The sequence below is a fragment of the Hyperoodon ampullatus genome, assembly GCF_949752795.1.
Source record: "Hyperoodon ampullatus genome assembly, chromosome: 2".
Taxonomy (NCBI): Eukaryota; Metazoa; Chordata; class Mammalia; order Artiodactyla; family Ziphiidae; genus Hyperoodon; species Hyperoodon ampullatus.
In genome coordinates, this window is record NC_136915.1 from 25,245,357 (window position 1) to 25,316,337 (window position 70,981).

The 70,981-nt window shown below is 53.3% G+C and overlaps 2 protein-coding genes across 3 annotated transcripts; both read right to left on the minus strand.

Moving 5' to 3' along the window:
• Positions 1–13,573: 13,573 nt before the first annotated feature.
• MATN1 (matrilin 1) lies at positions 13,574–21,343 on the minus strand (the record flags this gene model as incomplete). Its single annotated transcript, XM_079696496.1, has 8 exons — positions 13,574–13,628; positions 14,244–14,319; positions 15,191–15,343; positions 15,909–16,325; positions 16,785–16,910; positions 17,857–18,079; positions 19,188–19,534; positions 21,253–21,343. The coding sequence occupies 8 exons, from the start codon at positions 21,341–21,343 to the stop codon at positions 13,574–13,576; spliced, it is 1,488 nt and encodes a 495-aa protein (XP_079552622.1).
• Positions 21,344–33,767: 12,424 nt separating this feature from the next.
• LAPTM5 (lysosomal protein transmembrane 5) lies at positions 33,768–58,760 on the minus strand (the record flags this gene model as incomplete). 2 transcript variants are annotated; one of them, XM_079698690.1, is made up of 8 exons in its annotated part: positions 33,768–34,204; positions 35,506–35,598; positions 38,358–38,453; positions 39,647–39,769; positions 40,837–40,962; positions 42,559–42,635; positions 43,317–43,410; positions 58,674–58,760. In XM_079698690.1, the coding sequence occupies 8 exons, from the start codon at positions 58,758–58,760 to the stop codon at positions 34,115–34,117; spliced, it is 786 nt and encodes a 261-aa protein (XP_079554816.1). In that variant the 3' UTR covers positions 33,768–34,114. The 2 variants fall into 2 exon arrangements, with proteins under 2 accessions (XP_079554816.1, XP_079554815.1); XM_079698689.1 differs by having other exon boundaries at positions 40,834–40,962.
• Positions 58,761–70,981: the final 12,221 nt, after the last annotated feature.

Below are 70,981 nucleotides of genomic sequence, written 5' to 3' on the forward strand. Positions count from 1 at the left end.
AGTTGTTCTCTTGCTGATTTACAGCATGAACCTAGAACTGCTTTGTGCAGGAGGGAGACACTATGAGGGATAAGACTGTCACTGATGCCTGAAGGCCCTTCCAGCCCAGTGAGAATGACCATAGGTAGAGGTCTGGTGGAGTCCCGAGGGAGCACTGGGGAGGGAGCACTCTCCCTGGGGGAGCCAGGGAGGACTGCAGGAGGGAGGGGCGAAGTCATCACCAGCCTCAGCAGAGGAGAAAGGGCATTCTGGGCAGAGGCACGGCATGCGCAGAGGAAAGGAGGAACAGAAGAGCCTGGCTTATGTGAGGAAGAGCTCACGGCGGCTGGATCCCAGGTCCAGCACCCGGTGGGTGTGTCATGGGGGAGCAGGGAGAAGACACAGCCTGCAAGGAGGCAGGGCCAGACTCAGAGAAGCCTTTAATTCCAGGCCAAGAAGGTTGAACTTGAGCCCACAGGCAGTCAGGAGCCACTGAAAGTTCTTGAGCTGAGGCATGGCAAGAAAATTCACATATTAGAAAGCACCTTCCAGCATCAGGACAGGAGTGAGGGGACCAGCTGGGAGGCTGGTGCATCTCCTGGGCCCAGTACTTTAGGGCCCTCCTCTCGCAGAGGGTTTCCTGGCACACAGGGACCACAGGTTGGATGACTCGGGTGCAAATAGCAGGGCAGATGGGCTGAACAGTGGTTCAGGGTCAGCTCAACCCAGAACCCAGCGCGTGACCCAACACACAAATGCACAGCTCACACAGCCCCACAAGGTCCAAGGGACTCCTGGAGTCCGCGCCTCCCCCAGTTGCCACCCCCCACAAGGGCCTCATCACCAAGGGGACTGTCTCAGCCCCTCCCCCTCTCCTGTCCTTCTCAGCAGGTGAGCTCACTCCTCTGCCCAGAGAAACCCCGAGCCTCAAAACAGAAACTCCCTGGATTTCCTGACACCAAACATACAAAGCCCCCGGCACCCACACAGCCCTCCTCTTCCTCCTCCTGGAGATGGAGATTGTCCCCTCCCTCTGTCTGGGCTCAGACGTGCTGTCAGGACCCTCCCACCCACCTCCTCAATCTGTCCAGGGGAAGAGGGAGGGGCAGCTTTAATCTCTTTGTCTGTCTGTCTGTCTGTCTGTCTATCTATCTATATTTCTCTCTAGCTCTATCGTCCCCTTCCCTCACACCTGATTCATATTTGGTTATATCCAGGTCTCTCTCTCCTTATAACAAACAGCAAACAAACCTGAACCCCATGTCCCTGCCACCTGTGTCCCTCTTTCCCCTCACAACCTAAATTCCTGAACCAGTCGTCCACACTGGTTGTCTCCCCCCTACACTCCTGTGCCCACCACAGACCCCATGAGGCCCCTGTGACACTGCTCTGTTGAGGCCACTTTGACCTCCATGCTGGTTCAGCCAGTAGTCACCTCCAGCCTGCAGCCACCACCACGTGACTGGCTTCTTCCCACCCTCAGCCCTGTCCATAACCACACAGTGGCCAGAGGGACCTTCGGACTCAAATCTGCTTGGGTCCCTCCCCTGCTCACACCCTGCATAGCAAGTGCCATGCTCAGGATAACATCCCAACTCCCTGGCATAGCTCTGCTGCCCCCACCACCATTTACTGGATGGATGGATGGGTGGATGGATGGATGGATAGATGGATGGATGGGTGGACAGATGGATGGATGGATGGATGGATGAGTGTGGTAGACAGATGATTGGATGGCTGGATGGATAGATGGATGGGAATGGCTGGATAGGTGGATGGTAGATGGATGGATGGATAGAGGATACATGGATGGAGGATGGATGGTGGATACATGAGTGTGTCAAGGACAACACATCTAACACTCAGAGCTGGTTCAGAACCCCCCAGATTGCACCAAACTGTCCTTGAGTGACCAGCAGATCTTCACCCAATGAGAAGACAAAATCTCACACAGGATGAAGCCATACTGTTCCGGGAACTTCACCTGCCTTTTTTGTTACTCCTCGCGGCCACACCCCTATGAGGTGGGTCTCTTGATCTCAGTCTACAATCAAGGATGTGGTGGCTCCAAGTGGCTGCATCACTTCCCTGGTGGGTGGCCAAACTACCCAGCCGGCCTGGCCCAGAGCTGTGAATGTGAGGAGGATGCCCCTGGGGCTGCTCGCATGGGGCTGTGCTGAAGATTGGGTGACAGCTCTCTCTCTTCCTGGCTCAGAGCCACCGGGTCACCTCACCCAGAAAGAGCTCCTGATGCTAACGGTGACACTAATACTACTAATAATACCACCATCCGTTGCCGCCGCATCTCCGGGCCAGCCCTCCCCCCGCTTCACCTGCTTCAACCCCCGCCACTGACCCGCGAGCTGCTACTGCTCATCCCACGTTGCAGAGGAGGAAACTGAGGCTCACGAGGTGCAGTGAGCTGCCCAGGGTCCCCCGTCCCACCACCGGCAGAGCCAGGCTGGACCCCAGGGATCTCGCTCAGGCTCGTGGGCCTCCTCAGTGCCTCCCGAGCTCCAGGAGCTTCTCTGACCCTCCCGTGCATTCGCCGCCTCCCCCCTCCACCTGCCCGATATTGATTTGGATTCAATCTGTCCCTTTAAATTGACGTGAAATGACCTCCCTTCTTCAATTCGCCTCACCCTGAGCAATAACATCCATGAAGTCAAGGGTTTAATGCATTAATTGCGTGTGAGTATTTTTTCTGATTCCCATTAAAATAAATACATGACTGGTAAAATATAAAATACTAATGTTTTGTCCATGCAGCACCCGCAGTCACCGCTCAGACCCCCACTCCCTGGGAGACCCCGGGGCTGCTGCTGGAGAGGCCAGGAGGAGGGGGAGAAGGTGGCATCTGGGCAGTGGACGTGGCCTGGCTGCTCCCAGCCCAGCCCGGCCCAGGGCAGCGGCCATTTCTTTCTCCTGGGGAGGCCCCACCCTCATCTGCCGCCCCAGGCTGGGTCTTGGAAAGGGAAACACCGTGGCAGCTGGACGGGGCCCACTGACCACAGGCCCCATGAGAGAGGACCCTGGGGGAAGGGACCAAAAGGCCGTGATGGTTCCAATGGGATGTCTATGCGGGTGCTCACCACATCCGCTCCCCCCAGGCTTGGGACAGAATTCCTGGCTCTGCACCAAACACAGGAGGCAGGCTGGGAGGGATTGCTGTCCGTGGGCCAAGGGCTCCTGCCAGGAATGAACGCAGGAAACTGCAAGGGAAAATTTGATACCAATCCTTCCCCAGTGTGGCCACATGCCCAAGCAGCAGCTGTGCCAACCAGGGGGCGGCGGGAGAAGGGAGGCGGCAGGCAGAGAGGCCTCCAGGTGGGAGTGGAGGCTGCAAGACCAGGCAAGGAGTCTGTTCCAGTCCAAACTGAAGAGGGGATGTGGCCAAAATGGTTGGGGTCCAGAGGCGGAAACACTGGGGCCAGGACCCCAAACTATGCAGGGGTTTTCTCCTGGAGGAAGGAAGGCTCAGGGACCATGGCGGGCAGACAGGCCTGAGTTCAAGTCCCAGAGCCTCTACTTGCTTCTGCAAGTCCCTTCTGCTCTCTGAGCCTCATTTACCCAACCTGTACAATGGCGATAATCTTGTCGCCCAAAGTGGTTGTGAGGAATAAACGAGCTTAGCACTCTTAGGACAAGGCTTAGCCCATAGTAAGGACAGATATATGTTAGCTATTCATAGAGTTATATTTCTAATTACTATTTACAGTTATACTGTAAGTGTATTATTGTATAATAATATATGTACTTATATGTTATATCTATATTACATGCATGGTCATATTATTTATTTTAATTTAAATGCCATCATGTGTTATATATAAGTATTAAATATATGTAAGTATCATATAAGTATAGAGATATACTATATACACTGTAATATACCGTAAATCGCTGTTTATAAATTATTTTTTATTACCACTACAAGGCTAGGGGGACCAAGGGAGCAGATATGTTCTGAGTGGCTCGGATGCCTTCATTGCTTCCCACATTCATTCAATACACACACTTATCAAGGCCCTGGGAAGCAGAGTTGAGCTCATTCTGGGGCTTGACTGAGCAGAGTCACACCTGCTCCGGTGGGTACCTTGGAAGCCGTTAGGGCGCTGGGGTTCTAAGTTCAGGTCCCAGGGATGATGTCCCTCCTGCGGGCCTGGTGCGGCCCCAGGTGTCATCCATGAAATGAGGCTCAGGGCCGTGTAGGACGTGCCACAGTCACGCAGGGCCTAAGTGTGGAGCCTCACACCCAGGTCCGGGCACAGGCAGGGTGGCCACCCTCTAGGCCGTCCCCTGCAGACCCCACGGGCCCCGTCACTGAGTAGGGCAGCCGCTCACACTTTACAAGGAAGGGGGCAGACAGAAAGGAGCCACTTCAGGCCCCGGGACCTGAGGGGGACATGAGAGGGGACGTGTCCTGACCTGTTAGCAGGTTTTCTATGAGGGAGGAAAGGACCGTTCTTGATGTGAGGAGGTGCAGCTCCTCCGTGAAGCCCTGGGGGAGACCTGTGACTGAGACGGGGCTCCTGGACCCAAACCCTGATGAAGATGCAGCTTCTGTCTTGAGCCCCTCAGGCCCCTCGCCCTGTGTTCAGCACTCACACACTGTCTCCTTTCGGTCTCCACGCCGCAGCCAGGTGGGAATTGTTCTCCCCATTTCCTAGATGAGCAAACTGAGACCCAGAGGGGCAGTCCCGTGCCCGAAGCAACACAGCACATCGGGGACAGCGCTGGGACTCACACCAGCTCCTTGGATTGTGAGGTGTCTTGGGGCCCCCAGTCACCTCTACTCCAGGGTCTCTAATACGCACCTCCTTGCCCCCAGGCTGCAGTTATTTTTGGCTTGAAGACACTTAGATCCTGATTTGGGGACAGAAGACTTGACCGTTGCCCAAAGGAACAAGAGAGGGTAGGGGAACAGGAAGATGCCTGCTGGGGGCGCTCCTACTTAGCTCCTACCCTTCCCCAACAATCAGGTCTGAGCTGCCACCCCTAGTCCAGCAAAGGCCCTGGACAGGTCCTGGGAGACCAGAGGTGCCTCCAGCCCAGACCCTTCTCAGGGCACCTCAGAGCAAGTGACAGGAGTGGGAAGATAACAACCACCTCTGAGCAGACTTACACCCACAGTCTGCCCTGGAGAGTGGCCGCTAACTTCCTTGGGAGTCTCTGTGTACAGGAGAGAGGGGCAGTTTAAAGGGATTAGATTAGGTGCTACTGAGTGTGGCAAGTGATGGAACTAGCCCAGCTCACAGTAAGGATTGCTGAACCCCCGACCCCAGCCAGTCTGGCTACCCCATTCCTGGGCTGATGGTTCCATCTTGTGGCCAGATACTGCCATAGCAGCCCCAGGTCTGTGATTTCAGCCCCACTACAATCACTTAACTCCAAGGTCCCAGACAATTCTTGAGATCTTGAGGTCTTCTTGCCCAGTGTCAGGGGTCCATTTCACAAGTGGGGAAACTAGGTCAGCCACGTAGCAGCAAAGGCTGAGTAGGAATAGTAGGAAATTTGTTGTCCAACAAGTCTGAGCAACGAGCAGACCATACGGCACCTAGAATGTTCAACTACTTTGAATTTTATCTTGGAGATAATAGGGAGCCAGAGAAGGTTCTTGAGTAGGAGTGTAACCTGATTAGATGTGCACTGTAGGACCATCACTCTGGTATCAGGATGCAGAATGGACCGAAGACAAGGCAGGAAAGCCAGTTAACCTGCAGTGTGGAGAAAGGACTAGAACCCCCTTTCATACTAGTGAGCCTGAACCTCAGAGAGGGAAGGTCCTGGAAAAAGCCCTAACTTTGGAGCTGGAGATTCCAGAGTTCAAATCCCAGCCCTGCCACTTACCGGCTGGGTAATGCTTTATATCTAGCAACCTTGATTTCCCCATTCGTGAAAAAGAAAAAAAAGTATTGATATTAAAAAGATCACTAAGAAGTTTGAATTAGAAATTGTGTGTATGTTATCATACCAAGCACCCAGTGGATGATCCGAAAAAGGTAACTCAGTGGGTGAACTAAATCTGATGCTGACCCCAAACATGCAAAGGCTGCCATGCCCCCGTGGGCAGAGCTGTGCCCTCCGCAGGTCAACATACCCTGAGGGTGGCCAAGCCCCCTCCCCTCCCCCTGTCCCCCCACCCCACCACGCAGCAGCTCTGAGAGGAGGGAGCCACGCTCCAGTAGCAGGAGGCCTCTGAGCATCTCCTGCCTCCTCCTGTATTAACTGCAATTGCATCTGGAACAGATGGGGTGCTGGGACTTCCCCACCCCCTGCCATATTTCACAGTGCATTGGTTCAGGAGAAAATCATGTAATTAAAAGAGGAGAAATGCAAAACAAACCCCTTAGCGGACTTTGCCATCTTCCCTCCATTGTAAATCCGTTAATAAACTGCAATTACAAAGACAAACCCCTTTATTGAAACCTGGTAACCAATTCACTTAGGGGCCAAGAGACTCCCATTATCCTTCAAGACCTGAGGAAAGGAAGAAAGAAAAAAAATCCTAATTAGTTTAGTCCTGTTTATCTATACAAAAATTAAAAAAACAAAAATATCGGTTACAAAGTAACTTGCCGTCTGCCAAAAGACTGCAGCTGCCCTGGGGAGATGCAGTTTTCCTTCTTTCAGGGACTTGTTTATAACCTTCTGTTAATCAAACTTAAAGCAGAGAGAGACGGGGAAATCACATGGAAAGGGGGACTGGCACGGGGACGTGGAGTAGCTGTGGGCAGAATTGAGATAAGCTAGCAGTAGGAGTTTGGGTTTGAAAGATCCCAGGATGCCAGCCCCTGCCTTCCTTGGAGACTGACGCGTGGTCCCTTAAGAGCTCATCTAACAACCCCTCCCCCTAAAGAGCCACTGATCAGTCTTCTCAGACCTAGAGAATCCCCATCACCCAGTGATAGGCAGAGCCCCCAAGCCTGGCCAGTCACAGCCTTTCATCCCCCCGGCCACAGTGATTGTTCAAGGATGAGCACAGGACCCAATCAGAGCCAAGGGGACTGAATTACGGGGATGTCCACACCCTTAGAGTTGACAGGGTGTCAGCGTGGAGCTGTGGGGCCTTCTGGAGGAGAGGACCAGCCTGGGCCTGAGGCCGTCATGGTGGAACCAGAGTCAAGAGTGGAGAAAGACGGAGGCCTGAGCCCAGCGCCGTCCCCCAGCACCTTCAGTCACCAGATCCCATTAACTCCCTTCTCAGGCTTAAGCTGCTTGGTGTGGAGTTTCTGTCACTTGCAACCGGGAGCCCTAACTCACCCCATTCTGACCCACGGTGGCTGTGGTCCGGTCTTCGGGTGGTTGATCACGCTGTTTCTCCCACCAGCTGTGTCTTACTCTCCCTCCTGTCATGGAATCCCTCAGGCAGGAGTGCTAGAAACAGGAAGCAGCCCTCCCCACCCACCACCCCCTGCAGAAATGCCTGTGTCCTGGGCCCACACACCGCTCGGTTTGTTGCTTTCATGGAAAACCCTAAGGTTCAGCCCCAGAGACCCTGGATCACCAACCCACCTCAGCTCAACCTGGACTGGGGCCTGACCAGGCAGGAGGCCCAACTGCAGCCTCAGGCCCACCTGTTCTAGCCTCTGAGCTGTGGCCTCCCCCAGCCTTCACTCTGTGGCCCTTCCCTGGCACTGGGCTCTGTGCATTCTCCGTGGTCACCACCTTCTCCAACCCCAGCCTGCCTGGGGGAGGCCCTTACTCCCTACCTGACCCCCACCAGTCCCCACCTTTGGGGTCCAACTCTGCCCCCTCTGCTCTCCGAGGTCCAGCCTCAGGCTCTTCCAAGACCAGGTCCATCCTCTGCCAGAATGAGAGCCTGCAGACTGCCTGGGGGCGGGGGAGGGGAGAGAGAGGCCACTAGAGTCGGCTGAGCACCTACTGCGTGCCCCCGGCTTGACATCCATAATCACAGCAGCAGAACTAAGTACGGGCTGTTATTGAGAAAGCCCTCAGCATCAGATAACTGAGGAATCAGCTCTTCCACTGACTCGGACAAGTCCCATCACATGGAACATGCATCACACTAATGCTGCCTCCTAGGGTCATTGGATGGCTTCATCGGGGCCCTCAGTGCCACCCGCAGGAGTAGTTTCTCAACTCTCCCTGCAGGTAAGGGTTTGAACCAGCCCGGGTCTCACTGCCTCACCCTGACAGGCGGGTCAGCTGCCTGCACCTGACCCAGCAGGGCCAGCCTCAAGGTCACAGCCCCTGCTCGGGGGTGTGACATGGATGTCTGGTCCCTGCCTATCCCAGCTGAGGCCTCTTCACAGCCTGCCTTACACTCCATCCAAGGGTTTATGGAAGAAACATGCGTCTTATTGCTAATTGGGAAATCTGGTCCTTTCACCTCCTTACTTAAAACCCTTCCACAGCTTCACACCACACCGCAGATGAAGCCCCTGCCCAATCTGGTCTTGGACCTCCATGCTGCTCCTGGCTGCTCCCTGCCACATAGAGCTGCATGCAGAGCCTCGGAGGACCGCATGCATTCCTGCCTCAGGGCCTTTGCACGTGCTGCCTCCTCCACTTGACGTGCTCTTCTCCACCACCCCCTCCCTTCACCTTCCTCTTAAACCAGCTTCAGATCCATGCTTAGGTCCACCTTCCAGGATGCCTCCCTACCTCTGCATGGTTTGATTACTGTCTGTTACAAGCCCCTGCGGCACACCCTTGATCAAACAAACTTTCGCATGTTGGGGTTTGGGGAAGTCATTCTGGCTTATCAAATATTGTACATCTGCTTTAATTATTAAAGAAAAGGGCATGTTGACCAGAAGTAAAGGATGTCCATGTGAAAAGTAAAGATCAAATGCCTCTCTTCCTGGGACCCCAGTGCCAGTCCTCCTTCGACGTTAAGACTCCTTTCCCAGATGCTAAGGCCACGCTGACTCGCTGTGGACGTGCAGGTCTGTTTTTTTGAAACCTTGAAGGAATGTATCTCCGACTTGTTGAATGTTCTTTGTTCTAATAAGACATAAAACTGTGCTGTAAATCATGCTTCTCCAGAGCAGTTCCACAGAGTAATCTGAGAGGCTGTCTTCTGGGCTATAGTCCTCAGTTTGGCTCAAATAAAACTCTTTTCTATTCTTATTATGGATTGTTTATTGATTTTTTTTGTCAACACCCAAATTCCTCCGTCCTGTTATCACAGCCGAGCCCTCACTGCAACTTTCTATCCAATGTCTGTCTGCCCCACCAGGCTGTAAGCATTTTGTCCCTGGTGCCTGGTGTATGTTTTGGCCTTTGGTGATGCTTAATAAACGTGGAAGGAAGGAAAGAAGATAGGGAAGGAGGGAGGAATCAGACCAGAACTGTCCCTGGAGCCTCACAGCCTGACTCACAGCTCCCTTCCCCGCCCCCAGCCACGTGCCCCTTTCAAGCTCCCTCCCCACACACCTCACTTTCCAGATGTCCCCTGCAGATCCAGCCCTCCAGCTCCCTGCAAATCCCCCTCTGCTGTCTCCTCCAGGGAGCCCTGTGGGGCTGGCCACACTCATGCCAAGCCCTCTGTCTGTCTAGGTGATGACCACTGTGAGGAGGGTGCTGTTGCCCTTTTACTGCTGAGGAAGCTGAGGTCAGAGGGTGAAGGAGTTTGTTCAAGGCAGGGGGGGCCGTACGGGACTCATACCAGGGCTGTGCGGCTCCAAAGACAAGGCTGCTCACCCCTCTGCTATCACCTCCCTGTGGGAAATTTCCTGGAAACTCGAGGCCCGATGCTTGGTCTCTGCCAGGCCAGACAGGTGCCCCCGGGCACCTGGCTACCTTTGTTTCTTTGACTTCATCAAAGAAGTGTCGACAGCTTTTGACCTTTGAGGGCACACCACACTTTTTTGGAGATTTCTCCTCATGTACTCCTTGTTTCTGGATCGTCTCTCCATCTAACAGATGAAGAACTAAGGCCAGCAGGGAGGTGAGATGACGTTCCCAGGCTCACACAGAAAGAAATACGTGAGGCTGGAATGTGAGCCCATGAACACAGGGACCTCGGTCTATTTTGTTCTCTCCTCTATCTCTAGTGCCCAGAAGAGGGCCTGGCATTGGTGCGGTACAAACGTTTGCCATGTGACCATGTGATGGAGCTGGCTACTGTCCCCAGAAGTCTGCAGGCTTGTATACCCTTCCCACCTTGCCTCCTGAGCCCTGGCACTCCGGCTGGCACTGCTCGAAGCACAGGGAAGGCTGTCCTCATCTTGGCCTCCTGGAGGGGCCAGGGGATGGGCACCTGTTACCAGGACACAGGGCGGCTGAGCTCCCTGCTGAGGAGCAGAAGGCTTACAGGGGGCTGTGGTACACCCTCTGGGGTGGCCTCCCAGCAGGTAACGGGTGCCCCAGGTGGTACAGCCACTGGGCGCCAGGTGGCTGCAGTATCTCGAGGGACACCAGTACCAGACGGGAGCGAAGGAGGTGTTGAGGAACTGACAGGTGTGGGTGTCTCCCTGAGGCCAGGAAACCATCCCCCAGATGGCAGCAGTGATGCCAGCTCCACTCTGGACACAAAGTGTGGGTGAGCGCTGTGCTGAGTGCTTCCCATTCGCTCCTCAGTCACCCCCTGCAGCCCCCCTTGGGGCAGGGCCAGTAGTTCTTTTCCAGGCATGCAGCCTGGGGGACTCAGGTGAAAGGCCCTGCCAAGTTACCGGGCAGCTGAGGAGCTAGAAGCCAGGATGCTCCAGCCACTTCCCAGAATTGAAAGCTGAGAACCAGAACATCAAGCCCACACATGCGTGGGGGAAAATACAGGTGAGGGGACAGCCAAGTCAGTGCTTTTCATTGCCTGAAACAGAAACTGACTTGACCGTGTTTAACGTTGCTGAGATTTCCTGGGTATCTCATGCATGGCCAGGCAGGGAGTGTAGCCAGGCCCAGGGGGACCAGGGAATGACCCCAGGTGGTAGATTAAAGATGGCCACAGGGCTTCCCTGGTGGCGCAGTGGTTGAGAGTCCGCCTGCCGATGCAGGGGACGCGGGTTCGTGCCCCGGTCCGGGAAGATCCCACATGCCGCGAAGCGGCTGGGCCCGTGAGCCATGGCCGTTGAGCCTGCGCGTCCGGAGCCTGTGCTCCGCAACGGGAGAGGCCACAACAACGCGAAGCCCACATACCGCAAAAAAAATAAAAAATAAAAAATAAATTTAAAAAAAGATGGCCACAAATTCCTTGTCACTCTCCCCTCATGGAGGAGAGGTGAAGTTTATCTCCCACCCCTTGAATCTGAGGTGGGCTATAACTGCTTTGACCAACAAAATATGGTGAAAGACATGCAGTGCCAATGTGGGGCCTCAGAAGCTTCTGGAAGCCCTGAGCTGCCATGTAAGAAGTCCAGTTCCCCTGCTGGAGACCCCCGCATGGAGAAAGGCCCTGAGACTACACGGAGAGAGAGACAGAGACGGAGACAAAGTCAGTCTGGCTAGTGTCTTCACCAAGGCAGCAGTCATGTGAGCAGGACACACTCCAGCCTGGTTGGGACCCAGACCACTGCAGCCCCAGCCAACACCAGGCAGAGAAGAAGAACCACCTGACTGAGCCTGGTCAACCACAGAATCGCACAATAACAGGTGGTTGTTTCAAGCCACTAAATTTTGGGGTGGTTTGTTACACAGCAATGTCACTGAAACAGCCTTGGACTAGAAAGCCATCAGCACACCTGGAAGATGAGAGAGACCTCCGAGCTCCAGCACCATCAGCCCGGTACCTAGGGGCCTCAGGTCCAAATTCCCAGAAGAGAGACACTGATTGGCCCAACTTGGGTCATGTGACCCCCTTTAACCAATCAGCTGAGTCCAGGAGGCAGGGTTACCCTGCATCCACATGGCCCTGATACCCCTCTCCCATGGAGGGGTAGGGTGGGGTAGGGTGGGGTAGGGGGCCAGTAGTGGGGATAATCTCAGAAGACAGTAAGTGTGGGCTGAGCAATTGCCACAGGGGCTGTGGCAAGGTGCCTCTTTGGACAGCAGAAAAATCCCTCATCCAGGGCCTGGCACAGAGAAAGGGCTGGGTGAAAGCTGTGCATGGTTGTGTGACTTTTACGCTGCTCTTATGAGGTTGTGCTGTTCTATCAACTCCCAGGTTGGCTCCTGGGTGTTGCTGGTGGTGTTATTCTAACTCCTTGAACTGCCTCTAAGGAGGATCTTTCAGGAGGGTTTGAGCTTCTTATAAAAGCCTTTTACGTGCTCTCAAGTGGGAATCTAGTTCTTACGCTAAAAATGCTCCATTAAACCAGAATGGGTTCCAAAAATCAGCCAAGCTCCCCCTCTGGGAGGCGTGGGATTGAGACTCCAGAGGGGCCTGGGACAGGGTCAGGGGGATATGGGGGTCAAAGACTTTCTTTGCGCTGTCCCTGAGGCAGAGGCTGCAGCTGTTTGTGTTGGGGGTGGGACCGAGGCTGCTGACGCACCAGGACGCAATGGAGGAGACTCCAAGGGGGTGAGGGGCGGGGCAGACGGCAATGGGCCAGCCCAGGCTCCTCACCAACCCCACCGTGCATGCGCACACACACACACACACACACACACACACACACACACACACACGCGCGCGCGCGCGCGCGCACTCACCCCAGGGGTCCTGGTACAATCCAAACCGTCTCTCTTTTCCTCCAGCTGGGTTGAGGGTGACAGGGCGCCCTGCTCAACTGAAGTCCCTTAAGAAATGGGAGAGTATCTGTCCCATAGGCCACCATCTCCCCACCGCCTGACACAGGGCACGCGCTCTGTGTTTGCTCTCTGCATGAATAAATGAATGAATGAATGGTGGATGGCCCTATCTGGCACCTTTTTCTTTTGATGTCTCACAGTCCTGGCTTCAAGCCCTGTCTCTCCAACTGACTCACTGCCAAGCAAGTCATCTTATCACTCAGGAACTCAGCTTTCCCATCTGTAAAATGGGGACAACTCAAGTCTGTTCTGGGTAAGGTTGCTGGGAGGATGAAATGAGACCTCATCAAGGAATTTGGAACTGAAAAGGCAGAACAAACATGAGCCAGGTTGGGAGCAGTGGCCCTCATCCCTGTTACCACCACTGTTGCCATCCTGCGACCATCCCCATCACCCACCACCCTCACGGCCCTTCTTCCTGCTCCCCAAATAACCACACTGCCACTGGCCCCATTCAGTGCTTAAGTTAAGTCACATTTAATGGTTTTTTGAAGGGGAATAGAGAAATCAGAAAAGAGATTACAGCACTCTCAGTCAAGAAAGGGTGAACTAAAAAATATGGGAATATATTAAGCTTTTGATTAAAAAAATGCAAACGCAGTTCCTCCCACACTCACCCCTGTGTTCTCACTCATGCTCTCAGACACACACCCAGCCCCAGGGGCACACACACACACACACACACACACACACACACTCATACACACACACTCCCAAACATGCACACGCTCCCTGCACACACACTCAAACACGTACTCCCCCCAGGCTCGCAGGGTGGGAGAGGGAGACACTCAGTGCCGCCCCAGGGCCCCACCCTTCCCAAGCCCCCCTCACTGAAATGGCAAAGCTAGACTAAACTCAGGCTCTAAGGGACACACACTGGGCTCTGTGAGCTGCACTGGGGGCAGGGAGATGGAGAGGTCGTAGGGGACAGGTAGCCTTAGACGATTCTGTTCTCCAGGATGGCCAGCCGCTTACTCACAGCTTCCAGTGGACTGGGAGTTAAGGAGATGTGCAGGTTGGCCAGAGCAGGGCAGTGACGGGGTGGCATCTGCACTCAGGGCCCCCCTTCCAGGACTTTCTCTCACTTCCCCCTCATAGTGTGTGTTCCCCCAATGTCAAAACTTATCCATTCACAGCCCTCAGAATGGTGCTTTCCAAAATCAAGCAAGCAGTTACAGTGAGCCCGGAAAGCCCAGCCCTGTCCAGTTGCAGGTTTAGGCCTGCTGGGTCTCCACCTAGTCCTGCCTGAGCCAGGGGAGCTGTAAGGGGTCCAGCCCCATCTGAGTATAGACTGGTGGGTAGTCATGTCACCGAGAGCTTGAGCAATGGAAGTCCGTGGGCACCATGTTTTCCTGAGCGTGTCCAGGACTCTTGTGTGTGTCCAATCTAGAGCTTGGTTCCTGCCTTTGCTATGGCAGGGTCAGTATCAAAGCCGGGGCCAGCATACCTGGCCAGGATCCAGCCCGTCTTCAGCAGGAGGCAGGCAAGGAGGAGCCTGCCCCGATCACACCACAAAAGGGGCACGGCTTTCTCCTCTCCCGACAGGGCCCTGCCCTCCCCCTCCCCCTCCCCCTCCCTGCAGCAGCCTCTGCGAAAGGATATGCTTCCTGGTCAGGGCCTGCAGCAGCCCCTCCACTTTGGTCTGGAATTTCACGATGGACTCGCAGGCACACCGGTCTTCCTCTGGGGTGGACAGAAAGTAGGGAAAGAGAAAGAGGATGGTGAGTGGTTGCCTGCCGGAAAGGCAGATGGTCACTGCCCAAGGCCAGGACTAGGGTGTCTTGGGGGAGTGTGGGGCCTAGGAGATGCGAGAAGGCAGAGAGACACGTGAAATTCTTAAGACAGAGCTCCTAGGAATGATGGAGGGGGCGACCCCTGAATGTCTTCCTGCTCCCTCAAAGCCCTGATAAAGAACTCCAATGTTAGCACGCCCACGCTCGTCAGCTACTCTGCATAGGACACTGTCATCAGGGGCCTCTAGGTCATCTTGGTGACCCCTCACCCCGATTCTTTGGGGTTGAAGTCATTAATCCCATTTTACAAATGAAGAACTTGAGAAGGAAAACAACTTGCCCCGTGGCCAACAGCTAGTTAGTGTCAGAACAAACATGCAAACCCAGGCGTGTCTGGCTCTGGAATCCATACTCTTTACCACTGGGAACCAGCTGGCAAGGTCACCAGGGAGGATCAGGGGAGGAAGCACGGTTCAAATCCTGGCTCCTCCAGTTATTAAGTGGTTCCACCCCTCTGACCTTGGTTTTCCTATCTGTAAAATGGAGATAACAATATTCCTACCAAATAGGATTAAATGATTCATATTTGGAGAGCACTGAGAAGAGTGCCACATGTGTAAGAGCATTCAATATACAGTTGCTGGTTGTTAAAGTCTGACTGGCCAGGCTTCCTCCTGATTCTGCCAACTCATGGTGCCACCCCAGCTCCCATTTTCCCCACCCACATCCTGTCCAGGATGGTTACACACACACACACACACACACCCCCCTCCCAGAGCCCCACTGCTCCTCCCATCAACACAACTTCTGGCCTCACTCACCCACGCAGATCTTCTTCTGCAACTTCTTGCCAATCTGGTTGATGGTCTTGAAGTCAGCCGTGTAGAAATAGTGCTCTGCCACGGGCTCCGAGGCAATTTCCCTCAGCTCATCCTCCACAGCATTGCCCACACCCACAGCAAACATCTTAAAGCCTGCCAAGAGGAACAAGAGGAGTAGCAGTGGCCATGGGGACAGGCAGCCATAGCTGAGCCTCCCAGGGAATCCCCAGGCAATCAACAGCAGACACCTCCTGGTGGCAGATGCTGGAATTGCAGGTATAATAATTGAGGAAATCAACATTTGCTGAGCTTTTACCATATATCAGACTTGTACTGACTGTACTGGGAACTTTGCAATCTCATGTAATCCTCATAACCATCCATCTGGTGGTTATTATTCTCATTTAATAGATGATAAAATTCAGGCTTGTCCCAAAGTGGGGTTGCCTGCCAACAGTTGGTATGTTCTTGGGAACATTCAACTAGAAAAGTTCTAAGCCCCACCTACCAAAGGACCATCAAGCTAGCCACTTACTTTTCTGGGACCTCAGTTTTCTCATTAGTATAAAAAAAAGCTGGACAAACACCAATCCCTCCTCATTCACACTGAATCTGGGTTTAGGGCACTCATCAGAACAGACATAAGATAAACTATAGTTGAGCTGTTCCATGTGTACCCCTGGCCACTGGTGGTGTTCAGGGTCCAGACAGCACCTACCAAGGTCCTTGGCTTTCTTGGCAGCATCATTAATGTAGTCCTGGCTCCGACCATCAGTGAAGACAATGCCCACCTTCTGGGCACCAGGCCTGGCCCCGCTGGACACACTGAAGGAATTGTCGATGAGGTACTTGAGGGCAGCCCCGGTCATGGTGCCCTTCTCCATGTAGGACATGTTTCTCACAGCTGCCTTGATGTCCTTCTTGGTGTGGAAGCGGCCCAGTGGGAACTCCTGGCGCACAGAGCTTGAGTACTGCACCAGCCCCACTTGGGCCAGCTTGTCCGACACATCCAGCGTGTCCACAATCTGGTTGATGAACTTCTTCACCAGCTCAAAGTTCTCTGGCCGCACACTCTTGGATCCATCAATGAGGAAAACCAGGTCAGTAGCCGAACTGCCACCTCCACCGCTGCAGACTGGGGAGGGTAGGAAGGCAAGGGAGTGATGCTTAAGTTCATATTCATCACAGCCACTGGCTGGGCATGCACCACACCCAAAATCTGTACGGAGGATCATCCCATTTGGTCCTCAAAACTTCCTCTGTGGAGCCTAAGTTCCTGGCCCCCATTTTACAGCATTGAAACCCGAAGCTGTAAAAGCTGTTAAATCACACAGCTCAGAAGTAGTGGCACCAAGATGTGAACTCAAGACTATGTAACTCCTCTCACCATATTAAATCTACCACCCACTGTGACAGAAAGAGGGACAGCAGTGAGAAGAGAACTTCTGCTGACGCCAAACTCTAGAAGGCATCTATTGCAGATTGGTCCAGAGGCCAAGTACACAGAGGCTCAGGTGGGCTTCCTGGGGAGGGGCCGAGGCCCGGTCCCCTGCCCACCTCCTTCCCCAGGCCTGCCTGTGTCCGGCCCACTGACCATTGCACGTCTTGCCATCACTGTTCAAGGTGAAGCCCTCGCGGCAGGTGCAGGTGTAGGAGCCCGGGGAGCTGAGGCACACCTGCTCGCAGTCATGGTCGCCTGTGGCGCACAGGTCTGACACCACTGTGGGGACAAGAGGAGACTCAGAATCTCATGGTCACAGGGCCTCGGACATCTCGGCAAGGATGGCCCCTCAACACGCTCAGGGAAACTGAGACCCCCGACTGGATGGGGTCCCAGACCCTCAGCCCAGGGCCAGAATCACTGCAGCAGTGCTGACATCCCCGGAGGTGATATTGCTAATAATAAACTAAAACTTCCCGCTAAAAATGTATAGGCCAAAGAGGCGGGGACTTTAATCCCCTTTGTTCACTCTTGTATTCCAAGTGTCTAGAACAACACATGCAGCAGTGAACACAGCACATAGAAGATGCTCAACAGATATTTGTTAGATACCACGTATTGAGCATTGTACTGTGCATGGAATTCTCACAGTCAGATTCATGCTCTTCCTAGGCCCGCCCCGTGCCAAAGACCCACCTCTCGTCTGCAAAAGACTCTGAATTTTCTCCTGCCCAATGCCCAGGCCCCTCAGACCCTTCCACATCGCAGAAGACTCTGGCACCCCAATGCCCCACACCCCCCACACCCCCACACCCCCTCTACCCCCCGCCCCCCCACACACACACGCTCCCACCCCCCCGACCCCCGTCCAAATAGCACAGGTTTTTTTAGGCCCTCCCCTTACTGGCTTCTGGCCCCTCCTTGGTCCCTGCCAGTATTCTACCACGAAAAGGACTTCCTTTTGGTATCGCCTTTCCCCAACTCCCTTAACCCCAGGCAGGGGCCAGCCCCCAGATCAGGCGGCTCTGAGCCCTGGCCCCGCCCCCGATGTTGGCTCTATCTCAGTCCCTGCCCCGGTATAGGGCACCTCCAGCCCAGGCCCCGCCCCCACGCTGCCGCTCTCAGCCGCGCCCCTTTTCTGGCCCCGCCCAGACACCTGTACCCGCCCCCCCACCTCACTCCCCCAGCACCACTCCCAGCCTGGTCCATCCCCCGCCCCGCGCACAGCAGAAGGCCTCCTGGAACTTCTTGGACAGCTTCTCGATGACGCTGTAGCTCTCCACGTAGTCGACGTGCTCGTCCTGCGGCTCGCTGGCGATCTGCTGCAGCGTGGCCTTGTCCACGCGGCCTACGCCGATGGCGAACAGCTCGATGCCACTGGCCCGGGCCCGCGCAGACACGTCCCGCACGCTGTCCTGGGGCCTCCCGTCCGTCACCACGATGACCACCTGCGATACACACGCGGGGCGTGTGTGAGGACCCGGCCTCCCTCCCCGCGCTGGGTGGGCCGCTTGGCCCGCCAGTAAACCCTCAGGATGGGTGGCATAAGAGGAGGTTGACCCAGAAGGGCGGAGTGGCTAGCCCAGGTCACACAGCTAGCGGCAGCAGGTGGATCTGGCCCCTCACCAACACCAGGGTTTGGGCCTAGGGAAGAGAACTTGGATAGCGGAGGAGGCAACAGGTTTTCTCTGACTGAGAGACGTGGCTGAGCTGTTCTCTCATCATGGCCTCTGGGTGTCTCCTCCCTCGGGCATGACCGCCGGAGGGCAGAGCCTCGTCTCCCCTGTCAAACGAGGGCCTCTTGACAGCCGGGCTAAACCTGCGCTCAACACCGTACAGTTCTACCCTTTGGCCACCAGAGGGAGACAGAGGCTACGGAATGGCAGTTTTTCCTCCGGTCTGGACATTTTCTCTCGTATGCCCTGGGAAGGAGGCTGTTCGCACATTGATGCCTAAGGAATGAAGGAAGATGCTGCCTTTTCTCCCTCCATTCCCCAAGATACTACCTGCCCTTTCCTAAGAGGAAAACACTCTTCCCCTCCCACAAGGCTCCTGTGCGCTGTACCCCAGAAAGGGCAACAGGAGGGGACCCTGGTGCTGAGCCTGGCCCTCATCACCCCCTGCCTGAGCCTGCCCTGAAGTTGGGTCCTCACAGCTCTGCTGGAGTCTGAGACTCGGCATCCAGCCCCCTTAGCTGCTTTTCTCCTTCTGACCCGGGTCTGCTTCTGATTCCTGAGTCCCCACCCCTGGCCCAGATGCCCAATCCCTTGGGTTGGGTCTTGGTGATCTGACAGGCCTGGGTTAGAAATGCAGCTCCATGAGTCACAGCTCACCTTCCTGAGCCCCTGTTCTTTCATCTGGATAAAGGGGGTGTGGTGAGGCCCCCATGAGACGATTCATGGTAAGAAGTCCGGAAGGGGCAGCGTTATTTTTAATATCATTACTCCGGGGCCCCTGGGGAGCAGCCTTGCACAATCTCTTCCCCTCCAGAGGCCTAGGCTCCTGGCATTGAAAACCTTCACTGTCACCTGCTGCCACGTTCCCGTGAGTCCCCACCTTGCTGATGTCCGGCGAGCTGGGGCGACCGCCCTCAGCATCGCTTAAGGCCTTGGTGATGGCAAACTGGATGGCCAGGCCCGTCATGGTGCCCGTGGACAGCGGCTGGATGCGGCGCACGGCCTGCAGCAGCATGGCCTTGGAACCGTGGGCCCGCAGCGGGAACTCCTGCTTCACGGAGCTGGCGTAGTTGACCACGCCCACGCGGGTGGCATTGGGCCCCACGTCCAGTGACTCGATGACCTGGGACAGGAACACCTTCACCTTCTCAAACTCCACTGGCCGCACGCTGCGTGAGCTGTCGACGACGAACACCAGGTCTATGGGCCGGGTCCGGCAGAGGTGCCCTGGGAGGCGGCAAAGGTCAGGAGGATGGACCAGAGACACTCAAGACAAAGGGGCGGAGCACCAGCAGCTACTTAGGTCTGGACCTGAGGCCTCAGGCAGAGTAGACCAGACGTGAACCAGGCTGGCTGGGTCCTATCATCAGCCTGGGGACACTGGAGCAAGCAACTTGCCAGAGGTTGCTCAGCCCATGGGAAAGACAGGCTCAAATGGCACCCTCACCTCTCTGAGCCTCAGTTTCCTTTCTGTACAATGAGCAGGTGGTCCCTTCCTTACAGGATCCTTTGAGGACAAGCAAAAAGGCACGTAGGGTGCCAGCACAGGGCTGGGCACGCAGGGTGTTCAGGGGTCAGCAAAGGAGAAGACAGCCTTCATGTCTCAGGTTTCAGCCCAGAGTGGCTACCGCCAACAAGGGGCAGCTCTTTCCCCTGGCTGGGCAGGAGGTCCCTGAGGGTGGGCCCTCAGGTGGGCACAGCCTTGAAGGCCAACGCAGCACCTGTCAACATGGCCTCTTTCATCTGAGCATTAAAGCAAATCAGCAAAGTGGACCCAGTTTGTGTCGATCTGCCAGCTGGTGTCCAAGAGCAGGAAAAAAGGCCGGAGTTCCTGGTGGCCACCTTGGCAGCCTGACCAAGTGGGCCCCCAAGACACACCCCCAAGGAGCGATGTCTTCCCAGACAGCCTGGGAGGCAGCACCATGTGCTGGGTGGTACACAGAGCCCGAGTGAGGTAGACAGGGGTCCGAAGCCCAGCCCAGCCACTCTGTGGTCCTGGGCAGATCATTGCACCTTTGAAGCTTCACTTTTCTCATCTGTCTGGAGGGAAGAATAGGCCTAATGCCTGATGTTATCACTGGCCTGGACCTGCAGCCTGGTGGGACTTAGTACAAAGGCCAGCCCCCTCCATCCCACACTGAGTCTGAGCCACTCCCAAACAGGGATGCAGGAAGAAGAATCAGGAAAGGCAAGGTGTGCGGGACTGTCCCAGCCCCCAGACACAGTTCCCTAGGCCCGGGCATCAGAGGTCCTCAAGCGACCTCAGAAATCACCTTGCAGCTGGCTCCCCAGTCTCCACTAGCTGAGGCTACAAATGGGTAAACTGAGGCCCAGAGAGGGTGAGGGAACTGGCAGTGGATCAGGAGCCCAGAGGCTGAGGCTTTGTCGCTCTGTGGTCTTAGATGGGTCCTCTCCTCTCTGGCTTCTTTTTCCCCATCTGTACAGGAGGAGTTGGGCATTCTAGGATTCTGTGTCCAAGGCTGAAATTCAGAGGGGTACAGCTCATGGGGAGGCCAATCAGGAATCTGCTGGAAGGGCTAGTGGAAGGGGGAACCCCTTCTTGGCCACCCCCCCACATCTGCACTCATTGGAGAGCCGTGAGCTCAGCCCTGGGCCTGGTGCAGCCCCAGATGTCAGCAGGCTCTCTGGGTAGCGTCTGCCCTCGGTGACCCAGAAGACCGAGGGCCCTGCAGTTTGCGTGGTCCCTGAGGAAAGCCTGGGAGCTGCAAAGCCCAGAGAGAGGCTCAGAGAACCCCACTCATGTCCCTGGAAAGAACAGACAGGGTCACCCTGCCCTAGCCCTTGTGACTGTCACCATCTCTGTCTGCTCCTGGGTCAGCCTGCAAGCCACCCCTGCCTCCCTTCCCCTGTCCCCATCCTGGATCCCACTTAGCCTCTGTCTGTCTCGGTGCCCGGAGTCCCCCACCTCACATGGGCCCCCTCACCTCTGGACAGGGGCGCAAGGCCAGGTACGCGTGGGACCTGCAGCAGCAGCAGGCCGCAGAGCACGAGGCAGGGGCCACAGAGTACCCTCATGGTTCTGGCAGCGCAGGCAGTATCGGCACAGTGGTGGGGACCAGTGGGGGCCAGGTCTTATCAAGCTCGCTGCCTGCCCAGACGGCCCCCCACTGACGTGGGGCGGCCCCCTTCGGGGGGGCGGGGCCGGGCTGAATGGAGGTGTGTGTGCCAGGGAGGGAAGGAGCCGCCCGGCCTCGGCTCCGGAGGCCCCTCTGACCACAAGGGCTCCTTTGCCTGCAGGAGCTGCAGCTGGAATCCAGGAAATCTCAGGTGGGTGGAGGGTGGCTCCTCCAGGGCCCAGAGCCTGTGCTGGCCCGAAGTTGCCACTCCAAGCCCAGGGAGACCTGAGTCCAACGGCCTCGCTCCCCAGCACTGCCCGCGCCCTCATCCCGCAGCCACGCTTTTCTCGCCCCTACTGTTCCAATCCCAGTGTCCCCGTCGGCCGCTGCCTCTCCACACACGCGCTGCTCTCCAGCCGCGCCTGGATTCTGAGCTCTCCTCAAGCCTTTGTATACACAGGACCATCTACCCATAATGCCCTTTCCTCCCGATCACTCTCTGCCTAACCATCTTGCGAGGTCCTATGGGGCGAACACGTACCCGAGCCCCTAGTACGCAAGGGGCAGTAGGGAAGATGGTTGAAAGCTCAGACTTAGGAGCCAGGTGACCTGGGTTGGCTTTGTACTGCCTGTGTGACTGTAGGCAGGTTACTTCACCTCTCTGTGCCTCAGATTCCTCATCTGGAAACTGGGTTCATATAAGTCTGCTCTTCCAATCAACGCTGGAGGGGTTGATTGGAAGAGCAGACTTATATGAACCATCTCACTGAATTCTCTTGACAACACTGTGAGGCAACTGCTATTATTACTGCCACTTCCCAGGTGAGGAACTGAAAAACAGTTTTGAAGTAACTTGTCTAAAGTGCAGCTCAGTGTCGGTGCCAGGAAAGGGCCCCAAAGCGGTATTCTCAGCCACCCTGCTTGCACGGGCAAAGCTTAGTGGAGGGGCCTTCTCCATGCCCACCTCTCCCCTAGCTCCCCTGGGGTTAGGACCCCCTCCCTGTGCTTCTGTGCCTTGACCATTTCATCCATGAGTGGGTAAGTGTCTGATTGATTCAGCTCTGTGTCTGGGACTAGCCCAGGGTCTGCACAGAGGAGGCAAAAATAGGGCTTGTAAGTAAAGGAGTATAATCAGGAAGGGTCCCCACCATTGCATCTGGGTCCAGTAGTTGATGGGATAGAGCAGAGAGAGCATGGGCTTGGCCATCTGAGAGAACCACGTTCAAATTCACTTCTGCTGCTCACCAGCTGGGTGACCTGGAGCTGGTGACTTAGCCTCTCTGAGCCTCAGCTTGTTGCCATACAAGATAATAAGGGAATGGTAGCTCTTGGCTTGCCTGCCTCACTGGAACCATGTGAGGAGCCGATGAGAGGACGGAAGTGGAGATTGGGGACTGAAAGATTATCTTTTGGGGGGTATAATCGCTAATACTTAAGGCCTGTGACTTCACTCTTTATAAATTATACCTCAATAAAAGGAAGGGTACAGTTGCTTTTTAAAAAGTGATTGCCGGGCACAGCTGATCCAACAAATATTGTCACAATCTTCAGCGGTGATGATGATAACAATCCCTTCCACGTGTGACACGGCACAGTCACTCGCTCTATCACTCTGTCTCCTTTGTTCCCCCAACAAACCGGTGAGGTCAGCAGATCCAACTATATTAGCCCATTTGTCAGATGAGGAAACTGAGGCCCAGAGGGGTTCATGACTTGCCTGAAGCCACCCAGCCTGTTTAGGGGCAGAGCCAAGCTTAGAAATCAGGTCTCATTCCCCTTTGCCCCTATTTAGAGAACAAGGAAGTTAAAAGCATTTCCCTCTGACTTTTCCCATTTTCGTTTCATTTTTTCACAATTCACGCCCTCCCCAGTTCCAAAAATCAGTTGACATGACATGACATCTCTTCTCTGCAACTTGAAAGCCTAATTCTCTTCTCCAGAGATGCCTCAGGGTGTGGTCACTGTGACCCTTATCACTTCCCCAAATTGTGTTATGAATGTGGTGTCTGGCCCCCACCCCCACCCTTGCCCCAGAGGATGTCAGCTCCCTCCCAGCAGGGGGCTTGTCTGTCTCATCACCAGTAAACCCCCCAGACCCAGCTTGGTGCCTATCACAGGGTATCTGGTGAGCAAATGAAGAAATGAATTAAAAGAAGGAAGTAATGATGAACTGGGTCCATTTCCATGTTAACCATCAAAGGTCAGGCTGGGGTAGGTAGGTGATGGTGACCAATGAAGAGAGAGGCACAGTGCCCGCCCCCCACTCCCCTGCTTGAAGGTGGACGAGCAGAACGTGAGCTGGAGTCTCCTAGCCCACCACCCCTCTCCCCAGTGGACAGAGCTGTGTCTGGAGCTCAGGGTACAAAGCCCTCTTGGCCGGGGCAGCAGCTGGGCCCATGGGGCAGCAGCTGGGCCCATGAAACAGCTCTTTCAGCTCTGTCTCTGAATGGCAGGTCTATGGGCTCCTCAGAGGAACAGAAGCGCCTTTTCTGTGTCACTTCGCTCATTAACAGAGCCACAGAAACATGCTACAGGTAAGTTTTCAGGAACAGAGATGGGTTCCCCACAAAGGGGCAGCTTTAACATTCCATAGTGGGAGTGGGGGCTTGGTGGGGAGGAGACCTGGAAGTTGAGTATATACATTGAGGAAAGAAAATAAATATTTGTGTTTTTAAAATGTGGAACATTTTACCCCAGGAATCAAAATCAGGAACAGTGTGTCCGGTATTAGCCAAGGAGAAAAACCGCGTTGAGGGGCCTTCATCAAGGCTGCTCCCGAGACAGACAGGCAGCCGTGAAGGGCTCCCCCTGTTCCCTCTCCTTGTTTTCACACACCTCGGGTTTCCAGAAACTTAAAGACTTTAGTGTTTTATCCAAGAGAGAGCGTTTGTGATCCATTGAGAGGCCCCTGGGCACAGTGTGGGTCAGGAGAAAGCACACAGGACTCCCCCTCCTATGCCCCAAGCTCAGTTCATTTCCTGAAGAGCAAACCTGGGTATCTCTCGATGCAGCACAGTCCAGGGCTGCCTGTCCCCTCATCTTTCCAAACCATCATCACCGTTTGCTGGATCCACATATACCTTTACTATTTTTTTAATTAATCTTTCTAACATTAAACCAACTCACTTTTGGACAAAAATTTCTCCTCTTTCTTATTTGAAACAACAGCCATGAAATCACTGGTTTGATGTACCGATTACATACTTATTCCAATATGCCTTCGAATAAATTGAAAACTAATTAAATTTAACTTTTTCTTCCACATATCACCGAAATTATCTTGCTTTCTGTCAGTGGTGCTCATGCCAGACACTGAGGAATCCTATGAAGTGAAAAAGTTTTGGAATCAGACAGAGCTGGGTTTGAGCCCTTGTTCCGTCACCTGCCAGCTGTGTTGACATCAGGTGAATCCCCTCACTATTGTGCTCTTCAGTTCTATGTCTATAAAGTGGGGATCTCAATGCCCATGTCAGAGGATGGTGGAGGACGAAAGGTATGGAGTGCCGCATCCATGCTTACTGCTTTCACAATGCCTTCTTGTATTAATCAGCAGAGAATAGGCCAAGTTACAGCAACAAGCAAGCCCTCGGATCACAATGGCTCGACACAAGGGTCTGTTTCTCTCCCGTGACACAGCCCAGCGCTAGACAGGCCCTCGCCAAAGCTGCCTCTACCTTGGTAGCCCATCATTTCCACATATTTTGTCTCCAGACACACGGACAAGAGAGAGAAAAAAGGAGCACACATCACATCACCCGACTCCACCTGGGGATGGAATGACTCCAGGGGTGGGATGTGGGTGTTTAGGGAGCAGGACTTGCTCTAACACGCTTCCCAAGGAAAAACAGTTTCTGTTGGCCTTATATCACCTCCAGATGAAAATTCAAATTTAGCTGGACATTTAAGGTCCTTCAAAATCTGTTTCTTGACACCTTTTCCAGGCCATTGCCAGTCTCTCTCCCTCCCCCCACCATCCCCCTCTCTCCTCTGGCACAGAATGAGTCACTCCCTCCTCAGTCTTCTCTCACTGCACATTTTCATTGGCTTTTATCCCTTCTCTGCCTCACTTCCCCTCCCACTGTACTTCCTGGGACCACCTCCCAAATAAACAATCTGTACCCAAGTCCACGTCTCAGGATCTGCTTTGGGGAGAACTTAAGCTAAGTGAAGGTAAAGCTTTGGGGTCCAAGATGAGGATGCCTTTGGGGCCGTCCTGGGGGTCGGGAAGAACAGGACCCCAACAGGTGGGGAAGGGGAGGACCAGGAAGGGAGGTACCCCTACAGGACCCCCAAGGGCAGCTAGGATCTGCAGGGCACTAAGCAGAATCCTCACTCAAATGCATCTGCAAGTCACTCTCTGTTTTATACTTCCTTCAGTTACCCGCAAACAGTCGATAGTTTGGTTAAGGTGGTTCAAAAGAAAATGCAGATTCCCAGGATCCTTCCCAGACCCAGTGAATCTGTATTTCTAAGGTGCTTCTGATATAACTAAACCACCAATCTCACCCAACCTCCCATATGAAACATAAAGTCTCTCTCTGGAAAGCTATTGTCCAGCCTATGGTTTCGGCCCCTTGGACAGGGAGCTTGGTGTTCCCCAAAGTATTTTCCATCCGGCTCTGAGAGCGAGCCAGTCTCCCGGTATACCATGCTCAGCGACCTGAAGATCATGGCCACACCCCCACTAAGTTGATTCTTCCCTAATGAAAACGTCCTCACATCCTACAACCATCCTTTACAACACATGGATTTCAGCCCATTACCAGTGTGGTGCCAGCTCCCAGTGGCATTTCAATTTGTCTCTCCCCCTCCTAAAAATGTGAGCTCTGAATTTAATATAATGCTCTGGCTCACGGAACAGAATATATTTTCTCTCCCAATTTCTAAGGTACCTAACTTCCCTTTGTGTTGCCTGAAATCCCTGCTGTTGTCCCCTCAGCCTCAAAACAGAGCCTCTGGAGACTTGAGAAGACCACTTGAGGTTGTGTAAACAATGGTTGGCTTACCTGTTTCATCTTTCAAAACTCTGGATCTACACTGACCAAGACTTCAGACGTGCAGGATTGTCGGTGCTGCCGTCACTTAGACGTTGAAGGACGAAAAATAAAACTTCCTCCAAATCGGGAAGGGGCGCTACATTCTTTTTCCATTGCTACGTAACAAATGACCACAAACTTAGTAGCTTAAACACAGCACAAATATAGCCCCTCATGGTTCCTGAAGGTCAGAAGTCTAGGTTCTCTGCTCAGTGCCTCGCAAGGCTGAAATCAAGCTGTAATCGAGGCTGGGCCTTGTTCTTTTCTGGAGCTGAGGGTCCTCTTTCAAGCTCACACGGTGGTTGGAAGAATTCATTTCCTTGCGGTTGTCAGACTGAACTCCCTCCCCACCTCCGCTCGCAGGCTGTTACCCAGGGACCACTCAGCAGCCAGGGGCCACCCGACAGTCCTTGTCATGTGCTCTCCCCCAAGACCTCTCACGCGTCACATCTCTCCCATGCCAAACCTCCTCTTTCTGAAGAGCCCAGTCCCTTTTAAGGGATCAACTGATCAGGTCAGTTTCACCCAGAATAATCTCCCTTCCTCAAAGTCAACTTACCAGCTAACATAACCCAATCCCAGGAGTGACTGTCCCATCAGAGTCCCAGGCTCTGACTACACTCGAGGGGAGAGAACTAGACAAGGTCATAGGTCATTGGAGGCTTCTTAGAATTCTGCCCACCCGGTGGTATATATGGGCATAGAACAAGGGGAGGGAGGGAAGAGGACAGGGGATTGACAAGGAAATACAACATTTTTATAATACAAGTGAATCTACAAGACAGAAACAGACTCACAATCATAGAAAACAAACTTATAAGAAAGCATAAGAAAACAAACTTATGACCAAAGAGGAAAGGGAGGGGGCGGGGGGAGGGATTAGGAGTATGAGATTAAAAGATACACATGACTATATATAAAATAGATAAACAACAACGATTTACCGTGTAACACAGGGAATATTAACACAGTATTGTAAATCAACTCTACTTCAAAAAAAAATCTGATTCAAAAATGGACAGAGGAAGTAAATACACATTTTTTCTAAGAAGACATCCAAATGGCCCACAGATACATGAAAAGATGCTCAACATCACTATCAGAGAAATGCAAATCAAACCACAAGACATCTCCTCACACTTGTTAAAAGGGCCATCATTAAAAAGACAAGGTAGGGCTTCCCTGGTGGCGCAGTGGTTGAGAGTCCACCTGCCAATGCAGGGGACAAGGGTTCGTGCCCCGGTCCGGGAAGATCCCACATGCCACGGAGCGGCTGGGCCCATGAGCCATGGCCACTGAGCCTGCGCGTCCGGAGCCTGTGCTCCGCAGCGGGAGAGGCCACAACAGTGAGAGCCCCGCGTACCACATAAAAAAAAAAAAAAAGAAAGAAAAAAGACAAGGTAAAGCAAGCATCGGTGAGAACATGGAAAAAAGGGAATCCTTGTTCCCTGTTTGCCTGTTGGGGGAAATGTAAATCGTTTCAGCCACTATGTAAAACAGGATGACGGTTCCTCAAAAAATTAAAAATCGATTTGGAACTTTATGCTACAACAAGGCCACTTCTAGACATATATCTAAAAAGATAAAAACTGGATCTCGGGGCTTCCCTCGTGGCGCAGTGGTTGAGAGTCCGCCTGCCGATGCAGGGGACACAGGTTCGTGCCCTGGTCCGGGAAGATCCCACATGCCACGGAGCGGCTAGGCCCATGAGCCATGGCCGCTGAGCCTACGCGTCCGGAGCCTGTGCTCCGCAACGGGAGAGGCCACAACAGTGAGAGGCCCACGTACCGCAAAAAAAAAAAAAAAAAAAAAAAAAACTAGATCTCAAAAAGAAAGAAAGAAATACAGCATTTTTCAGCTCAGGAAAAGTTGCTTCAGGGTCAGTGTGGGGAGGACTAGGCGCTAATTACACCAAAACTACGCCTGGTGCTTACTGATTCTGCAGGTCCTTCCCCCTGCGGTGCCTTCAGCGATGGACGGTGCTGGGACAGCACCCTGTGGAGTCTGACCACTTGAGAGAAAGGTCTGGCCCTGTTCTCACTCGCAGAGTGACCATGGGCCACCGAGGGATGTTACAGTGTCAAGGCTGTTCCACCCACAGCCCCCATAAGGACGCCCAAAGCCAGGAACATCAAGATCTTTCCTTCCCACACTCCCCCTACGACAACTGCCGTCACCTCTCATGGCAGAGGAGCTGGGAAGGTGCACGGTGATGTCCCTGGCAGGTCCCTGTTCCTTCCACTGTCCCCCCTGAAGCCCCTTAGAACACCTTGGCTTTTCCCCAAACCCTCTGACAGGAACTCAGCTCCACCTATGTGTAAAATTTCAGCAACTTGGCCCTGGCAAGGTCAAGGCTGAAAGAACTGTGGTGTTGTAAGCTGTGAGTTATCAGAGGGGAGACTCCCAGGCTGGAGTCACCCTCTGACCTGTGGTCGCGTCTCCAGGCCTTTGCCAAGGTTGCCTCCCTGCCTGGACTGTCCCCCCAGCACGGGGAGCAGAGGAAGCTGCAAGGTCAGTGTCCTGCTTAACCACCTGGGCCGGGGAGACGGCAGCAAAACTGTTTACCAGATGGACTCTGTTTGTTTAAGGCTGCGGCTCCCTTGTGCTGGCCACTCCCTGCCAAGCCCACTGCCTATTGAAATGCCCTTGTGGCTAATGAGGCCCGCTTCCTCCGGGAGTCCCAGGGGAGAGGTTGGAATGTGAGCGCCAGCTCCCAGACAGCCCAGCCAGGTGGGCAGTTGGGGGGGCCTGTGGCCGCAGAGACCCACAGGAGTAACTTCTCACACCCAGTGTAGGTGTTCTCACACTCCCCGGGCCCAGCTTCCTTTAACCTAGAACTTAAAACTTGAGTCTTTAAGAATTAAAACTATTTCATCGCAAATTGGAGATTTCATTGCCTGATTGGACATGAATCCCTGGTCTCCCCAAAGTCAGCAGAGACCTCACAAAATGGAGAACTTGTCCATAAATCCAGGACAAGGCTTCTTCATCCGCCATGTGGGTATACTCATCCCCACTACCCGTGGGCTGTTGCAGTGTAGCTGCGCTGTCCTTCAGATTTATGGCCCCTTCAGGCCACAGCCTCTGTGTATGTGAACCATTCTCTCTCATGGGCCGTCAGACCTCACACATGCTGTCTTGGTCTCAGTCCCTACAAGCAGTCAGGCGGGCTGGAAGCCTGAGGCTGGACAGGGCAAGGAGACGTGTGCTTTCACGTGAGGGCGTGCCCTGGGAGGCCATGGGCCAGTATCACGTCCTGCTGATGGGTTAACACCTCCGTGAACCCAACCACTTGGTGACCCTCCATCCACATGACATCCCACCCATGTGTCCACAGATGGCACTCACATCTCAACCTCCCTCCTTCCTCACTCTCCTGACTCCAGACCTATAGACACAGCTGCCTCCTGAGTAACTCCCATCACGTGGTCCCCAGGGTAGCTCAAATGCAAGCTTAGTGCATCTTCTTTTGTCCCCCGTCCTATATCCTCAGCTCAGAGCTGGGCACCACCATCCCAAAGACTCTCCAAACCTGGGCACCAGTCTCGTGAACCTCCTCTTCCTCACTTCTGCCCTGCAGACCCTGCTTCCCAAATGCCTTGTGAATCTACCCAGCCCCGTGGCCACTGCCTGAGTTTGTGCCCCCAACATACCTCACCTGGACCACTTCCCCCGTCACCTTCTGTCCGGGTCCTACACCCACAACGGATGCCTCCTCTACCGCAAGCAGCATAGGGCTCTAGAGCCAGGGCTGTCCTTGGTGCCGGGACGTTCCATGATGATTATGCCTCAGTCCCCATCTTCAAGGGGCTCTTCAAGTTTCGGAATCATGTCATCACTCTGCTCACCCTGCAAGGTGCCTGAGGTGGGCCAGGAAGGACCAGAGGGAGAAGCTCGGGCTCCGTCAGACCTGTCGGAGTCAAAGCCCAGCTCTGCCCCTTAACCAATGGTGACAGTGGGCAAGTGGCTTGCCCGCCCTGAGCCCCAGGAAGCATCCTTGCATGGCACCTGCGTGTGGGGCAGGTGGGAGAGTCACAGAGATGACACACTGAAGTGCCCACTCAGTGACTGTTCCTGCTACCATCACAGCCTTGAGAAACTGGGGTGCGCCCTCCCGCTCAGCCACAAGGGCTTGATTTTGTCGACTCTCCTTCCCTCCAAGAGACAGCCTGTCCGGGCGGCGCTCACCTGCCTGGCCTGCACGAATTCCCTCTTTCCTGGGGCCAGCTCCTTTCCAGGTGTCTGGTTCAAACAGGCCCTCTCAGTGGGTCCAACCAGCCCCGTCAAAGGACCCCTACATGGGGCTTCCCTGGTGGCGCAGTGGTTGAGAGTCCGCCTGCCGATGCAGGGGACGCGGGTTTGTGCCCCGGTCCGGGAGGATCCCACATGCCGCGGAGCGGCTGGGCCCATGAGCCATGGCCGCTGAGCCTGCGCATCCGGAGCCTGTGCTCCGCGGCGGGAGGGGCCGCAGCGGTGAAAGGCCCGTGTACCGCCAAAAAAATAAAAATTAAAAAAAAAAGGACCCCTGCAAGAGCCTCAAATGGGGCATTGATAGGGCCGCAGTGAGGGCTGCCCAGCGATGGTGGGCTGGCTTGGCTTGGCCTAGGCCACGTGACTTCCCCAAACACAGCTATTTCCTGTTCCTCGGGCCAGCCCCCACCCAGCCGCCTGGCCACAGGGCACAACTCCACTATACACCTCAGCCCGTTCTTTGGCTTCAAGCCAGGGTTGGGGTGGGAATGAGGATGGGGGTATCACCTCAGCTGGTCTTCAGGACACACGGCCATGGCCCCTTGGCATCTTCTTGATGAGGATACAAGGCTGGAAGAAAGGCTAGTCCCCTCCTCCTGTGACCTCTGCCCCCAATCCCTATTTGATGGGGGCTTCTGGGGGGGCCTCTTCATATGGATCTTCACAAGAAGCAAGAACTCACACAGACTGTGGCCCCAGCTCTTTTAGCCTCCACTTAAAGTAGAATGAAAAGGCACTTAGTCTAACCCCTGACTGCTGTGTGGCCTCAGGAAAATCACTTGATGTCTCTGGGCCTCAATTACCTCATGTGTGAAAGGGAGGTCGCCGTCCATCTCTATTAGAGCCTCACTTTATCAGTTGTTTGGGGATCTGATAAAGAGCAGATAAAACCCATGAAGAAATCTGCTGTCCCCAAGAAAAGCTGACAACTCCAGAAGGTTGACAATTCCTCTCAAATCCGCTTCTCTCCTTCTCCACAGGAGGACTTCACCAGCCTTCTTATGGGTCCCTGACTTTGGTCTCTTCCTTTCTAAAACCCAAGCCCGATCCTGTAACTCCCCTGCCCAAAAACCCTCAAAGACTCCCCCTGTCCCAGGATGAGCCCACGCTCCTGGGCACAGCATTCAAGGCTCTGTTAGGTCTCATTTGGTACTGGGGATGGAGCCCAACTCAGACTGTCTCGTGCTCTCTGCCAGCTTCACTCTCAGGCAGCTCAGCCCGGGAGGAAGAAGGCAAGAGGTGGAGAAAGAGAGAAAGAGATGACTGAAGAATTTGATTCCTGGGTCCAACCACGCCTGACCAGATTCCCTGGATTTTTCATTTATGTGAGCCAAGAAACATCACGACCACCCTTTTGTTGTTGTCGTCATTGTTTTCAATAAACTTGGTTCACTAAGGTTCCTGTTACTTGCAAGCATCTCCTTCCTGTAAATGCCCTTCTTGGCTGAAGTTAGCCAGGGTGGGCTTGCAGCCAAAGAACCCTGATGTACACAAAGGCTCTTTGTGATCCAGGCCCCCAGACCCTGGCAGCCTCCTCTCCCTCCCCTCCCCACTTGCAGCCACACTAGGCTACCTCTCCAGCTCTTCTCCCCACCTCCACAAGGCCTCCCACATCCTGCCACTTCAGCCCAAAGCATCCTCCCCCAGTTTGCTCACTGCTGCCCCTTCATCCTTCAAACTCAGCTCGGTGAAACCTCCTCCAAGAAGCCTCCTCTGGCTGTCCTAGGTCCCTCAGACTTTCCCCATGACGGTGTTATAATCATCACAGGCTATCATAATCATTTACATATCTGTCTTCCCCTTCCCCAGATGGGGGGTAACTGGAGGCTAGTCTGACCTATTGTGGTCACCCCAGTGCCCAGTGTAGGACCTGGCTCCAGGTGGGTGCTGTCCAGGTGAATGGAGTCCATGCCTTATCAGGGAGACATCAGGGTGCTTAGAGGGTCCATGATTTGTGATCAGAAACAGTGCCAGGTCATGACACTCTCTAGCTGGACATGGCCTCTGAGAGTTTCTGGACTGAATGAACTGTCACGTGTGTGTGTGTGTGTGTGTGTTGGGCTGATGGAGGTTGTGTTCCCAGCCCTGGCCATACACCATATTTTAGGAACCACATCAGCCAGAGAGAAGCGTGTTGCTGCTTTATTGAAACTTCTTCCCCGTCACACAAAGCAATGACACAGTGGTGTGGTGGGGAACCCCTTGCACAGCCCTCTCCCTCTGCACCTCCCCTTGCAGACCCCAGAGAACCCGCCTCTGTGGCCTTATCTCCGCCTTTGGGTCAGCGACCTCGGGAATCCCAACCCCCACGGAAGCAGGCAAAAGAGGGGGTGCAGGGACCAAAACCTTCCCTATGGCCCCACCAACATGAACCCCCCGGGCGGGGACTGTGCCCACAAAGGGTTTGCCTGTTTTGACTGAACTAACCTGTGGATTTAGTCCAACAAATGGGTTTGCCTGATTTCAGCTCTGAATTTCTGCTTGACCACAAGCGTCGGGCAGAACTGGGTGGCCTACAACCTATCTGGCAACGGATGGGCTGTGGGACAGCCTGACAGCTCATTACTAGAAATGACCACGGATGAGGAGACCCGTTTCCCAGGACCCACTGCCATGTGACCAGACTGGCTGCGTGTGACTGGTTGTTGAGGATGACAACTCTTTAGCAAAACTATTGTGCGTTTGTAGAGACTGATGATTGAAACAACAGTTATTTCCTGGGACTAGCCCTTGAATGACAGTTTGGCAACTGTCTGACTGAATTTTCGTTTGAATTAACAATTATTCAGGACGCACAAGTACTGAATTGACCGCAGGGGGCAGCCGGTTATTGGACTAGATTGAATTGAATGGTTTGGGGGGCTAATTTGATTTTTTTATTATTGGATTTTATCACTATTCTAAATTAACTGAGGGTTGGCTGACTTAATAATTGTTTAAGGAACTATTGGAAGAAAATGGATGTATGTATTTGGTGGGGAGGACTAACTGATGATTACTTGACTAAATTGCTCTGTGAATTGACAACTATTTGCAAACTGACACAATGGACTCTTTTATTTGACCACATTGTTTTCACTGAAATGACAAGCGTGTTTGTGATTTGTCAGCCACTTGGTAAACTGGTCAAGTTGAGAGTTATTTAACCAAACTCACTGACTTTAGAAAGACCAATCGTTTAAACCAATGTCAGAGCTGATCAAAAGAAGCTGAGTGCTGTTGGACTGAATTTTTGAGACCCAATCATTCAGCCTAAAGGGGTTGACCCAGTTGTGAGCATCTCCCAGGCCCCGCAGGAAAAGCAGGCCAGCGAGCGGGACACAAGCGGATTGTCCTGAAGTCAGCCAGGTGGTTCACCCAGGCCACAGGGGCCACCTAAGCAAAGAAGCAGATTGCGAGGTAGCTCCGCCCCTCCCAGCACCAGGGCTGGGGCCTGGTGAATGTCACGCCTCTGAGTATGGGGGTGGTGCTGGGCCCCCCTCCGGAATCTTGTATGGCAGAGACACGGCTTCCTCATAGGATGGCAGGACCACCTGGGAGAAACAGAGAGATGAGGGCTGAGAATTGACCAGATGGGACCACTACCCCAACCTGGGGTTAAGGGGCTCCAGCCCCCACCCCTGGCAAAATGATGTTGATGATGATGATGACTAGCATGCCTTGGGTACTTACTATGTGCTAGGCATGGCATGCACAGGATAGGTGCGGTTTCTGTTCCTGTAATGGACAGACTTGCCTCTGCCTGTTCCGCATTAAGCCCCCTAGTTTTGATAACAGCACACTGTTTTCCCTGGGAAAACATTCTCAGTCCATGTGCTTTCAGAAGAATTGATCAGCCCTCTGATCTGGTGGAATGGACATGAGACCTCACGTCTCATGGGGTGGTCACTCAGAGTAGAATCTCATCCCCCTGTCAATCGTCACTGGTTTGGCGATAGGCTTGTAACCCAAGCTGGACCAATCAGACTTGCTTCTGGGATGTCTTTCTTACTGCTGGGGTTGCTGAGAGGGTGGGATGACAGCCTAGGGATTTCAGCAACTATTTTGCTACCATGAGGAAAGGGCTGCCTTTCATCCTGAAAATAAGATCATGTCTGGACATCAGGCCTCAGCCATGCCTGAGCCAGACCTACACTGGACTTTCAAGTTCTATAAGCTAATAAATTCATTTTATTTTTTACATAAGTGAGGGAGAGTTGGGTTTCTGACACTTGCAACCCAAAAAATTCTTGACTAATACAATCCTCATTTTACAGTTGAGGAAAGTGAGCCTCCAGTAATTTAAACCAGCTGCACTTTTCCCATCATTTTTCCAATCAGCTGCTTCTAAGTGCACTTAATCCCTCTGCCTGGAAGGCCCCTTCCCCTTTCCCAGCTAACTTGTACCCGCTGACAGTCTAAGACTTGGTCAAGTGTTACCTCCTCCAGGAAGCCTTCCCTGACACCCCAGGTGAAGCCAGGTGCCTCCTCTGTGCTCCCATTGCCCCTGTGCTTCACACCGAGTTGTAATTGGATCTCTGTGTCTAGATTCACTCTAGACTATACTCTCCTCCAGGACAGGGTGGCATCTTAGTATTCTCTGAATCCGAAGGGTTGGATATGAGTCCAGGAAAGAGTAAGAAGCAGAAAATGTTTGATGCATGAATGAATGAATAGAATCCTAGACAATCAGAGTGGAAAGAGATCTTCCCATTTCTTCTGGTCCAACCCTCATCTTACGAGTGGAGAAACTGAGGCCTAGCAAGGCAGAGAGACCTGCTCTAAATGATACAGTGAGTGGCAGAGCTAGGACTTGACAGCCCCGCCCACCCACCCACCCACCCAGCAGGCTCACCTTCTGCAGCATCTTGGAGCTGCTCCTCTCCTCGGCCGAGTTCATGTACTTCATGAATCTGTAGCATCTCCACACGCACTTGAACATGTAGACCTGGAAAAAAGGCCCAGGTCAGGCTGTGCTTTGTGACCCTTCTTCTCACCACCCCAGCAGGCCTAGGACAGATGCTGGGTGCTTCCTGGAGATCCCCAGCTTACCCTGAAAGGTCAGAGCCCTCTTCTGGTTGGACGGGGCCTCACCTGCCCATCTCAGGTGTTCCAGGTGTTTCCCTTTCACTGCCCCACAGACTCATCACACAAAGGAGCTTTTTAGAGGCTTCTGCACCACCCTCCAGCCTCCCTGGCAATAATCCTGCAAATCCTGCTTCTCTGTCCCTGAGGACTCTGAAGCTTACCATCTCCTGAGGTGGCCCCGCCCATCCTGGGACAGAGCTGACAGTGGGAAAGTTTGTCTTCAAAACTGCTTACGATATGTTGTGTTTTTGTTTTTGTTTTTTTGCGGTACGCGGGCCTCTCACTGTTGTGGCCTCTCCCGTTGTGGAGCACAGGCTCCGGAGGCGCAGGCTCAGCGGCCATGGCTCACGGGCCCAGCCGCTCCGTGGCATGTGGGATCTTCCCGGACCAGGGCACGAACCCACGTCCCCTGCATCGGCAGGCGGACTCTCAACCACTGTGCCACCACGGAAGCCCGATATGTTGTTTTTTTAAAGCAGATTATCCAACAGTGTATGCAGTAGTATCCCATGTTTATAAATGCAGAAAAATCATATGTATGGATGTATATATCTGTCAGATAATGTGAGCAACGGCTTTCTCTTAGCAATTGATGTAAGAATTGGGGAGAAGCGTTCCAGGGTGGGGAGTGAAGTCCCCAGGGGTGTGTTCAAGGAACAATAGCCAATCAGTCTCGCTCTGCCCCCAAAGGAAGGAGAGCAGGTCTTGGCATCGAGAAGGTCCCTTGTTTTATGCAGCCCCATGATGGGGACTTAAAAGGAGCAGAAATAAATAAAATGAATTATGAAAGAATGAAGTACGAAGGGCCAGGGCAAAACAAGTAAGTGAAGAGTAGCCAGTGAGGCAGGGTCGGGAGTCGGGGTACAGAGAGAACTCCCACTGGATGAAGATAAAGAACAGGAGATGGTGGGGAGGGACGGAGGTGTGGGGTGGGGAGGGACGGAGGTGTGGGGTGGGGATGGACGGAGGTGTGTGGTGGGGAGGGACGGAGGTGTGGGGTGGGGAGGGACGGAGGTGTGGGGTGGGGTTTGGGCAGTTTCTCTCTAGCAGGGTATATGACGTAAACCTCCACGTTGGTCCCCCCAAGCCTTCAGGAATGTTCTCACTGTGCATCACTAATGCGCTTGTGCTAGGTCAGTCCTTTGAGGAAAGGTTAAAAGGAGCGAAGTTGTTTCAGCTTGGCACTGGGTGAGAGCAGAGACTGCTCAGGGCCTGGGATGTAAGGAGGCAGTGATGTCTGGCTACACCACCCACATAAAAAGAGGGGGCGGAAATGCACCCAGATATCAGAGGTGCTGCCCTCCGAGTGGCGGTGGTTGGTGGGCTGATCGTCTTCTTTCTGCTCATCTGTAGTTTCTAAATTTCTACAGGGATCATATGTTACTTTCACAATCAGAAAAGAACACTTTTAAAAGCCCTTCCTTTTCTTGAGTCGACATCAGCCTCCCTGTGGCTTCCGGCCACAGGGCCCCATTGTGGCCTCTAGAATCCCCATGAGAGTCCTTTGGGTACTTGGAGGCTGCGATCAGGTCCCCCTTGAGTCATTTCTTTCCCAAGCTGAACTGCCCTGGTTTCCTTGACTCCCGAAGACGGCAGCGTTTTCTTGCCTCTTCACGCTCCTGTTGTGCTGCTTTTTTTTTTTTTAATATAAATTTATTTATTTTTGGCTGCATTGGGTCTTCATTGCTGCACACGGGCTTTTCTCTAGTTACGTCGAGAGGGGGCTACTCTTCATTGCAGTGCGCGGGCTTCTCATTGTGGTGGCTTCTCTTGTTGCGGAGCGCAGGCTCTAGGCACGTGGGCTTCAGTAGCTGTGGCACGTGGGCTCAGGAGTTGTGGCTCACGGGCTCTAGAGCGCAGGCTCAGTGGTTGTGGCACACGGGCTTAGTTGCTCCGCGGCATGTGGGACCTTCCCGGACCAGGTATCGAACCCGTGTCCCCTGCATTGGCAGGTGGATTCTTAACCACTGTGCCACCAGGGAAGTCCTGTTGTGCTGCTATTAATGCACTCCTGTCTGTCCCATGTCTCCAAGAACTGGGACCTGAAACAGGACTCTATCCTCTGAGCCTGACTACCCCTGAGAAGAAAAAAACCAATCCCCTCCATCCTTCTCATCACCAAACCTCTAGTAATATGACCTCAGGGCCCATCTACACTTTGGTGCCTGAATCACGTAAAGCTGTTAACATGGGCAAAGCAAGACTTAGGGTGTCCCTTTCACAGGTGAGACCCAAGACCCAGAGAGAAGTGACTTGAAAACCAACCACACAGCTAGTGAGGGGAGAGCTGGGATTCAGACCCAGGACTTCCTGAATCTAATTCCAGACAAAATAGCTCCTCCTTCCCCTGGATCAGGTCTCTCTGAGTCACACATTAAGTCCCCGACCCCTGAACACAGGTGGGTCTTCACAGATCCACTTGCTCTAAAGGGGGCGTCCCCGAGGAGCCCATGTGTGGGCACAGGGGCTGGTGTGGGGAGGGCTAGAGTTAGGAGCCAAAAGCAGGGGGGACAGTGGTGGAAGACACACTTCCCTGCCTCTTAACAGTCTGGCATCGGTGGGCCCAGGGCAGCTCAGCCTCTCCACCCCTCCCTGAGCCGTGGGGCAGGGGCCACTCACCTTCAGGATGAGGACAGTGATGAAGGCGATGGAGAAGATGACCATCATCTTGATGAACTGGTTGTGAGCCATACCTTCCTGGCTGGGGAGGTAATTCTGCAACAGATTTGGGGGCCACATCAGTGTCTCTGGCCATAAGGAACACTAACAGTACCGACACATCGAGGAATAAAAGCCAGCTCTCCAAGCACACAGGAACATGCTGTGCCACAGCCATTATCTTGGCCCAACCCTTCAAGGGCCCTAGGAGGCCAGTACCACCTACCATCAGCCTCATCTGACAGGTGGACAAACCCAGGGAGACAGATGCAGCTGATGCCTGTCCAAGTGACCCTTATCTGGCTGGTGCCCCATCCCCCAGCCGGTGGTGGGCCACACCCGTGTCCTTCTCTGGAGGATAGTCTTGGTTGACGGAACCACCTAATCCTGAAATACCTGGGAGGTATGCCTCGTCCCCTAGGGGCACCTCACAAGCAGGATTGGTTGATGGAAGGTTCCTGCTCTGGTGGGACAACTGCTGTGGCATTTGCAAACATGTGCACACATCCTCTGACACTCCTCCCTCGAGTGTGGGTTAGACCTAAAGTCTCACTTCTCACAAATAATAGGATGTCGCAGAGGTGAGTGTGACCTCCAAGACCACAGGGCCATTTCCTCCTTGCTCTCTCTCGGATACCCACCAAGGGGAAACCGGAAGCCATGACATGAGGATGCTCAAGCAGCCTTATCAAAGGCGCACACGGTGGGGAACCAAGCCAAAGATCCCACAGCCACGCCAGTAAGCCAGCTTGGGAGTGGATCCTTCAGACCTAGTCAAGCCCTTGGCGTCCACAGCCCCATCCCCATCTTAGGTGCAACCTCAAGAGAGACCCTGAGTCTGAACAACCCAGCTAAGCCACTCCCAAATTCCTGATCCTCAGAAATTATGTGAGGTAACAACTGTTTATTGTTTTAAATCACTATGTTTGGGGATCATTTGTTAGACAGCAATGAAAACACTAATACCATTTCTGCGCTACAGTTCATACTCCAGGGCACCCTCTGGGATCCAGCAGTGCTACTTCTAAAGCCACATGTCTGCCTGGTTTCTTCCTTTTGTCTAACTTGCTTCCCTCATTCCTTTCAAGTTTCTTCCTGAGAGCTGTCCTTCAGGAAATCACTCGCACAAGAATCCCTCTCCAAGCTCCACTTTTAGAGAACCCAGCCTAAGCACTGAGGCACAGAGAGGGAAAGCAACTTGCTTAAGGCCACAGAGCCAGTGATAGGAGCAGACCTCAGCCCAGACTCACCATGTGGTTCATGGACTTGAAGTTGAGATAGGTGGGCACTTCCATGTAGGAGCTGCAGAGAGTCAGGATGCTCAGGCAGAAATCCAAGAGCTGCAGGGTCATCAGTGGGACCTTGGAGGGGCCCTTTGGAGGAAGAAGACAGACCAGCAAGTCAGCCCCAACCCAGAGGCCTGGGTACCATGGGGCACACAGTGGCCTCTCAGCTTGAGAGACTGTCAGCCAGAGACATTGACGACTCTCTGGTCCATGGTACCCAGAAAGAAATGGAGGTCCATTTTTCAGACGTTCACACCATGGGCTGGTGCAAACCCAGGACTAGAACCAGGGTCTCCTGACTCCCAGCCCAGGGCCTTCTATAATGTAGCTTCTCGGCCTCTTCAAGGACCAGAGTTAGGGGAAGTGTGAAAAGCAACTTTGGGGAACTGCGTCTGTGATTGGCACCAGGTGTCGCGGGCATTCCCACCAAGGATGCTCACCATCCTTACCTTCCTTTCTTCAACGTGGTTACAAAGGAGGGACAAAAGAGGGGCTGGGGAGGGAAACGGGGCATGTCCCCGTCCCTATGGTGTAAATTCACACGTGGTTGGCATTTTTCCATTCTTACCACATGCTGAGCACCCTGTGCATGCTTTCCTCATGTAATGCTCATAAGACATATTGATGACACATGATCTCAAGACACATTTTACAGGAAGAAATGTGGGGTGAGGGACTTCCCTGGTGGTGCAGTGGTTAAGAATCCATCCGCCAATGCAGGGGCACAGGTTTGAGCCCTGGGCCGGGAAGATCCCACATGCCGCGGAGCAGCTAAGCCCGAGAGCCACAACTACTGAGCCTGTGCTCTAGAGCCCACGTGCCACAACTACTGAAGCCTGCATGCCTAGAGCTGATGTTCCACAAGAGAAGCCACCGCAATGAGAAGCCTGCGCAACACAATGAAGAGCAACCCCCCTTCGCCGCAACTAGGGAAAGCCCGCGCACAGCAACGAAGACCCAACGCAGCCAAAAATAAATACATTAATTAATTTCTTTTTTAAAAAAAAAGAAGTGTGGGGTGACTTGGAGGAGCTCAGGGACTTGCTCAAGCTCACCGACTAGAAAGGGCCCTGGGGGCTCCCACGCTCACTGGCCTGGGCTCCTGCACCTCCCCCGCTGGCCGGCTGTGGGACATGGGACACACTCACCACCCAGCTGCTGCTCCGGGAGACGAACTTGTAGGCAGGCAGCTCGATGTAAGAGCCCAGCAGGGTGAGCAGGCACAGGAGGAAGTCCATGATTTGCAGGGACAGGAAAGGCAGCAGGTACTTCTCCCGGTTCTGAAAGGCAGGCCCAGCATGGTCAGGGGTCCCTTGCACAAGGCTCTTCCATGCAGCCTGATGGCTCCACAGGCCCCCTGGCCCACAGTTCCCTTCCGTCCCGGGGAACTTGGTGCTCTCCTGAATCACCTGCGGGGCTTGGCTGAGGTCACCTCATGGGGATCCACATGCCTTCCTCTGAGGGAGGCTCTGGGCATGGGGAGAAGGTAAGGCCCAGGCCCTGAGGATGAGCAGTCTCGGCGTCCCAGGAGGCACCGGGGATAGTTCCCATCTACAGAGATAAGCACCTGGGGGCTCCAGGACCAGGGTCTGCCTCAACTTGCTCTTAAGAACCCAGTGGCGAAAGACTTTGTGTCCATTTGACAAATGAGAAGGGAAACAGAGAAGACTTCCTGGAAGTGGGGGCACCAGGGCTAGAGCTGGAAAGAAGCAGGAGGGAAGGGGAGGGTATTGGTGGCAGAAGGGCTGGTCTGAGCCAAGGCCCGGAGGGGGGAAATGTCTTGTGCTGCTTTAACAGTAGGTCTTGCCTCTGTGTAGGCCACCCCCGGGGATGTTCAGTCATAGTAAGAGACCCTGGGAGGCTGAGGCTGAAGTCCCTCTCCTTCAACTGAAAGCAAGTGACCACTATGACCAGTGTAAATGTGTAGGAACCCACAGTTGGGGACAAAAATCACAGAAAAGGTGGTTTCGTGGTTTCTCACGTGGTTGTCTAAAATCACTCAGGAGGCAGCTGAAACAGCCCAGACTGAAGCTCAGAGGCTTCAGGGATGACCTGATCCATTTTGTGTTTCTGCATGGACCACCGGGAACCAAGGTGAAATGACTCCCTGCGGTGTAGGGCTCCCGAGAGAGTAGCGTTAGCTAGGGAGTGAACACTGGCATTTCAGGCAAGGTGGAGACATTCCAAACTAGCCCCAAGTCACCACCCCATCCTGCTGGCCCTGGGAGGGCCAGTCCACCACTGTCTGTCCAGGAAGTATTCTCTTTCCGAGGTCTGGTCTCATGGTTATGTGGCAGGGGCCTGGCTTCCTGCCCTGCTGGGGGCCAAGGGACAGACAGGTTCCTCTCTGCAGGAGGCTGAGTCGCAGCCCGCCTCTCTCTCTCAACCGCTAGCTGGATGGCACTGAGCTGGACGCATCTACACCCCCGCCTCTTCTCCTCTCACTGATTTCAAAACCCACTGCTTTCTCCCCTCTACCTAGGCCTCAGAATGACCCTTCCTTTTTTCTCTACCAAATTCCCTGCCACCATTTGCAGTTCAAAAGGATGTGGGCTGCCAGCTAGTTCAGCCAAAGTGTCGATGATCAGCAGTGCCCACAGCCGGCTGTGCACACCCTCGTGCATAGAGGGTGTATTTTCACAGGGAACCAAGGCCTCCAACCTGAGGGACCTGGTGTGGAAAAGGGGGTTTCCAAAACGTCAGTGAAGCTCTCGAGGGTGCAGTTTGGATCTCCTCCAAATACCCACCTCCCACCTCTCAGCATCCAGTGCTGCCCACATAGTGGGTGTGAATAGGGCGGAGCCAGGAGGGCAGCTAGGCCTCCTTGCCAGCCCGCAGATCCTGGGCCCCCTTCCCCTCCCCGACCAGGCACTCACCTTGACCACGCCGATCAGCAGGCTCAGGCTGATGTTAAAAAGCATGGTGATGAGCAGGAAGCTGGAGATCAATTCCGCTGAGAGGCAAAGAGAGCAGTGAGGGGCCCGGAAGTGCCCCCAGGAACCCACACCTGGGGTTCCAAGGACCACACTTTGGGAACCACTGGTGTGGGCACTATGCCAGTGAACCAGAAAGCCCAGGCCCTACCCTCCTGCAGTTCTCAGTCTTGAGGGGCACACAGAACAGTTCAGGTAACACAGGACAGTATAACAGAGGGTGCAGGATGGGAAGGAGGCCTGGGGTCTGCTTTAACTGGGATGAGGTGGGGGAAGGCCTCTGAGGAGGTGGCCTGTGGGCCGAGTGACCAGGAGTCCAGATAGGGACCCCGAGACACAGCCCAGCTTGGTGGGGTCAGCGCAGCTGGAGCATGGGGAGCGAGGGGGAGCGTGGATGGAGCTACGAGGCGTGGGAATGCGGCCAGAGAGAGCAGGGGCTGGAGCCCCCGTGAGGAGTTTCGATTTTATTCTGGGTGACAGGCTGCTATTGAGCGGGAGAGCCCCGCTGTCACCGTTCTAAGCTGATTAGGTTTGCAAAGCGCCATCTTATCTGCTCTCACACCTGGAGACTTCGGTGTGAACAAGTGGAATTTCTCCATTTGCAGACGTCAAAAAGGACAAGTGGCAGAGTCTCAACTCCACCCCTAGCCGGTGCCCATGGCCCTGCCACCCCACCCCACATCGGCTTCCCCTGGACCTACCGATCCTGAGGTAGCCTGTCTTCGAGAACCTGCAGGAGGCCTTGCCGTGGGCCACCTCCACTGAGTGCTCAATGAACAGCAATACGCTCATGATCTGGGGGCAGAACAGAGCATTAGTGAGCCGGGGCCTGCACAGCTCCGCCACCAACCCCTCCCACCCCGACGGCGTGCAGCCAGGGCCTGTGAGGAGGGGTGCTGGAGGAGATGGAACGCGGGTCAGTGGGGCACCCCAGGTAAAGCGTGGCCTGTACAGACAGACAGCTCAAGCTCGTCGGTCCTCCTTCTTCCCCTTCCTAGCTGTGTGAGCCTGGGCAAGTTACTTGACCTCTCTGTGCCTCAGTTTCCCCATCTGTACAATGAGAATAATACCGACAGCTACCTAAGGAGGCAGATGGGAGGAGTAAATGAGAACATCCCAGGAGAGCACACGATAACTGTGACTCCTGAAGGTCAGGCTTGAGGAAGTGGGGGAGACTGAGGGCTCTCACCAGTGACTGGGCCCCTGCTCTGCACTCTCTTTTATAATGAAAACTCTGAGCATCATGGGGTCTTAGTCACAGCATCTGAGCATCACAGAACTTCAAGTTCTTGGGATCATCCACACAGGCCTGGGAGCATCTGACCTGTGAATCCCAGCCCCCATGGCCCCTCAATCCCCATATGCAACATGGGGATAATAATAATACCTGTCTCATAAGGTTGTAGTGGGGCCAGATGGGATAATTCACTTAGAGTACCTGACAAATAGTAAGCGCTCAATCTGTGCTATTATTATCGTTATTATTCCCTCTAGACTATAGGTTCTAGGTAGGGAAGGACTGTGTCTCTAGGTAGGGAAGGACTGTGTCTCTAGGTAGGGAAGGACTGTGTCTCTCTTGTTCGCTGCTCTAGCTGTGGTAGATGAATGAACAGAAGGATGGACGGAGGGATGGATGCATGAACGAATCAACCCTATTCCTTCAGGGGACCCTTGCTAAGAATGACAGAGAAGAGGCAAACCTGATGGGCATGAGTGTTGCCATGGCCCTGGCAATAACTGAAGTCCAGCCACAAAACTGCAGTTTGAAAGAACCTTGGAGGTCACCTTACCCCTGCCCTCCATCTTCTAATGCAAGAATACTGTGCCATGCAGCCTCTACTTAAATGCTTCCAACCACGAGGAACTCACAACCTTCTCTGTGTCCATGTCCTTACAGCAAGGCTTTCCCCCCACCATACACACACACTTCTCCAGATGCCATCTGCCCACACTGCCAACAAGATGTCTCCTCCCTTGTAGTGGATGTCCTACCTCTATTAATATGGCCTAAGTTTACACTGGCTTTCTAGGCGGCCCTCCACTAGTAACTGACGCTCAGCTGACAAGCAACTAGACACCCACCATCTGTTTCCCCCTAGCTGATTGTGTGGGGTTTTTTAGCTCAGACATAGGTTTCAATTTGTCTTCCTACCATATTACATCCTGTTCAGGGGCAGAAAGGGACAGCAGAGAAGACTGATGAGGAGCTGGACTCCAGAGTCAGTCAGAGATAGATTTGGATCCAGGTCATTATGTGACCTTGGGCAAGTCACTTTACCTCTCTGAATTCCCTCATCTGGAAACTGGCAATCACTGGATTTAATAAGGAACAAATTGCATTGTATTTGCAAAGCACTGAGCTTGGAGGCTGGCAGCGGGTGCTCAGCAAGTATAATCTGCTTTTGGCTGGTGTGCGCTTACGTGGGGCAGTCTAGCAGTACCATGAGGAGAGTGTCAGGGGGCTGACAGTGAGCTTGCTCTAGCTGCCCCCTCTATGTGGTGTGGGGTGAATCAGAAAGGCTTTGTTTCACCAGGAGAGTGGAAAACAGCTCAGAGCGGAAAGCAGACATGGCGGGGGCTGTGGCTGGTACCCACAGGAAACAGCTCGGAGAGAGAAATGCGGCTTCCTCATCCCCTAAAGCCTGGAGCTCCAGCCCCTCTTCTCCCAGTTTCCCCTGTAATGAGGGAGAGAGAAAAGGAGGCAGATGATGGTTCAGTCCAGGACAGAAGAGGGCACCCTGAAAGAATGGGAGCTCTTGGGCTACCTGGGGTGTGCCAGCAGAGCACACATGAGTCGCCGCAGCTGGGCTTAGAAGGGCACTAGCATTCATCAGCCGTGGCACAAGAAGGCTTTTGAAATCCCAAGAGTCCAGGATTGTCTGAGATCTAGATAGAAGCTCAGAATCAGACAACCCCAATGTCCAATCACTGGAAAGAGCCTCTGCCCACTTACTTTATAAGTTCCTTCTGCTTGTTTTCTAAGCTCAGAGAGGTTAGGTGGCTTGCCCAAGGACACACAGCAAGTTGGGGACAAAGTGGAGACTGGAGTCCCAGTGTCCCAGTGCTGTCCTGATGCCTTCCCACACACCCCACTCCCCAAGTCACCTCAGAGCCCTGCTAGCCCCGACCCCAGAGGGCTCAGATATTTTGATCATGTGCCTATGTCAACAAAACCTTTTGCACACACTACTCTCTATTTCTTGATTTCCAAATTATATGCACGTGCTACTGTCTTGGTTTATAATGAATATCATAAAACACACATACCAAAAAAATCCAGAAATGAATAAAGAACATGACTGACAAATTTAGAAATTCTAATATTGTCCTTCTGAGGCCCCAGTGGTCACCTTGGGTATCACTCCAATTTGGAGACCAGTGCTAACCCACCAACCACTCCCCAGATCCTCAATTCTGCCCCAAACATTTCCCACAGCCCTGCCACCATGTCTGCAATCCTGCCATTAGCGTCCCAGCTGCCCCTCTCCAACCACGCCTCCTGAATATCCTGGGACCCCAGGAAGGGGAGGGAAGAGGAGGGACATTTGTACAGCCTGACTCCATGCCAGGTTTGCCACCCACACCATCCCAGTGATACTCCCAAACCCAGTCAAGGGACTGTTCTTAATGCTCCCACCCCCATATCACAGGTGAGGAAAGCGAGGCTCAGAAAGGTCCAGTAATTTGTCCAAAGCCTCCCAGCTGATCATCTGTAGGGCCGCGATTCAAACCCAGGCCAGTGGGCCCTGGATCTGATTCTTTTCCCCCCTCCACTGTCCTCCCAGCATCTCCCGGCCTCCTGGCTCTGCCTGAGGCCTGCCCTCCTCGCCCACTCCCATGTGGGTGCCCAGCAGAGTCAGCAGGGCACCCACCTCCTCTTCCCTCTGCCGTCTCCTCCACCTCCCACAGCTTGTGCAAGAAGCAGCAGCAGACACCAGAAGCATTTCTACTTTCGTAAAAACCACCTATGTTTAAAACCAGCCTCATCCTTTACCACATTTCACCTTCTCAACCATCCTGTAGAGAGAGGGAGATAATTCTGTCCCCATTTGCCAGACGAGAACACTGAGGCTCACCGAAAGCAGGAACTAGCCCCAGGTCACAGAGCAGGGCAACCTCAGAGTCTGACTCAGACCCTCTCCTGGCCCCTAACCTTCAATGGAAGACACCAGTCCCTGATCCAGGAGAAGGATAGGCGTCTCAGCTCCCTAGGAGATGGGGTGGAGAGGAATTGACCTTTCTTGTGCACCTACTGTGTGCTTGGACCTGTACACACAGACTCGCATCATCTCCCAAAACCCTGCAGGAGAGGCAACATTTTCCACATGGTATAGACGAGGAATGGAGGCTCAGCAAGGAAAATTCACATGCCCTGTGTCACATGGCCTGGCTGGGATGTGAACCCTGTTGCCTGGGTTCCCAGGGTCCAGGCTCCACTCACTCAAGGCTGAGTGGTTGCTCTGGGGCCCAGCCCTGGTCTCACCAACCATCTGCCCACTCTCCCCTGGCAGCTGACCCCCATCCTTGGACACCTGCAGCTCAGAGGACAGTAGCTGGAACTTGAGGCCGCTCCCATTGCCTCATGGCTGTGTAACCCTGGCCAGGTCCTGGCTCCTCCCTGGCCTCAGTTTACCTCCTCCAGTCAACGTGGAGAGTCACCCCTATTCACACTGGAATGATTGAACTCCTGCCAACCGCAGCACGTCACACCTAGGCTGTCCAGGGTCTCCCACCCCAGAGCTGCACCCCGCTCATCAGAAAGCCCTCACTGCTCCACCCAAGTCCCCAACCAAGAGCTGTTTGTAAGTCCAGAAAGTGCCTGGCTTACCTATAGCATAAGCTGGGAGAGGCCAGGAAACCCCAAGAGTCCAGATTTCCCAGGCCACCTGGCCCTCCCCTTCCCCTCACGCCCCTGGTTTCCACCTGGACACAGAGCTGCCCTCTCCCTGAGCTCTGGGGACCTGCCTGGGCCATGACTCATGCCCTCCTGCGACAAGAACGGGGTTTCTCTCCTCCCACAATGCTCAGGCAGACGGCATTCACTAACCCAACTTTTCCTCCATAATAGCATCTTCTCACTCACTGTACCTTAATTCCACATGGTGGGATCACGTGGTTAAGAGCCAGGATGCTGGAATCAAGTGGCCAGGGCCCCAACCCCAGCTCTGTGGCCTTGAGCAAGCCACTAACCTCTATGATCCTCAGTCTCCTCATCTGGGAAATGGGGATAAGAACTGGACCTGCCTCATAGGGTTCCTATCAGGTCAAATGACGTGCCAGCACCAAGCCTGGCATACAGCAAGTGCTCCATCAGTGCACACTGTTGGGCAGATATACACTTGCTCCCTCGTTTATTCATCCAGTAAACACTCTCTGAGCACATACTGTCTCCAGGCCCTGTCTGGGAAAACCACTGACCCTGACCTGCAGGTGTCACAGTCCCCAGGGGAGCCCAACAGGGGACCAGTGTGTTTAGAATCACGACACGGGACATGCAGGGGGCTCAGAGTCCCTGAAGAGGGAGTGATCACAGCTGTTTGGAAGGCTCAGGGAGGGTTTCACAAACAGGAAAAGCTTGACCATGGCTTTGAAGGATAAGTCAGAGTTTTCCAACAGAGAGGAGAGAAAAGCATTCCAGGCAGAGTGATCATGGTGTGTAAAGGCCCAGAGCCAGCAGTACAGACCCAGCGAAACTCGGAGGCAGGGAAGAGGCAGGGAAGGCCTCTTCCCTGAAAGAGGGGATGTCACTGGTGGGAAAGTGAAGCCCAGAGAGAGGCAGTAGCCCGCCCAAGGCCACACAGCGAGCGTGTTGCAGAGTCAGAATCAGCCTCAGTCCTCCTGACGCCACACCAGGGCTCGGGCTGCATGACCGAATCAGTCCTGGCCACTCTCAGCACACCCACTGCCACCTCCACCCTCCATTCCCCTTTCTCACCTCTTCCCTCGGCTTCTCCCTGGTTTCAGTTCTCATTTTCATCCCCTCCCCGTCTCTTCTTTCTCAATTACAAACACAACTTCCCTAAGCTGAGCAATGGAGGAAGTGGCTGGGAGGCCAGGAGAATTTCTACTTGTTTTCCTGGTGGCTCTGAGAAGCAACCAACAGCCTGAGCTGAAATAAAGGGGACAGCAGTTGTAGGAGGAGAGGAAGAATCAGGGAGGGTGGCGGGATGGGAGCACTACTGAACATGGCCGTGGCCATAACCGTGGAGATGCTGCCGCTGAATGGAATAGAGGTGAGGGTCAGGCGGGACTGCCCATGGTGATGGTGCTGGGAGGCGGGACTGGCTGTCCTGTGGCTGCATTTGGCATGCTGGTGACAGTTATGCTCCTCTGGGCAGTGATAATAGAGGTGGCGGTGGATGCTGCAGGGGTGATGGTGATAGAGGTAACCACAGGGCTGCTGGGAAGTGGTAATTAACTGCAATGGCCGTAAGGCCATGCTGTTGCTGCTGCTATTGATGGCAGAGGTGATAGCATGTTATGATGGTGGTGACACCAGATCCCCTGGCTCTGGGGATCAAACACCAGTTCCCGGTCCAAGAACATGGGCCCACCCTCTCGGACCTCCTGGGGGGCTTAGGACCCACCCTCTCATAAGCAGGCAGGCAGAAACCCATCCTCTGAGCTTCTGGGGGGTAAAATTTACAGGGACCCCCAACGCTCAGTGAGCATCTACTATGTGCCAGCCGGTGCGTGGACACTTTCCTGTCTGTTAACTCCACTTCTCCTCACAAGTCTGTGAGTTCAGGACTGTTTACCCACTTACATCCAAGGAGAAGGGGGACTGTGGGTGCCTCGGCCGAAGCGGCACAAGGAGTCTGGGCTGGGCTTGTCCTCAACCCTCCCCAAGAGAGATGACGCCGTTTGCACAATGGGAAACCGGTCCCAAGTGCACAGCCCTTCCTACCCCTCTCCCCTTCCAGGGCTGCTCCACCCTGACCCTACATCCTCCGGCTCTGGCGGCCTAAGAACTCAAGGGCTCCTGCACACTCAAGCTATTATTATTATCACTGTCCTCCTCCTCCTCTTCCTCATCATCATCATTGCCCCCACCCTGAAGCTCAGTCCCCTCTTCCTCACCCACCCACCCTGTTTTCCCTGGGGGTCCCCTGGGGCTGTCTGGCGAGAGGATGGGAGCAAAGAACCAGATGTGTCAGTGTCAGGAGGAAGCTCCCCTGCCCCAACCCCACCCCACACTTCCTGTCACAGCTTATCGGGGGCGACTGCGTGGGGATCATTCCCCCGCCCCTGCAGCACTGTCTCCCCAGCCACCTCCCCAGCTGGCCCAGATAAACATCATGATGCGCTCCCTCCCCCGCAAAGCCAAGGCTCAGCTGCTGCCCCAGCCGGGCTGCCTTCACCTCCCTGGGAGCCTGGCTCCTCTGGAGGCTGCGGCTCTGCTGTCCTCCCTCCCATCCCCGGCCCCTCCTACTATTAATTGTCCACCCCCAACCCCGCCTGGCCCCTTTACTCCTCTGTGCCTCAGTTTCCTCATCTGTAGAACAGAAAGAAGGCTCCACCCACTAGAAAAGCTGTAGTGAGGAAGGAGCACATGAGGTGACATATGTATGCTACCAAAGATGATGATTCAGAAAGATCGAGTGACCAGCAGAAGCATTTGGTGTGGACTCCAAGCCACAGGTCCCTGTGGCCATTGTAATAGCCCACCCTGGAAACAACCCCAATGTCCTCCCCCAGTACAACAGGCCAAATACATTGTGATATATTCATGCAGTGAAATACTATACAGCAAGGGGGAAATGAGCTGGATACACACGGCCACACGGAGGAAGGTCACAAATGCAATGTGGAGAGAAAGAAAGAGCCCATGTTGTGTAATCTCATCCCTGGATACTTCTAGAACTATGTGTGTTGGAAGAAGTCAGTGGGGGCCGCGTAGTGATGAGGTGGGGACACCAGGGGCCCTTGGGGGCTGGTCCCATCCTATTTCTCAATCTGGGTAGAGGTTACCTGGCTGTTCACTTTGAAAAAGGTCATCAAGACGTGCACTTATATAAATTATGCATCAATAAAAGGTTTGCAAAAGTCAAATAAAATCGAGATTGGTTGCCACCGGGTCACACCCTGGGGATTACAAAGATGGATCAGGCTGGGCCAAGCCCTGGATGAGCCTCCGGGCCTCCAGGGCAGACATGACCCCCAGGACCCCAGCAGGTGGGGGTGGGAGCTGCCCTGGGATGGGGGGAAAACGCTGGGAGCTCGGGGTCCAGGAGTTGGGGCTCCAGGAAGGTTTCTGAGAGGCAGTGAGTCTTAAAAGAAGATTTCTCCCAAAGGGCAGTGGAAAGGGTGCTCCAGGCAGAGGAAACAGCAGGAGCGAAAGCAAAAGAGAGTGAGACGCGTTTAGGAAACTGCAAGAAGCTTCTCTTGGGGAACTGTGACTTGGGCTTACCATGTGCCAGGCACAGAGGAGGCCCCCAGGAAATGGTAGCTACTGGGTGGCTGGGCCAGTGGAGGGATGCAGGAGATGCTACGGGGACATGTGGTTTTACAGGGATGTGACTTTGGGGTCAGCAGGGGTGGGAGAAAGAGCACCCCGGGCGGAGGGGACAGCTTGTACAAAGGCCGGGAGCTGGCAGAGAACACAGTTCAGATGGCGCGTGCCAAGATTCATCACCCTGCAGGGTGGGAAGTGCCAGGACGGGAGCAGCTCGCTCTGGCACCACGTCCAGGAAAGCCAGTGTGTCATCCTCTGAGCCCTCTGCCTTGCCTGTGCCCTGCGTGTGACAGCCCAGCAAGGCCCGTCCTCTGCTCTCTGCCCTTTGACCTTTCAGACCTGCCCCCATGAAAGAAGACAGGATGGCAAGCCTTCCCCTGAAGGAGCGGGCACTAGGGGCAAAATTTCTGGCCCAGTGAATCCCAGTGGCTTCTGCCATTCTTGGTAGTGGGGGTGGTGGTCATCCTTTATGGGCACCCATTTGGGAGCTCAGAGTCAGGCTCCAGGCTTGGTCCACACCCCCATCCTCCTCCACTTCTTGAGTATCTAGAGAAGTACCCTGTACCCCCCCCAAACAATCCCCATAAAACATCAATTCCTTATTTACCTTCAGGGCAAAGGTCCCCACGTGACAGTAAATGTTACTATTACTGGAGCATTTAGGAGAGGCCAGGTCCTCTGAACACTGACACCCACTCTCATTCATTCGTCCCCGCCTCAGCCTTAGGAGGCAACCTCAATTATCATTCCCATTTTCCCCCCCGTTTTGCAGGTGCCATTGAGACTGCATCTTTGCATGCGGGCTCCGTGTTTCTAAGAACGAGGCTCCCCGGATATTACGGTTGAACCCCACCCCACTGCTGCCAAGAAGCCTGCCCCTCCCCCACCGCGGTCTGGAGCAGCAGCGGCGGAGCCTGGGCCCCGAGCAGGACACCCGGGCTCTTGTTCTTAATCGACCCCGGGCTGCAAAGTCGCTTGGCCTGTCCGAGCCTCCGTGTCCTCTTCTGTCAAATGGGGGCTCCAGGGGTAGCTACAATGTGTGGGGCACTCGCTGGGTGCTAGGTGTGTCTCCCACCTGGTTTCCTTTGAGTCTCTGACCTTGCAGATCATAGTTATTGGCCCCCAGTTGACAGGGGAGGAAACTGAGGCTCGAGGAGGGGGAGGGACACGCTGGGCCTGCAGCAGGGCTGAGGGGTGGAAGGCGGGAGCCAGTGCCTCACTCTGTACAGCTCCCTGCTCAGCTTCCTGCCTCATTAGAGGTTCTGTGCGCCCTCCCCTTCCCCCGGTGGGGTGCAGGTCCCCTGGGAGACCAATGCAGGCCTCATAGCGAGCTCAGAGCGAAGTCCTGGTTCCGGACCACTGCCCTGGGCTCAAAATAAAAGCCTCACTTCCTGGGAGGCTCTGGACTAGGGTGGTGACCAAGAACCTCGGCCCACCCAGGCTCTGCCTTCCAGCCACGGGGCCGGGTCTGATTGGGGCCCCAGCCCCTGCACCAGCCCCTGGACCCTCCCCCAGGTTGGTGCCTCTCCCAGCTATGGCCCTCTGACAGCAGTGGGTCCCTCTGACCAAGGTGATGCCCGATTTCTGGAACCACCATTCTCTACCCCCCATTCCCAGAAGCCCCTTATTTCCCTTCCCTTCCCTTCCCTTGGGCCTGAGAACCAGGAAGTGGGGAGGGGATAAGGCGGGTCTTATCTGGGGTCTGGCCTGTCCTAGCCCACCTCACACAGATGACTGGCCACCATCACTCGGCCCACCAGGCCTGGTGCAGGAAGAGACCAACTTTGCCCCCAGAAGGCCCTGCGTGTCACCCCGCATTGGCCCAGGGGGTCCAGTGGTCCTCTCGATGGCTCCAACACTTTATAAGCTAGAAGGCAGAGTGCACACCCCAGAGATGGGGAGCACAACTGAGTTCCCACAAGGGCCCCTTGGCCAGGGCATTGGGGAGGGGCCACGGCTCCCACTCTACCCCGCATGGAGGCGTCAGGCGTGAAGGCAGAGGTTCTAACAGACGACCTAACAGTTGGGACCTATTTTTAGGCCCCAAACAGATGATCTCTTGAAAGGGGAGTGGCCTCTGGTCACGTCCCACAGCCCACACTGGGCACTTGCCTGCCAGCCCTCCTCTCCAGTGGGGTCACATCAGCTCAATACCTCAAAACAGTCACCCTGAGACAGGGACCACTGGCCCCATTTAACAGAAGAGAAAATTGAGGCTCAGACAGCAAAGGCACCTGCCTGCTCAAAGTCATATCATGAGTGAGTGATAGAGACAGGTCTGTGATCTTTTCCATCCCAAAGTGGAGCAGAGAGAGAAGAGCTACTGGAATTCTGAGGAGGACAAGCAGGAGGGCTTCCTGGAGGAGGAGGCTTCCCATGAGCTGGACCATAAAGAAGAAATGAAGACTGGGTGACAGAAGGGTCTCTCAGAGAGACAGACAGACCACCCCTGGGCCGTGGGCCAGGTAAAGAATTCATTTGATCACTCGCTGGCTCATCCCACACACCTGGGTGCTGGTAGCTGAGGCCTGGAGCAAGACCTTCCCCCACCTCCCTGTGTGACCTGGAGCAAGTCAAGGACGCTCCTGGGCCTCTGTTCACTCATCTGTGAAATGAGAGAACTGGGTCAAACAGAGATCCATCCTTCTACCATGAAGCCTGAAAGAAGCCAGGCATTTGGTCCAGTCTTATCCCTGCTGACCTCTGTAGCCTCCCCCACCACACCTCGCGACCATCCCACCCTCGACCCCAGCTCTATGAGCTTCTCCGTGCTTCCAGAGCATCACCTGGCCTTTCCTACCTCCCCGCCTATGCTCTCTGCTCCCTCCACAAGCATATGCCCTTTTTCCCCCAACATTCCCAAGCGAAGTCCTGCTCATCCTTATCACTCCAGCCTCCTCCCAAAAGCCCTTGCTGAATCCCCAGCGTCCACCCCAGGGCTGGGCTAAGGCCTCTCATCTGTGCCCCCATAAGAGCCAGCACTGTCATCCATCAACGCCATTATCACAGTTTTTCCTTGGCGGGTTGGAATCCCTAGGGGGCAGAGGCCAGGAATGAGTCAGGCCCATGTGCTGGCCTGGGGCTGAGCACAGAAAAGAAAGACATGTTTGAGAGGCTCCTTTAAATAATGGAGGTTACGTGCTTTTTTTTTTTTTCTTTTTTTGCAGTACCTGGGCCTCTCACTGTTGTGGCCTCTCTCGTTGCGGAGCACAGGCTCCGGACGCGCAGGCTCAGCGGCCATGGCTCACGGGCCCAGCCGCTCTGCAGCATGTGGGATCCTCCCGGACCAGGGCACAAACCCGTGTCCCCTGCATCGGCAGGCGGACTCTCAACCACTGCACCACCAGTGAAGCCCTAAGTGCTTTACTATTAGCAGTGCCTCAGACACGGAGCCTGTTGCCAGCACAACTGTAAGTCGAGTGGTCAGACCCCAGAGCACTGGTAGAGAAAGTCACTTCACAGTAGAGAAACCTGACAAATTCGACCTCAGCCAGGTGATCAAGGTCAACACCAACAGTGATAAGACATGTGGAAGTATACACTCTTGATATGAAGTGCGGAGAAGGGCACTTTACCTCTGTGGTCTTCCTCCTGAAACACATTGCCCAAGTCTAACCATGAGAAAAGCACCAGACAAGTCCCATTTGATGAATATTTGACAGAACACGTGACTAGTACTCTTCAAAACTGTCAAGGTCATCAAAAACAAGGAAAATCTGAAAAACTATCACAGCCAAGAGAAATCTAAGGAGGCGTCATGACTATATATAACGTGGGATCCTGGAAGAGAAAAAGGACATTAGGGAAAAGCTGAAGAAATCTGTATAAAGTATGGACGGTAGTTAATAATAGTATATCGGGCTTCCCTGGTGGCGCAGTGGTTGAGAGTCCGCCTGCCGATGCAGGGGACACGGGTTCATGCCCCGGTCCGGGAAGATCCCACATGCCGCGGAGCGGCTGGGCCCGTGAGACATGGCCACTGAGCCTGCGCACCATGGCCGCTGAGCCTGCACGTCCGGAGCCTGTGCTCCACAACGGGAGAGGCCACAACAGTGAGAGGCCCACCTACCACAAAAAAAAAATAATAATAATAATAGTATATCAATATTGACTCATCAATTGTGACAAATGTGCTATATTAATATAAGATGTTAACAATCACGGAACCCAGAGGTGGGGTATACAGGAACTCTGTACTATACAATTTTTCTGTAAATCCAAAAGTGTTCTCAAATAAAACGTTTATTTTAAAAAGTAATACATGTTCATTGTACCAAATACAGAGAATACAGAAAAGTAGCAAAAAATTAGAGCTTCCACAACCTACAGCCCAGAGACAAGCCATGGCCAGCATCAGTCTCATTTCCTCCTGGCCTTGTTTTGGTGTATCCTGTTGCTACAGGGTTGAAATCGCCACAGGTTTAAGCTTTTTATCAGACCAAATTTCTAACGGAATTCCAGACACCTTGGAGAGGAGAGGTTAGGGAGGGAGATATTTCTAGGCAAAAGGGTCTTCTGGGTCCCTATCTCCTGCCATTAACTTGGGACAGACATGCTTTGGGTTGCCAGACAAACCAGAACCAAAGAGGCCAATTTACAAAAGTTCTCTGACTCCTCTATGTGTGCAAGTTGGAGTCAGAAAACGTTCACGAGCCAGGGAATCCTCTACACAAACCCAGTGAAATGCTGAGGAAGGTCCTCCAGCCATTGGACACGGAGGTCCTCCAGTAATAACGCCCCGATGACTCAGTAAAGTGGGGCATTGTCTCAGGATGCCAAGAGCCCGATTTAACCCTCCCCAGAGGGGTCCAGTCCACGAATAGCTCTCCGTGTGCAGGGCCGTCGCCCATGACTGGCTCCAGACGATGACCAATCTGGGTGATCAACACATCTGGATGGCAGCTTCTCTTTTTCCATCCAGATGTTCGAGGCCCTGACAGCACACCTGCCACCCAACTGCCAGGCCACAGAGAAAGCCCCCAGGCCCTGCCCTTTCTGGGAAGGAGCAGAGGCCTCTTACAGAGGGAGCAGGAGGACGATCCTCCACCAGAATCCATCGAGGACCCCAGCCCAGAGAAGACCACCCGGCTTCCAGACTTTTCTTCTGTTCTCCTGCCTTTGGGTCTAGAACATCCCATGGCTCCCCATTACCCACGTTAAAGACAGTGGTTCTCAACTGGGAGTGATTTCACCCCCAGGAGACAGTTGCAATATCTGTAGATATTTTGGGTTATCACAGCTGGCGGTGTGCTACTGACATCTTGTAGATAAAGGCCAGGGATGCTGCTAAACATCTTACAATGTACTATTCAGTCCCCACAACAAAGAATTCTCCAGTCCCAAATATCAGCAGTGCCCTATAGTGAAGGCCCAGCCTCCAGCCTGTCACTCCAAATCGCTCCCACCTCCTGCTCCCCAACCTAAAGCCTCCAGGTTAGTCTACGTAGGGTCCCCTGCACAAGCCACTGTCCTCAGCCTCCACACCTTTGCACACCTATCCCTCCCCCATCCATACTCCCCACAACCAAACTCTACACCTCTGCCAGTGACACCTCCTCCAAGAAGCCTTCCTTGATCACTTGCCCACACATTCTCCAGCTCTTTGGGCAGGAACTGATGTCACTTAACTGTGTAGAGGTGAGGACCTTGGACGGCATGATCAAAAAGAAACCGCAAGAGTCACAAAGCCCAGGGTTTGCAGGGCAGACTCAGGGCCCAGCAGCCTGCAAATGGATTTGACTTGGTCTGCACAGGGATTTCTTTTTTCCCTCAAATCAGTCATCAACATGGAAACAGCAGAAATTGTGACATAAAAGCTTCTGTTTCCTGTTTCTCCAAATGTCAAAAGAGCGGCTGCTGGGGCCCACATTCCTCCATGGCAACAATCAGCGGAAACAGAGAGCGGCCGCCAGAATAGACCCAGAACAGGCTCCCCAGGTCACTGCAAGGTCCATCTGCCCCACTACGCTCATTTACAGGAGCTGCCTGGCCCCTGGAGGCATTGGAGTTTGAGACCTCTGAGCTGGTCCATACCCTCTTGTCCATCATCTTATAAAGGAAAAACTGAGGCCCAAGGGAGCAGCTTGTCCAAGGTCACATAGCCAGTTAGTGGCAGAGCAGGGGTAGGGACCCAGGGGCCTGCTTCCCACGGGGACACCCCTGCTTACTACACTGTGTTTCCAAGAATGTTGCACAATCTCAGAGCTTGAAGAGGCCCTAAGGACTTGGTCTGGGGACAGTCAAGTGCCATTCACTCCTCTCAGGAGCACTCTTGCGTTGGTAGAAGCTAGGCAGAGCAACATCTGAGCCCCGCCCAAAATCAGTGTTCTGGGATCTCACTGCTTGACTTACAGGTGTGCTGGCAGCAGGCTCCGTGTCTGAGGCACTGCTAATAAAAAAGCACTCAAATACCTGTCAAGCACTGCTCTGTGCCTTGTAGATATTTACTCCCTTGATCCTGAGAACAACCCTATCAGAGAAGTATTATTATCCTCATGTCCATTTTTTAGACTAGGAAACGGATATTCAGAGAGGTTAAGTAAGTGGCCTGAGGCTGCACAGCTAGGAAGTGATGAGGCCAGGATTTGCACACAGGAGTCTGGATCCGGAGGCTGTGCACCAAACACTGAAGAGCACCAGCCCTCCGAAGGCTGGGCTCTTGCCAACAGCCCTGCCTGCTCTGCGCGCAGCAGGAAGCAGATGCAGCCAGGTCTGAGCAGTTTACAGCAGCCCACCACAGTGTGCCAGATTTAGGCTAATTTTGAGGAAGCCCTTCCAGGCTCAATAAAGAACTGTTAACCACAGGCCCTGAGTCACCCTGGGAAGAAGGCCCCTGGGTCTGGGGGAGCTGGGTGTGGCTTGGAGCTGTGGGCTGGGGGGATAGTTCTGGACAGGGCAGAACAGAGACCCCAACCTTCAGCCACCAAGACAGAGGGGGAGCCTCTGGCCCCAGGGGCTGTGACTCACCCAGAGTCACTCTGAGTTAATAAGAGACAAGACTCCGTACCCGGCTGTGCACACCAGCCTCCAAAGGGGAAACTCTGGGCCCGTTCCTCCTCGGCTGGGCCCACAGGCACTCAGGCCAGTCCAGGCACCCTGCTCGTATGTAAGCTAAGAGGACACAGCCCCCTCCCTCCCCTCTGGAAGCACAAAGGGGAGATTCGCACTTCTCATCCCCTCCAGTGGCCCAGGCCCCATGCCTGTGACCTGACCCCATTTCCTGACAATGATCCCAGCTCACATTTCTCTCAAGATTCCTGGCTTCCAAAGCACTTTCACATCTGCTGCTCCATTTGTACCTGCATGAACTTGTGGCTGCTAAAGGTCCCATTTCACAGAGGCAGAAACTGAGCCTCGGAGAGAATGTGAGGTACGTTTGCTCAGAAAAAGGACCCCGCCTCCCACTCCTGCCACTGCTGCAGGGTCCCCTCCCCCGCTTTGGACAGAGAGGGAGCCCAAGGCCCGGAGCAGAGAAGGAACTTGTCCAGGGTTCCAAGAGAAGAAGGTGAGCAACGGTCCTCCCGTTCGAGGGGTCTCCATAGATCGAGGCCGCCCTCACACGCACACACGCACACACAGTGTCCCGGGCCGCCTGCACACTCACCACATGGTAGATGGCCAGGGCAGTGGTGGCGATGCGAACGTTGAAGCAGCAGCAGGTCTGGCGGATGGCGGCCGCGCGGGGGGCCATGGCGTTGCCTCCCCTCCTCCGAGGCACTGACAGGGAAGGAGCCAGGAGCCTGAAACAGGGCAGAAAAGGGAAAGCTGCGGGCGCCCTCCTCACTTCCTTCCTGCCCCTCAGACAGGCAGGGGTAAGGGCGTCACAACTGGGGCGGGGCAGCTGGGAAGGGCCCCAGCTTTCCTCCGAGCACGGCAGCAGGCCCCTGCCACTCCCAGGAGGGGCTTCCCTTACACCGTCGGTACCTACCATTTGCCAGGCCTGGGGTTTAAGCAGTTTCACCCATGCCTTGCTAAGAGGATGCTCACCACCACCCTTGGAGGCAAGGACTGTTAGCAATCCCATTTCCAGATACAGACACAGAGGTCCAGAGAAGCCAAGGCATTCAGCCAAATCACACAGTAGTCAGTGCTGGTGGCAGGATTCAAACCCAGGTCTGTCCGGCTGCAAAAACAGCTATTGTCTAGTATTTCCTACATGTTCTAAGCATGGTCCTGGGTCCTCACCTTTAATCCTCTAACCACTCCTTTAATCCTCTCCTCAACCCTTTGAGGGAGATACTATTATTATCCCTACTTTACAAATGAAAAAACTGGGGCACAGAGAGGGGAAGTGATGTGTCCGAGGTTACACAGTTAGCCCGTGGAGGAGTGGGGATTTGAACTAAGGCTTGACTGGTTCTAGAAGCTGTCCCCTCGGAGCTGGTGTTCTCTTCACTCTACCCTGAGCCTCAGAGAGAAGCACGTCTTCCTGAACTCTGTCCAAACCAGGACAAGAATAATTACTAAACAAGTCCATCAACGTGCGTCAGGCCCTGGGCTAGGCTCTTCCCACAGCTGGGTCATTAATGCATCACAGCAATCTGGGAGACCTGCTGTCAAGCCCCGCTTTGTGAGCCTCAAGGCCCCCTGATGCTCCCAGGCAATCAGGGATTTCCCCGCCCCCCTCACTCCTGGGAAAAGTTGGAATTAATCTACCGTGACTATTAAGCAAGCTACACTGGGATCTATACTCCCTTCTCAGATGATAAATTATCCATCCATAGTGCAATAAAGGAAGGGACTATGAGGCATTTGCAGAATTCCTGTAAGAAGTCTGCTCTGTCCAGACACTGAGCTCACTATGTGAAGCTTCCAGTGGAGAACACAGCAGGACCTGCCGTGAAGTCCCACCCTCTTATGAGATCTCAGATTTAGGATTGGTCACTACAGCTGCCCATCATTTTTACACCGGGAGAGGTTATAAAAGGTCTCTTAGCTCCTCCCCCTTGGCAGGAGTTGCTCTATTGGACCTACAAAATTTGGCTGGAGGACTTGATCAAGCCTTTCTCTTTGCCAATGAGACCAAGGGGGGCTCTACAAGCTTGGGGCTCCTGGGTGACCCAGCCAATCCCTTCGCTACTTCATTTTCAGGCCTGTCTTTTCTTTGTTATAGGCGCTGCTGAGACCAGGCATCATAGAAAGGTGGTACAGTGTAGTGATTAACAGCTTGGCTCCAAGGCTCATGCCTGGGTTCAAACCCTGGCACCTCCTAGCTGGGTAGCCAATGAAGCAAGAAAAGCCCTGTTTTGCCCAAGAGCAGCAAGGCCAGACTGGCTAGAGATGAGGACAGCAGAGGCCAGTAGAGCCCTGAGGCCAGGCTGAGGAGTCTGGATTTAATGGTGCTGGGAAGACATTTGAAAATTTAATACTGTAATAACTGATAGCCATTAATAGTATTATGATTTGGTGAAACCAGAGCAGGTGTGGAGCCAATTCCCAGAGAGAGGGTCAAATGTACTAATGGAGAAGAGAGATCATTTTACATGGTAAAAGGATGAATACTTTTCATTTTTATGATGATAAATTCATTTTAATGTGCATTATAAAAATATATATAACTAGCCCATGAACTCTGTGATTTTCCATTTGGGGAGTAATATAAAGTCTCATTTTAAAACAGGTGCATTTAACAAAAAAAGCAGTAAGTCGATTTAAAGAAAACTATCAAGGCAGCCCACAGCCCAGGAGGCAGGCAGATGTGGCAGACAGCCATGGAGGCGGTGTGGGCGTCGCCGGTTTGGGAATGCTGGCGCATGGGAAATCCCACCGTGGTGTGTGGCCTCAGGCCAGGCGCTTGATCTCTCTGAGCTGTTCTTTCCACATCCGCAAAATGGAGGCAGAAGCTCCACCTCAGTGAAGATGAAATGAGGTCACGTGCACACGCATCTTGTTTGTTTCCTCCCTTTCCGGCCCACCCTACTCCCCCATCTCAACCACATCCAGGCTTCTGGGAGGAGGCAGAGCTGGGATTTGAAGTCTGATCTGTCTGATGCAGAGTCCTGGGGCACGCCTCCAGGAGGGGAGGGGCTAGTGACTGCAAGGGGCAGCCGCTTTGTGGGCAGGTGACATCCCCCAAGCACTGTCTCCCTCCCAGAAGCACCAGGGTTCTGAGGGATCTTCTGTTCCTCACTGGGTGGCCAGCCTCCAGCGCATGCTGGTCCCTGTGGGCTGGAAGCCTGATCCTCTTTATTTTCACCCACTCTAACTTCCTAGGGAAAGGATAGCTGTTATCCCAAACGCTAGGTCCCTTGGCCGAGATCACCGTGGTAGGCAGAATAAAGGCCCTCCAGGGAACTCCCTGGCGGTCCAGTAGTTAGGACTCTGAGCTTCCACAGCAGGGGGCACGGGTTCAATCCCTGGTCAGGGAACTAAGATCCCGCATGCCACATGGCGCTGCAAAAAAAAAAAGGCCCTCCAAGTGTACCCACATCCTAATCCCCAGAATCGGCAAATATATGTTACCTTACAGGGCAAAGGGAATTTGCAGATATGATTAAGTTAGGGATTTTGAGATTATCTTGGATTATCCACATGGGCCCAATGTAATCAAAAGAGACCCCATTAGTGAAAGAAGGAGGTAGAAATGTTAGAGTCAGACAGAGACTGCAAGATGCTACACTGCTGGCTCTGAAGATGGAGGAAGGGGCCACAAGCCAAGGAATGCAGGCAGCTTCTAGGAGCTGGAAGAGACAAGGGAACAGAGTGTCCCTATCCAGAAGGAATGCAACCCTACTGACACCTTGATCTTAGCCCAGTGACATCCATTTCGGACTTCTGACCTCCAGAACTGTAAGATAATAAATGTGTGTGGTTTTAAGCCACTGCATTTATGCTAATTTGTTATAGCAGCAACAGGTAGCTCATACAGCTACTCAGCAGAGTCCACAGTAGAACCTGGGAGACTCTGACCCTGGAGTCTCAGCACACTCCATGGAAGCCCCAGTCCCCAGCTTCACAAGTACAGCTCTTGACCTCCTGCTGTGTGATCTTGGACAAGTCATGGACTTCTCTGAGCCTCAGTTTCCTCCTGCACAGTGTGGGGATAATGATAACACCCATCTCATCGTCTGTGAGGACTAAATAAGAAAATGCACATGCAGGTGGCAATGCTGTATATACCCCTGACTCCTATTCTGCCCTTTTCCATTACAAATAACAAGTTTTGAGCTCCTCCAGACTAGTCTTTAAACTATCTTTGTTCACTGGTGGAAGCTTTGAAAACTTCAGGCCTTCCAAACTACTCAAAATAAGGAGGATGAAATGTTCCACATCTCCACAGAGATGAAACTGCTTAGGAAACTGTCCTCCTAAATTCTACTTCTTTCAAAAGAGTCTTCTAAGACTCCCTGACTTCAGGGATGATTCCCATATCCTAGAAAGTCTTAATCCAGAAAAAGTCTATAATTCTGGCTGGTTGTCTTGCTTAATAATTTGCTGCCATGGTATATTAATATTTAACAGACACCTCTGTTTCCTCAAAGGCAGAATTACTTGTAAGTTTTCTTTGTGAAGCCAGAAGAACATCTTTGGAACTTCCCTCTTCACCCACATGCCTGGAGGTAAAAATAAAACCCATGACTCTATCAGTTTTCATATTTAAACCTGGGGAGGGACTTCCCTGGTGGTGCAATGGTTAAGAATCCACCTGCCAATGCAGGGGACACGGGTTCGAGCCCTGGTCCGGGATGATCCCACATGCTGTGGAGCAACTAAGCCTGCGAGCCACAACTACTGAGCCTGCACTCTATAGCCCATGAGCCACAACTACTGAGGCCGTGTGTCACAACTACTGAAGCCCACACGCCTAGAGCCCGTGCTACACAAGTCAAGCCACCGCAATGAGAAGCCCATGCACCACAACGAAGACCCAACGCAGCCAAAAATAAATATAAATAAATAATAAAATAAATTTGGAAAAAAAAAAGAGTTGGGGAGTCTTGTGTCCTTTCAATGAACCAGGCAAAGCACTTTGGAGGATCTGGCTCACAGCAAAGACCCAACACAGGGAGCTATTTTGATTATGATTGCTGTTATGATTATTTCTGTTATTAGCTAAGCGCTTTCCCAGCTCGTAACTCAGCTGAGCTTCCCCCAGACCCAGCCTGGAGAGGAAGTCTGCATAAAGGTGTTGATGTGGACCTGGCAGGCCCAAGGGGACAGTGGTCTGCCACAGGACACACAGCTGGGCCACAGCAGAACCAGAAATCGGGTCCTGCTCGGGGACAGCTGCTTGGGAAGCATGTGAGTGGTGTAGCCAAGGGTAACTCCAGGGCTCTCTTCCCCGGGGGGGTCCTGGGTACCCTCTGTGGCTCGCCCAGGCCGAGGGTCAAGCTTCCTGCCAGACCACTGGCCTGTAATTCCCTCCTGGTAGCCCTCACCACCTCACTTCTGTCTTTGAGATTTGGAGCTGAGACCTGCAGGGCCAAGGCCAGAGGCCTGGAAAATATGAGAAAGCACATAGGGCTCCTTCCCCTTCTCCTGCCCCCCAACTCAGCAGGCTCACCAGAGGCTGGGGCCTGCATGTGCAACCTGAGGGCCCCTCCCTACTCGTGTGTAAGGGAGCTAGGCCTTGACCTCAGAGGGTCAGCCTGGGCAGAACAGCCAAGGCTCCGGAGCAGGAGGCTCTAGGGTGATGGCACCGCAGTTGTAAAGGGTGCTAGCTATAAATAGCATGAAGAGCCATGCCAGTGCCCTCTGGCGAAATATCAGCTCTGGGCATTCACCAAAGATTCACCAGCATCTTGGACCATGGGTGCCACCGGTGCTGTCTATGGGGAAAATAACGGCGAAAGACTTATGCGTTTTGAAGAGAAACCAGAGTATTGGGCATATACCCTGAGAAAACCATAATTCAAAAAGAGTCATGTACCAAAATGTTCATTGCAGCTCTATTTACAATAGCCAGGAGATAGAAGCAACCTAAGTGTCCATCATTGGATGAATGGATAAAGATGTGGCACATATATACAATGGAATATTACTCAGCCATAAAAAGGAACGAAATTGAGCTATTTGTAATGAGGTGGATGGACCTAGAGTCTGTCATGCAGAGTGAAGTAAGTCAGAAAGAGAAAGGCAAATGCTGTACGCTAACACATATATATGGAATTTAAGAAAAAAAATGTCATGAAGAACTTAGGGGTAAGACAGGAATAAAGACACAGACCTACTAGAGAATGGACTTGAGGATACGGGGTGGGGGCGGAGAGGGTAAGCTGTGACAAAGTGAGAGAGTGGCATGGACATATATACACTACCAAACGTAAAATAGATAGCTAGTGGGAAGCAGCCGCATAGCACAGGGAGATCAGCTCTGTGCTTTGTGACCACCTAGAGGGGTGGGATAGGGAAGGTGGGAGGGAGGGAGACGCAAGAGGGAAGAGATATGGGAACATATGTATATGTATAACTGATTCACTTTGTTATAAAGCAGAAACTAACACACCATTGTGAAGCAATTATACTCCAATAAAGATGCAAAAAAAAAAAAAAAAAGAACGCTGATCCCAGAGCTGGGAACCCAACTCCCCTCCTGGCTCTGGTCTCCACCCAGCCTCTTTCTTGCTCTGAGGCTTTAGAGTGGGAACTGTCGTACTGTGTCCAGGGCTGCTATGAGGACTGGAGGGTAATCCCTGTGAAACATCTGTTTCCTGCAGCACTTCCCTTCTCCCAGCTGTCAACCCCACCCTCGGAAAGAGCCTCAAAAATCCAAGTCACTGGAAAGCTGCACACCTGCCATTAACCCCACATTAAGAATGACCTCATTAGGGCATTTCCCCCAGATAGGGGATTTTTACTTAGTCAAATAAAAACAACAACAACCAAACAACAAAAGTGATAAGCCCTGCAAAGAGTCAAGTCCCTGGAAGAGATTTCTTTAAAAAGAAATACTGAGAACTAATATTTATGGTTCTGACCAAAGCACTACTAAGGGACTTCTAGAAGAACTATGGTTATCCTGATTAAAAAGGGACAGACTCTATAAGTACATGCTGTCTACCCTTTGTCCTAACTCTCCTATTCCTGCCAGAATGCAGGCACAATGGCTGGAGGAGCAGCAGGCATTTTGGAAGCATGAGGACAAAAGACTAAGAATACTTGAGGAGAAAGGTGGAAAGAGCCTGGGGCCCTGATGGCATCATGAAGCCTCTATATCAGGCCGGAACCCCCTTTCTCTGGTCATCCTGTACTGTGAGAAAAAGAAACCCTACCCAGGAATTCTGACTTCATTCATCCATTCAACAAGAGGCTTGTGTTAGGTGCCTGGGACACAACAGTGGACAAGACAGACAAGGTCCCTGCTCTCATGCGGTGAACAGTGTAGTAGGGGAGATAGTAAGTAAACAAGAACCCATATAAACAAGCTCACTTCAGTAAGTGATAATTCTCAATCACTTTGTTCTGCTGCCTCTGCTAGCCTGGCTTCTGGTCTCTACTAGAGAACAGACTTGCTGTGGGACTTTGGGATAATCACTTGCTCACTCTAACCTCTGTGTCCCTGTCTGTAACATCAGGGAGTGGTCCAAAGCCATCCTCCTGAGGCCTGGCCCTCCTCGGCCAGGCCCCAGTGCCAGGCAGGTTACTGACCCTGAGAAGCTGCACGCAGAGCCTGGATGCCCTCCAGGCTGTCTGGGCTGTTGCTGCCCTTGAACTTCCCAGCACTGGGTAAACAGTTGTGAGGCCCCCGGTCAGTCAGCCCAGGCCTCCTGACTGCAACACTTTCAGAGCCTCCAGTAAATCTCAAGCAACTGCTGAAAGGTCTGTTCCCGGCCGGCTGCGGCTGAAGAGCCCCATTGTGGTCGAGGCCTCTCCCTGCCAGCAATGGGCAAGACCCTGGTCATGTTGGAAAGCCAGGCCAGAGGGGGCCAGGCTGTACTCTGCAGCCACCACTGCTGCTGTCCCAGGCCACCGTCCCTGCTCTGGGGAACCCCTGCCCAGGTGTGCCTCTGAGCCTCAGCCCTGCCCACCCGTACCCCTGCATCCACCTTGTACTCAGTACGCCCCAAACCAAGCCCTCCGGGTGTGGACCCTCCAGCCTCCCCATCGCCCAGCACCTCTCTCACCTTACCCTCACCTTCACTGCCTCCCAGTCACCAAGCCCTGTGGCTTCAGCCTCCCTCTCACCTCCCAAATCCTCTGCCTTTCTCCATCCCCACCTCCAGGGCCCCAGTACCACCACCTCCCACTGGACTTAGCTGTGGAGAGAGGCTGGGGCAGAAGGAGAAGGGGCTCCGGGGGGCTGCTGCCCAGGCCCAGCCCACACACTCTCCCAGGAGGGAAGGTATTTCTTTGGCCCGAGGGCTTTTGGAGGCCTGGATCTGCTGTCAGACCTGAGCCTCAGGGCCCTCTGCCCTCCTACAAGTGTCTGAAGAGGAGGTGGTCTGGGACACCAATTCAGAATCAATGAATAGATGGATAGATGATAGAGAGAGAGAGAGAGAGAGAGAGAGAGAGAGAGAGAGATGGCATCACAGGGACAGGTAACAATACCACCTCCTAGCAAAAGGCATAATTGGCATGAATATATACTTTAACCATTAAAAACACTGGACAAACTACAAGAAGCCCACCTAGGACACATGCCTGACTCGAAGGCCGCATCTCCTCCCACAGAATCTGCGCAGGTGCCTGAAGTCCAGCTCTGTGCTTGTGAGGATGCCCTGTTCAGACCCTGCAGCCCCATCCACACTGGCCTTATGGTCCAGGGAACCTGGATCTGTTCCGGTGCCTCCTCTGGGGGGGACAGTGCAGAGATGCTAATCTGACAGGTGACAGCCTCATCCCTGTATTCATTTGACAAGCTTTTACTGCCTGCCTGCTGTGTGCCAGGTACAGTGCTAGGCCTTGGGGATGGAGCAGTGAGCAAGATAAAGGCCCTGCCTGCAAGGGGCTGCCGTTTGAATGAGCTCCAGCTAGATCTCAGCCACCACTCGTAAAAGTCGAAGTGGGGGCCTCCTGCCAGTCGGAGCTGCCTCAAGCCTGGGGCCACAGGTGGCAGCCCCAGTGATTCCAGCCAAAACTCAACTGGGGAAGGCAGAGGGCAGTAATAGTCACAACATTATTAATAGTATCACATGGACGGGTGACAATACCACCTCTTAGTAAAAGGCATAATCAAGATGACTTTGGTGGTCTAAAAATAGCTGGACCCTCAGTTCGAGAGACATCAGGTTTAGGGGAAATCCGCAGACCTTGGAGGGGGACAAACTTGGGTTCATACCCACCTTCGCCCCTGGTAAGCTGTGTGACCTAGGGCTAGTCTCACTGCCTCTCTCAGTTTTCTCATCTGTAAAATGGGTATAACAATAGGCCAGCTTTTCTGGCAGAATCACTATGAAAATTAAGATAACGATAAGGACGTTGGACTAGACAGGTGGCATCTGAGGCATCTATCCCTGCCCCAGCCTATCACCTTTCTCCTTGCCAACCACACTTCTTTTTTGTGTGTGTGTGTGTGTTATGTGGGCCTCGTGCTGTTGTGGCCTCTCCCGTTGCGGAGCACAGGCTCCGGACGCGCAGGCTCAACGGCCATGGCTCACGGGCCCAGCCGCTCCGCGGCCTGTGGGATCTTCCCAGACCGGGGCACGAACCCGTGTCCCCTGCATTGGCAGGCGGGCTCTCAACCACTGCGCCACCAGGGAAGCCCAACCACACTTCTTAAAGGCTGATTCTGAACAAGCCCTGTTTGGCTCAAGAATTTTCAGTGGCTCCTTATGGCCTACAGGGTTTATTCTTTGGCAGCCACTAATCAGGGGCTCTGTCTGCAGCTCCCCAGGGAAGCCAAGACGTTCTCTGAGGCAGAGCTCTTCCGGATCCCACAGAGCAGGGTAGCCATGAGGCTGGAGCCCCTGCAGATGCACACTCCACCCCCCGACAAGGATACCTTGGCAAGAGGCCTTGGGTGTACAGCGCCTGAAGGTGTCACTGGTATCACCCACCTCAGCCCCACCCCATTCCCCCAAAACCCCCTTACACTGGAGGGAAATGTGGGGGTGTTTGTGGTTGGAGAAGTGTGCTATTTCCCATCAGGGCTAATCTGATGTTGACATTTTCCACCCCACCCCCCAGCTGCTTTGCTAAGCAACACGGCCCTGTGCTCCTGCCTGAGGAGGGCAGGGGGCTGAGTGAGCCCTGCCTCCTGGGGGGTTCCCCGGATGACAGAGGGTAGTGATAAGGTCCGGGAAAACTGAAGGGGCAGCATCACAGGGCATCTCTGGAGGGCTGGCCTTTCACACGCATAGTCTCATTTTCATTCTGGGAAGGTGCTGTTCTTGTCCCCATTTTACAGACTAAGAAACTGAGGATTCCGGGGAGAATGGGTTTGCTGGGAGTACATTCTCCCTATGGGTAAAGTCATATCCTTACCATTCACTTTTTTAAATTTCTTCTTGAATAGATAACATGCACATGGTATAAAATTTTATTTTTTATTTATTTATTTAGCTGCACTGGGTCTTAGTTGCTGTGTGCGGGATCTTCGTTGAAGCATGCAGGATCTTTAGTTGTGGCATGAGGAATCTTTAGTTGCGGCATGAGGAATCTTTAGTTGCGGCATGCAGAATCTTTTTTAGTTGCAGCATGCAAACTCTTTTTTAGTTGCAGCATGCAAACTCTTAGTTGTGGCATGTGGGATCTAGTTACTTGACCAGGGATCGAACGCAGGCCCCCTGCATTGGGAAGGGGGAGTCTTAGCCACTGGACCACCAGGGAAGTCCAAAAAGATATACAGTGAAAAATAAGTATCCATCCCACCCCTGTCCAAAAGCTGCCCCATTAACCTCCCCTGGGGTAACACTATGACCTGGTTTCTAGTGTTTCCTTCCAGAGATTTCTACACACGTACAAGCACGTTCATATACATCTCATTATCAAAAATAGTAGCTTACCTTACGTTCTGCACCAGGTGTTCTCTGAAGGATAAATTTGGAGCCTGTGGCATTTAAGTGCATAAAGAGGGTTCCCATTCTTTATTACAGCTGCATAGTATTCCTTTGAGTGACTATCTCATAACTAAATAAACTTTAACCAATGGATATTAGATTGTTTCCAAACTTTTGCAATTACAAACACTATAGCAGTAGGTATCATTCTATATGCATCACTTTCACATGTTTGAGTACACATGTAAGATAAATTCTGAAAGGTGGAATTATTAGGTTAATGGGTACAAACATGCCAGTTTTGATCAATACTGAAAAATCATTCTTCAAAAAGTTTGTACCAATATATACTCCCACCAGCAATGTAAAAGAGTGCCTGTTTCCCACATTCTCACCAACACAGTGAGTTATCAAACTTTTTGATCTTTATCAACATGATAGATGAAAAATGGCTTGCATTGCAGTTCAATTCATTTTATAAGTAAGGTTAACAATATTTTCATATGTTTAGGAGCCATTTGTATTTCCCCTTCTAATAAACTGTCCAGATCCTTTGCCCATTTTTTCTATTGGTTGGTGATTTATTTCTTATTGATTTAGAGGTGCTCTTTATATATTACAGAAGTTAATCTTTTGTTAGTAATATAAGTTGTAAGTATTTTCACACAGTTTATCTTTTGATTCACTTGTGGATTTTTTTTACCATTTTTAAAGGCTACTTGAATTCGTTGCTATTTTAAGTTATAGTTGTTTGCTTAAATGTCTGATTATAAAAATATTCCTTTTTTTTCTAGTATTTTTTTGCTGTTGTTTCTACATCATTCCCTCTTCTGAATTACTTGTGTATCCTGATTTGTACAATTTTTCAGGCCCTAATTATACAGTCTGTTCATCCTGTTTTTGTGTTAGTCTAGAGTGGAGGCTCAACCAGGCAGGGGTGAGGATGGACACAGAATGGGTGTCATAAACATTTGTCCACAGCTTCCCCCACTGTGGGTGACTGGAAGGGAAGGGATGCGGATCACAGGAGGCCAGCACTGTGCTGGGAAGAGCACCGTACTGGAAGCCGGTTTTACTCGCTTTGTGTCCAGACGGAGTCTTCTGTCCCTCGGTTTACCCATTCACCAAATAAGAGGGACTTCCCTCGTGGATATTCGGTGGTTATATCACTTGGAAGGACATTAAACGGGCAGAGCAGGGAGATTACAGAAGGAGGAACAGTGGGGACTTCTAGATCCAGCTCTTGTCCCTCGGTCACTGTGCAACCTTAGCCCAAGTCCCATCTCTTCCCTGAGATTCAGAACAAGGAGATTGTCCTCAGCGCTCACGAAGGAGGTCCCTTCCTGCTTCCCATCTCTCTCCAACTGCTGATCTATTTATTCTTTGAGGCTGGAGTTTGGAATTCAGCCTGGGCTGTGGAAATCAGGGAAGGCTTCCAGGAGAAGGCAGGCCTCCAGCCAGGCCTAATGTGCTGAGACCTGAGTCTCAGATCCAGTCTTGGAGCCGGAGATGACAGAAGCGTCTGCTTTGTACCAAACTCTCTTACCTTATCTACTTCAGTCCTCAAAACAACCCAGTGAGCCAGCGAGACCTCACTTTTCCCATTTCACAGATGAGAAAACCGAGGCTTTGAGAAGTTGAGTAACTTGCCCAGGATCCTACAGCCAGTCCATGGTACAGCCGGAACTCAGATGCTGGCCTAGGATGAGCAGAAGCTAGTTCTCAGCTTCTCTGAGAGCCAGGGTTGGCGGTGGGGAGGGGGAGGTTGTCTCAGGGTGTGGACGGCAGTTGGCGGTCAGTGATGCTCCTTCGTGGTAGGAGGCTGGATGGGGAAGCAGCTGGAGTTGGGTGATAGGAGGCCACGGGCCCACAGATAAGGCAGGAGGTGGGCGGGCAATGTGCGCATCCCAGCAGCTGGAGTTTAGATGAAATCTCGACTAGCCCGACGCAAGGGCTAGAATAGGGATCACGTCGCTCCCAGGCCCCAGTAAGCCCACTCCCTGCTTCCCACGGCTGCAGTCTCATGGCTGAG